At 49.9% G+C, this 70,280-nt stretch overlaps 2 protein-coding genes across 4 annotated transcripts; one reads left to right on the forward strand and one right to left on the reverse strand.

The window, feature by feature from the left end:
• Positions 1–10,762: 10,762 nt before the first annotated feature.
• Positions 10,763–37,295, forward strand: DDX11 (DEAD/H-box helicase 11; the record flags this gene model as incomplete). Its single annotated transcript, XM_084255044.1, has 26 exons — positions 10,763–11,125; positions 14,716–14,964; positions 15,466–15,552; positions 15,858–16,015; positions 21,716–21,761; positions 22,614–22,721; positions 22,974–23,061; positions 23,467–23,684; positions 25,188–25,340; positions 26,271–26,317; positions 26,664–26,743; positions 27,582–27,626; positions 27,743–27,810; positions 30,190–30,228; positions 30,501–30,612; positions 30,696–30,827; positions 31,284–31,396; positions 34,188–34,260; positions 34,575–34,678; positions 35,316–35,465; positions 35,743–35,811; positions 35,923–36,023; positions 36,407–36,491; positions 36,785–36,863; positions 37,034–37,188; positions 37,266–37,295. Exons 1-26 carry the CDS (start codon positions 10,982–10,984, stop codon positions 37,293–37,295), a joined length of 2,733 nt encoding a protein of 910 aa, XP_084111170.1. The 5' UTR covers positions 10,763–10,981.
• A 986-nt stretch (positions 37,296–38,281) lies between these two features.
• On the reverse strand, positions 38,282–51,227 carry WASHC1 (WASH complex subunit 1; the record flags this gene model as incomplete). 3 transcript variants are annotated; one of them, XM_084256488.1, is made up of 10 exons in its annotated part: positions 38,282–38,616; positions 38,768–38,836; positions 39,600–39,752; positions 40,444–40,614; positions 40,701–40,899; positions 41,047–41,182; positions 41,381–41,517; positions 41,703–41,849; positions 42,044–42,155; positions 51,074–51,227. In XM_084256488.1, the coding sequence occupies 10 exons, from the start codon at positions 51,220–51,222 to the stop codon at positions 38,477–38,479; spliced, it is 1,413 nt and encodes a 470-aa protein (XP_084112614.1). In that variant the 3' UTR covers positions 38,282–38,476. The 3 variants fall into 3 exon arrangements, with proteins under 3 accessions (XP_084112614.1, XP_084112616.1, XP_084112615.1); XM_084256490.1 differs by having other exon boundaries at positions 39,600–39,758; positions 51,074–51,225; XM_084256489.1 differs by having other exon boundaries at positions 39,600–39,801; positions 40,457–40,614; positions 51,074–51,222.
• Positions 51,228–70,280: the final 19,053 nt, after the last annotated feature.

Genomic DNA, 70,280 nt, shown 5'->3' on the forward strand with positions numbered 1-70,280 from the left:
AGGTGGGCAGAAAGACTGCTGACCCATGCCAGTGCAGACTGCACCTATAGACTTCTCCTTGGGAGGGTCCATTCCTATATGGAGTGGCCTGTTTGCTGCTGATGTTGAATAATTATGCAGAATCTGAAAGGGACTGGAGATTCTATAATGGATTCAATCTCCATATCTTTACCTTTGGGTCTGTGCTTTACACACTCCCTACAGCAGCAGTCTGATGCCCTCTTTGATGTTATTGTAACAGGGTGGTCCCCAGGAAAGGGGGAGGTTCCCTGCCCCACCCAAGGGAGGGTGGAGCTGAGCAGGAAGAGGAGAAGCTGCAGAAGAGACTGAGGAAGGAAGGAACAGGATGGAGCCAGGAGACCTGGAGGAGGCGCATGGAGCCTAGAGACACGTGAAGAAACTGTGCTTGTCTTTTGGTTGTGGACTGGGTGACACAGATGTGGGTGAGACCCGTGGGGAGGTGACAATGGTGTGCAACCAAGCTTAGCTGAGGTTTCGCCATTTTGTATATCCTCCACCTTGCTATGTTAGTCCTTGTCCAGCCGCATTCCGGAGATAGTTTCAGCAGTCACAACCCTCACTCCACTTGGTGAGGAAAAAGCAGACCACCCCAGCCACCAATGAGGGCAGTCCTATCCATAAATGGGACAGCATCTCTAACCGTCCAATCAGTTTGAAACTGGAACCGCGCGCCAAAATGCCTTTGTAATAGCCAATGAGTAATTGCCAGCTTCTTTCAAAGTTCGTGCCACTCACGACCCTATAAGATACCCCTGCTTCCTCTGTTCGGGGCTCTCGACCTCTGCCGTTGCATCAGTGCGTGTCGAGGGCCCGGTCTCGAGCCCGTAATAAACTCCCTTTTGCATTTGCATCAGCTGTCTTTGGATTCTTGGAGGCTATGCTCGCCGAGTCTGCTGATCTTGGGCACAACAAATGGAAGCTTTTATCTTGATGTTGATTTTGCTCTTTTCCTTCCGGGCTTGTCTGGTTGTTTCTGACCCTTTTCTGTGGGTCCCCACTGGAAGATGCCTTAGACTTGTGGCAGGCTTTGGGGCCTTGCTCTGGGCCAATCCCATTTGGATGGACTTTTACCCACAAGGGGACGGGTAACTTTGGGTGTTTCATTTAGAAACTAGACTCTTTGCCTTACCTGTATTGTTTCTTAGTTTTATTAAAGTTCCTTCCCATTAAAGTCTCCTATGTTTTGTGTTGATGCGGCGGATGGCAGAACCCATTTAGAATAGGTAGGTTTGCGGGGTTTGGGCTGCCCCTCTCCCTGTCCTATAATATTATGATTTGTAATCGAGGCACTGGCACCTAAGGATCTTGGTTTCTATAGCTGAGTCAGTCAATGGCTATGTCAATCCCTTCTACCCACACCTCCTTGTGTGAGCCAGGTTTCTGGTCTTGGGGCACCTCCTTTCCGGTTTTTCTATTCTTATCCTCCAGCAGACAACATTCAGAAATGAAGAAAGGGGTGTTCAGTCTTCTTGCAGTTCTGGACCTAAGTGGAGCTAAATAGTGATTTAGCGGATAGCTACCAATTAGACTACCAACTTGCATTTTCAGTATTTTTTTCTTTGTTCCCCAACTCCATAAAAATTGCCCAAAGCAGGCCTCCCTGGTGGCCAAGGGATTAAGCACAGCACTATGAAGCTATCTGCAGTCTCTGAAGCCTGAGTTTGATCCCTGGCCAGCCAGGGAGCTACCCACATGGTGCAGCAGACCTCTCTTGACTCAACTGCTGCGCCACTCAGCAATGTATTTCAGTCTGCCTGTTCTGCTCCCCACTCTGTCTTTGGTGAATCCTCTCACCCCTGCACCTCTGGCCTGTACCCCAGTTCTTGTATGCATAAATAAATCTTTTTTTAAAAAATTGCCCAAAGCCCTATGCTTGGGGAGACTGAGTTGAGCAAGCCTTCAGTCTCCTGCCAGGTGAACTTGCATTAAACTGGTTCTTTGTTCAAAAGGTTTTTGGCTTCTGTACCATCAGATAGCTGCCCCATGTTCAACAACAAAGTTGAAGTTCCACCCCTGCTCTAAGGAGTGCATCTTCTATTTAGAACAGAACGTACCTGTCCTTCCTTGGGTGTGGGGTCCCCTTTGCGCAGTGGAGAGATTGGATTAGATGATCCCTACAAACTTTTCTGAAAGTTTGTACAAGGTGTGCGTTTTCTGCCGCAAGTAATTAACTCAATTCTGACACTATCAACCCGGAGTTTGGATTTGGAGTGCGGGGACCTTGGCTTCATTCTGGGAAAGGTTTTGAATCCAAGGGCAAGTTAGGGATAATTAGGCAGCCTCAAGGACAGTGCAGGGACTTCAGGAGAGTTAAGGAAGCCTCCAGATATAAAAACATCAAGAGGAACGTAACGAATTCCTGATACCGGAATTGTCAGGCCTAGTCTCTCAGCCAGGAACAGATCCCAGGCTGCAGGGGCAGCACTGAGTCCCAGCCACTAGACCACCTGGGGTTGGTGTCTCATGAAGCCACAGCAGGAACTTTGCAGATGCTCAGGCAAGCAAGCGAGAAGAGGCAGGTTTGTTTAGAGAAAGAAAAAGTTTATTGAGGAGAAAAGGAACAGAAATAAAGTGGGACTCCCAGGCCAGGAAACCAGGCCTGGGAGGGGCAAGGAAGCCAAAGTGGAGTCAGTCGTGTCTCAGGGAATATAGACCTTCTTTCACTCATTATTCTAAAGCTCCACCAGTCTCTTTGTGATTGATTAGTTCTCGGCTGTCTCACTTAATTTGCTACTGAGTGGGGGATGTTCACATTCCTTATCTAACAGGTTTGACTTTCCCCATTTGTTGCATCTTTATCTTTATGGCCCAGTCCTCTGGATGGGCATCCCTTTATTGAAGTTAAACAGCTGCCCTTCTAATGTGTCCATAAATTTAAACCACTCTCCATTTCCCCAATCTCTGCCTCCTGTTACCACATGAAGGAAACCAGGACCAGAGTTAACAATGTTGTCCTCGGTCCTGGGATGTTTGTTTTTCCTAGTGGAATTGGTTACACTCCTCTTGCTGCCCTTATCTCTGAAGCCTTCCTCAATTCTCCGAGGTCCCCTCCTGCAGTGTCCCCAAAACTGCCTAATTCCTAGTTTGCCCTGTGTCTCATGCCTAATTACCCTAGCTAGCCGTATGTCTCAGGAGCAGATGAAGTGAGACCACCTGAGAACTAACCAATCAGGGAGAGACAGCTGGAATTTTAAGATAATGAGGGAAATAAAGTGTATATTCCTGAAGCCAGACCCCATACTGGCTCATCTTGGCCCCTCCAAGGTACCTTTGGGACAGGGCAAGCTAGGGTTATTTGGCAGTTTTAGGGACAGTGCAGGAGGGGACCTCTGAAGAATTTAGGGAGGCTTCAGAGATAAGGACAACATTGTTAATGCTAGTTCTGGTTTCCTTCAGGTGGTAAAGGGGGGCGGAGATTGGCGAAATGGAGAGTGGTTTAATTTATGGACACATTAGAAGGGCAGCTGTTTAACTTCAATGCAGGGATGCCCATCCAGAGGACTGGGCCATAAATTTAAACATGCATCAATGGCCTTATCCCCAAGGCAGCCTTATCTGCTCAAACCTTCACACCTGCCTGCTGGGTCCGGCTTGGGGGCTTACTTTTTATTTTTTATTTATTTTTTAGATTTTTGAAAAATTTTAACATTTACCATTTTTTACATTTTTCAGACAATATTTGCTTCCCTCCACCCCGGGGGCTTGGTTTTCAACCCAATTCAATTGCACCCAGACATGTTCCCGATTCTGGCAACAGCGTCCCACCCCGCAGGTGCCGTGTAAACAGCAGCCCATTTTATCACGTCACACAGCCGTTCGGGGCTCAGTGCATTTGGCGCTAATTGGAGGAGGCGCAGCCACACGGGCCCACAGCGGTCTGGAGGGCAGCGGGATTAGGCGCCGCTCACGTCCCTCACGTCCGGCTTTCCCGGGCCCGGAACCCGCCCGGCCAGCGAAGTGGCGCCAAAAGAGATACCACCCCCGCCCCCCCGACGCCGCCCCCGCCCCCCGACGCCGCCCCCGCCCCCCGACGCCGCCCCCGCCCCCCGACGCCGCCCCCGCCGCCCGACGCAGCCCCCGCCGCCCGACGCCGCCCGACGCCGCCCGACGCCGCCCGACGCCGCCCGACGCCGCCCGACGCCGCGCCCGGGGACGCGCACGCGCAGCGGCGTGGGGGCGTGGCACGCTCCTCCCGGATCGACGTCGTCAGAGCGCCCCGGCGAGTTCAAATTGCGGCGTTCCCCTGTGACTCCGGGGACGCCACACCGCGGCGACGCCTTCCTGCCGGCGGGGAGGGTGAGCGCGGCGTAGGGGACTGGGTTGGGGACGCGGAGATGAGAAAGGGCAGGTTCAGAAACGCCGAGAAGGCGGGTGGGGGTAGTGGGGGGTGGGGGGTATGTGCGAGGGGGCGGAGCGAGTAGGCGACTGAAAACATTCTGGAACCGGGGGCGAGGGCCGTGTGTGATTGACGGGCGAGAAAGTATGGGGGGAGGGGAGGTAACGAGGCCGGGGCCTGCAGGTGATGGGGGGAGTCCCTTAGGGCGGGCGCTGACACCCCCGGGGGCTTCAGTTTCGCGGCCCTGTGCTGAGCACTCTCCGGACAGCATCTAACATCTCTGCCGACCCGGGAGCGCGCTTGCTTATCCCGCTTTTCACAGATAAGGAAATTGAAGGTTAGTATATATACATATATATATATATTTAAAGATTTATTTGTCCATACAAGAGCTGGGGTGCAGGCCAGAGGTGCGGGGCGCGGGAGGACCCACCAGAGACAGAGTGGGGCCAGAACAGGCAGATGGACTGAAATGCACTGCTGAGGGGAGCAGCGGGCGAGTCAGGAGAGGTCTGCCGCGCCATGTGGGTAGCTCCCTGGCCGGCTGGGGATAGAACTCGTGCTGCAGAGGCTGCGGACAGCCTCATAGGTTGCGTCTTAACCCCTTGCGCCACCAGGGAGGCCCACAAGTTAGGATATTAACTTAAGTAGGAAGGCAGCTGGGATCCCAGAAATGGCAGTCTGACCCCAGAGCCCAAACAAACTGTTGACTTCGCGGTGCTGCTGACCCTTTGGAGAACTAGATGGAGCCGAGTCTAATCGAAGGGACTGGAATGAATGGAATTCATTAGTTTAGAGGGAATGTCCTAGAAATACAAATAAGTCATAGCAGGTTTTTCAATACCCAGTGTGAGAGCTGTGAGGATGGAGCTGGGATAGAGACAAGTCTAGAGCGAGGTGAAAATGTGGGGTTCTGTGCTAGGTCTCATCTCCCCAGCTGTTGAAGTACAGTTCTGTGTGGATTCTGATTCACAGAGGTATTATGGAATGCAGGCCTCGGCTTCCCTAGCCAATAAAAGGAAACAGTTTGAGGAAAAGGAAAGTGTTTTAATTTGTTGACAAATGAGGGCAGCAGACTCATGTCTGAGAGACAACGGTCCTGCTCTTTGGCAGAGGGCAGGGGTATTTACACAAAGGGGGAAAAAAGTGGAGATGGCTGCCACCCGATGCTCCCATCAGCAGTGTACTTCTGTCCTTATGCCTACTCTGCTCCCTGCTCTGGCGAATCCTCTCACCCTCCCGCCCTTCTGACTGTACCCAGTGCTTGTATAAATAAATAAATCTTTAAAAAAAAAAAAATGGAGATGGGCCAGGGTCTGCAAAGGGGAGAGGGAGGGGGTCAGCACTGAGACAGGTGGTCACCAACTTGTTTTTCTTCAATAGCTGATGTTTAACTTTCTCATCCTTGAAATGCAGGAATGCTCATTTGGGAGACTGGGTCATAAAGATAAATCAACAAATGGGGGAAAGACAAAACTGTTAATCTTGTTAATGCCCATCAAAGACAAACCTGTCAGAAAATAGGGGAAGGACAGATTTGTTCATGCCTTTCTAAGAGACTGGCCATTTGTAACTGTACCAGAGGCCGTGAATTCTCTTGGAGCCTGTTGTCTCCCAGGGATGTGAAGTTGAAGCTTTTTAGACGCAAAACAGCTCCTTGGTCTGCTGTCATGAAATACCATAAATGGATGGCTTAAATAGCAGTTTTATCTACTTAAGAGTTCTACAGCAGAGAAGTGTAAGGTCAAGAAGCTGACCTGTTTGGTTCCTTGTGAGGAGTCAATCCCAAAGACTGGCCTCAGTTTCCCTCCCTCAATAAAAGGGAACAGTTTGAGAAGGAAAGTAGTTTAATTTGTTGATGAACAACAAATTGAGGACAGCAGACTCGCCCTTAAAACAAAAGGGAGGTGGGTAAGGGTCGGCATGTCCTTTTGATGCAGGCGTCTGGAGATTGCATGTGAGAGCCAGCTTGCTTTGTTGACACCTGATGTTTACCTTCCTTAGATGTTTAACTTTCCTAATATCCTCTTGGAGATAGCCTTCCTTGTCCTCAGAATGCAAGAAGAGATATCCTTTTTCCTTAGAATGCAAGAAGACAATCTTGTTAAATGTGACAAATAGGAATGCTTATCTGATGGGGCAGGAAGAGAGAGCTGGCTTGTTTCACTGCAGAGCCACTTCCTGACTAGCAGATTGTCCGTTCTTTTTTTTTTTTTAATGGATTTTTTTTTTTTATACAAGCACTGGGTACAGTCAGAAGCACGGGAGGGGGAGAGAATTCACCAGAGCCAGAGCGGGGAGCAGAGCAGGCAGAGGGACCGAAGTACACTGCTGAGGGTAGCAGCGGGCGGCAGGAGAGGTCTGCGCACCATGTGGGACCCTCCTCTGGTGGCCGGGGAGCAGCCGGGGATCGAACCGGCGCTGCAGAGGCTGCAGGCAGCTTCACAACCCAGCGCTCAACCGCTGCGCCACCGGGGAGGCCCAGATTGTCCGTTCTTACTGTGCCCTCGCTTGGCTGGAAAAGAGAGTCCCTTCCTTTCCTCCTCTCATAAGGCTCCCAGTCTTTCATAAGGAGTAGGACCACACTCTTACTGCGTCCCAGGGCAAGTTAGGGTTCATTAGGCAGCTTCAGGGACAGTGCAGGCAGGGATTCTGAGATAAGGACAGTAAATTCTAAGGGGTGCTAACCAAAATACACTCTAGAGATGAGGACAGAAAGTCCAGGAGGACTAAACAAAGACAGTAAAACTTGAGAGAAGACCTTGGACAGGGGAGGTAAATTGCCAGATAAGAGCTGGGAAGCTGGACACAGCTGCCCCGGGGAGTACGGCCACTGGGAGAGAGTCACAAGGGGAATGACCAGAGTTTACAGGAAAAAAAGGTTTAAATACCCCTAGACACGGCCCACAACGGCTTCTTCCCCTCCCAGGTACAGCATAGTTGGGAGTCTTTACTTTCTTCCTTTAAATTAAACGTTTCTTTCTTTTTTTTTCCTAAATAAACTTTTCTTTACCTTTTTTTTTTTTTTTTTTTTGGTGGGACCCTCGCCAGCAGCAGGGGAACGAACCGGTGCTGCAGAGGCTGTGGGCAGCCTCGCCGCCCAGCGCTCAACCGCTGCGCCACCAGGGCAGGCCCTTCTTTACCTTCTTAAACATAGTTTGTTTCTCTCTGCTTACTTAATGTAAAATGTGAATTCCTTTTCACTGCTTCATGGTTCAAGAACCTGTGGTGGATTAAGGGCTAAATTAATAGCACACACTGGCAGCGTCATTATGACTTTATTTAACCTTAATGACCTAAAAGCTCTGTCTGCAATTACAGTCTCCCATGGGGGATTAGGGCTTTAACACATGAATTTTGGGGGAGACATAGTTAAATGTGTGGCAGTAGTGTATATACCCAATTAATAACAAGTGATAATTGGAGACTGGAGAAAATGAACACTTACAGAACTTGCATGTACCTTACTTAATGAGCGTGTGAGTTGCTGTGCTGGTGTGTTCCTTAGTAGTGGTGGGGAAGTCTAGGGAGGGCTTAGTGGGAGGTCAGGGTGTCATTTTGTGCAGCCAATCTGCATACCTTGAGGGGTCAGAAACTTGTTTGAAACATCCTTCACTGTGCTTAGTGAATCCATTATTCATGGATTTATCTAAACCCTACTTTCACTTATGATTTAGCTTGTGCTGCTTCTGGAATAATGAGATCCGTAATTACCACCCACGGGGAAGTGAAATAATAATTACTTTTGTTCCGTATTGTTTCATGTTGTCATTCTAAAGTTTGGTAACCAAGTCTTTCTTGCCGCCCTACTCATCCTGGTGGGAGGAAGAGTGATGAACTGTAAAGCTTAGGGGCTTAGAGATCCTGTAGAGGTGGGTTCAAATCCTGATTTCAGCAAGAGTGACTTAAAGCAGGGCAGTGTGCGGTTGTGTGGGTGGGGAGTGAGATGGAGGATGGCATTTGACCGCTCTAGGACAACCATATAGAGGGAGAAGCTTCTTTGAGGTGAGCCAAGTCCTAAATACTGAGGACTCCTCATTCCCCACGTTGCAGGGGTCCTGGGAGCCAATGTCAGATTAGGTCTGCCTGGGCATCTCACCTATCATCTGTAGGCTTACAAGTAATTTATCTTAAAAGGAGATGAGATCAGATTTTTCTCTTGGAATTTAGAATTAAACGTGACAAAAATTTTCAGTTTTTACTTGGCAGTGGGAGTTGAAACTAAAAAGTAGAGGAGGCTGAAGAAGCCATGTGCAGCCTGACATTGTGAGTGAGCAGAAGCCATAGGTGAAAAGAGTGAGTCAGTGGCTGCCCATGTGACTGTGACTGAACAGAAGAATGACAGTGTCAAGGTGCTGACGTGTTGGTGACATTCCTGATGCTGTATTGAGATCGGATTGCTTGTTGCTCCTGTCCACAGCAGGTCCTCCCTTTCAGTGGCTTCTCTTCTTGGTTTTCCTAGATACTGAGAGATTAAGAATTGAGTGTTTTTTTCAATCTCCCTTTTGCTATAAGGCTCGTATCTTTTGCAACCTGATGAATTTGACTGAAACAGAGCCATATGGACCTGGGCTTGGATCCCTGATTTCCCTCTGAGTAGTTGTGACTTTGAACAGCTATCTAATTTCTGTAAGCATCGTGGTATCCATCCCATGTTGCACAGAGTTGTAGATTGAGTTAATGGAAATAAAAGGGCCTGAAGAGTATTAAACACATAGTAGTGCTCAGAATTTGTTAGAGACCTTTCTTATGATTTCCTTCATGCTTTAACCATTTTCTGATGTCTCCCTCTTAATATTGAGTTGTCCTGGTTTTGTTTTTTAAAGACTAATTTTTTTTAATGATTTATTTATTTATGCATACAAGAATTAGAGTACAGGCCAGGGGGTGTGTGTGTGTGTGTGTACCAGAGACAGTGGGGAGCAGAACAGGTGGATCTTCTGAAATACACTGCTGAGGGGAGCAGTGGGCGAGACAGGTGAGGTCTGCTGTGCCATGTGGGTTAGCCTCCTAGCTGGGATTGAACTCATGCTGCAGTGGCAGGCGATAGATTGATAGCACTGAGACTTTAATCCCTGAGCCACCAAGGAGGCCCAAGTTGTCCTAGTTTTTGAATAACCCTTACTGTGGTTACCCTTCTACTCCTGGTCATTTAACTATTCCCCTAATGTGTAACCGGAGGAACATCATAACAGCTACCTTCCCCTCATAAACAGTTGACACCATCACTACCCTTATCGAGGCCATGTATGTAGGATGCAAATGTCTGGTGGTTGGGCATGCACAAGCCATAGGACTAGTCATGAAGCAGGTTTGCAAGGCAAGAGGCAGCCCTCTTCCTATTAGCAGTAATCAACAAGCATGATTGATGATGGGACAATGGCAGGAGGAGCAGGGTCCAGGGGAGACAAAGGGCAATCAACTTTTGTGGGGAACAGGAGGGGACATGTCGGCCACGTATACAGGGAGGACTTCTGTGCAGGTGCTTGGTGTAATTTCTGAGCCACTTCCAGACCACCTCACACCATGGCCACAGAATCAGTCAGTGGCTACCTAGGAGTCCCCGACTGCCTCATGATGTGGGCCATTGTCTTAGGCAGTCACGCAGGAGTGCTTTATCCAGTTCTTTCAAACACAGGTGCAGAGGCCCCAAGTGGTAGAGGCACCATGCAAATGTTTTGAGATTTATTAATAATTGTAATATTTCTAGTATTAACATTAAAAGGGGTGGGCCTCCCTACTTGCTTGGGGCAGGGACTTCCAAAGATAGGTGTGGGAGTCAGGAAGGAGGAAATAATTCTCCAAATGGTGATTAGAGGAAGAAAGGATGTGTTAAAGCTATTAGAGAGGTTCACAAGAGGAGAAAAAGATGAAATAAACATGGAGCAAAGTTGTTTTGCTTAGACCTAGGCTAGCAAGGACAGAAATACTGTGGTCTTGGTATTGAGATGCTCTTCCAGCCAGGGCTTAGTTACCATGAAGAGACTGGAACCAGCCGGTAGGCTCTTATTTCTTGAGGCCAGAAAATTTCTAGGAAGTGACTCTGGTTTGACTGGAAATGAAAGGTAGGATGAACTGAGACGTGACTGAAAGATACATGTAAAGTAGGGAAGTAGGTGTTAACTTGTGCCAGGGGAAAAAGCTGTACTTGTACATCTGCCTGTGTGTCATGATTTGACTAGGTGTCGCCACACAACAGGATAAAGTTAGAACAGTTTTCCATGTGGCTGCTGCATTGCAGAGCACTGAGCGAAGAATGCTGCAGAAGGAACTATGAGCTCCATCCTTGATCTCGTATAAGTCTTCAGGAGGAAGTCTTTGTCTTCGTAGAGAGGCATTTGAAACGTGTCTAAGCAGCCAAGGCAGTCAAGGTGAAGTGTCCGGGGGCTCTGTTCACGGGCTCTCCTATGCCATTTCTATTCCTTTCTGATAAATGTTGCTAGGTAGATCATGCGCTTTTCTTAAGACTTCATGAAGATACCCACGTTATGGTCTCTGCTTGGGAAAAAAAGCCAACAACCTAAGGAGAAATTCTATCATTAGTATTGAGCAGTTGTAGATTTCAAGCCAATACTTCTTGGCTATTCGGTTACCAGATTTTTTTTTTTTTTTCTCCCTAGGACCATGGCTGATAAAACCAAGGAGGCCGGTGACATTCATTTCCCTTTTCCCTTCACGCCCTATTCCATCCAAAAAGACTTCATGACAGCGCTATACCAGGTGTTGGAGACTGGCAAGATTGGGATATTTGAGAGTCCTACTGGCACTGTGAGTATGAGTAGTTGGGGCCTAAGGGCCCTTGGAGACCCTGATCATTACGGCTCAGAGGCAGCCTTGCATACTTATTTGCCTCTGCGGAGATTTTATTTTTATGGTTTGAAGTTGGGCAGAGCAGTTCTTTCACCTCTATGAAATTGTTAAACACGGCTCCAGGACATGAGAAAAATTAGGCTGAAGGCAGAGGAGAATTTAAATGGCACTGGAAACCACGGAAACTTTCCAGATTTCTTGGTCACACAGCTGCTTTGATGTTGAGAAACATAAAAATTACTTTGGCTTTTTTTATAGACTAAACATTGGTTTAGTCTTCAGGAACGAGGTTAGTGAGTGCTGGAGGGATCCTGTCAGGGCCCACTAAATTTTTTTTTTCCTGGTCTGGGACAGGGAGAGATTTATTGGAGATTGTCCTTTGAGGATGAGCAGGGTTACAGTCAACTGTTCCCACTTCTCTCTTGCACTGTAGGAGTTTCCCTGGATCCATTTAGTTTTCCAGAGAAAGCTTTGCAGTTCTGCCTATGAGTCAGGCCTGATAGCCAGTATTCCCCAAGGCATCTTGGGAAGTGGTTTTAGGGGTGCAGTCTTTTGCTTAATGCTCTGCTTTCAACCTGGCCCTCTTTTTCCACTCTTCACTCAGCCTTCTGTTTCTAAGACCCTGGCTTGTCTTCTCCCAAGAATAAACTTCCTGTCTTTTTATATTTTAATATCTATATATTTATTACATTATAAACTTCCTGTCTTCTGTGAGGATTGGGGACTGCAAACTAGGGATCTAATTCTTTTAAAGAATTTCAGCCAGTCCCTTTGTTTTCAGCACCATGTCACATTTCTGCTGGTTTCTGGGTGTTTCTGAGGGGAGGTCCCGGCAGGCAGTTCCATTCCTGTATGTCCCATTTCTCCTACAACTTGTTTTTGTCTCTGCTTCCACTTTTTTGGGGGGTGTGGGTATGAACCTTTTTGGTGTAATTGTAGTGTGTTTTGAAAAAGAACACAGAAGAATGAGTGTTTGTTTATTCCCCCTTGTTTAATCTGAGGGACCCTCTCCGCCCTCCCTCTCAGGTTGTCCATTTCAGTCCTCTGCGCAATCCACATGTCTTTGTCTTCCACTCAGCCCTTCATTGTTGATGTGGCCTCCTCCCCGCTGCTGTGTACTTGTTGCTTTTTGCACTGATGTCTTCTAGCCATACCCCTAGGAGAGCTCTTCCCTGCCACTGGTGCCCATTGCCTACAGGCGATGCCATGTCATCTTATGTCCTGAGTGGAGTTCTCATTATGTGCCACACCTCACCTGCTGGTCCTCTTGCCTTAGCTGCCCAGATTTCTCCCCTTTACTGCCTGATAAGGCCTGTTTTCCCTTTAAAAGTCATCATTTTGAAACCTTTCAGGAATCCACCACACTGAGTTGACCTCTGGCCTTTATGCCTGCTGCATAAACTTGTGTAATATGGTAGTTCTGGGCGTCCTTAAGCCTGGAGCCCAAGTTTTGCAGTGACTGATGCCTGTTAGGTTGTGTGTGAAGTTTATGTTGGTGGGCATTTTCTAGGGCACTCCACCTGCTTCTGTGTTACCAGCATCAAACCCTGTCCTACTATAATGTTGTGTAGAAGGAATGAATTTACTTTTCTAGGCACGGATCTTATAACTTATCTGGAATGGTATCCCAAGAAATAACATTGCTCAGAGCTAGGTATATTGTGGATACTTCATTTCATAACTGTGATGAGCATTTCGTTTATACATCTTTTTAACGTTTTCTGCTCTAAAACTTTTGTGGTCCTACGTATTACAGGATATAGAACTGCATGGCCTCAGATAACCTTTTCCCTCATGTTAGCTAGTACCCACCTTTGGTTTTGGAAGATAACTTTGACTATATCCTTAGGAACTTTTTTTAACTTTCTTTTTTTAAAAAAGATTTTTTTTTTTTTAAATAATAAATTTTATTTTTATATTCTCCCATACAACTGCACATGCCCCATTCTGACCCCAATCCCTCCCCTCCCGGCCCCCAACCCCCAAAAAGTGTCTCTGGTTCATAGTTTTTTGTTGATTTTGATTTTCACTTTCTTATAGTTATTCATTTTCCTGATCCCTTATTTAAGTTTTCTAGATTCCTGCTATGAGTGAGACCATCCGGTATTTTTCTTAAAAAAGATTTTTTTTATGCATACAAGAGCTGGGGTGTAGGCCAGAGGTGCAGGGAGTGAAGGGATTCACCAGGGACAGAGTGGGGAGCAGAATCGGTGGATTGACTGAAATAGACTCCTGAGGGGAGCAGCGGGTGAGACAGGAGAGGTCTATGCCATGTGGGTTAGCTCCCTGGCTGGGGATTGAACGCATGCCACAGTGGCTGGTGATAGGTTGATACCCCTGAGACTTTAACCTCTGTATCACCAGGAGGCCCGCTTAGCTTGCTTTCAAGAGGGTGCCCCCTCTCGAACCAGGTGTCTGTCCTTGGGCCTTTGTTACGGGGCATGTCTCTGCCCCTGACTTGGTGACAGTTTAGCCAGTGACTTCCCTTTTCACTGGCAGCATAGATCGGCTGTCCCCCCAAATTCTTCTGGGGAGTGCGGTCTTTGCCACTCAGTATTTATGAAAGGCTAAAAGAAATGGTGTATATGAAGCCTTTAAAGATATGTGATCCATCCGTTCTTTAGAAGTGCCCTTTGTCACAAGGCCTTGTCACAGGCCTCCTCATCCCAGGATAATATTAATATTTTTTCTTAATACCATAAGAGGAGCTAGTTTTAATTGCTCATTTATGTACCAGGTATTCTAATCCTGGTGTAAGTATTAAGCTTAATGAGGATTAATTTAGTGCTTGTGGCAACAATATGAGGATGGCACTGTTGCCTTCCCCGTTTTGTTCCTGTGGAAACAAGCCTAGAGAGGTCATTGTAAGATGACAGCCCTGGTAAGTGTGAGATTTGGCTCAGCAGCCTGCCTTGCCCAGGCGCCCCTCACCTCTTAACTAAATACATCCGCAGTCACCCTATTTCTGAATGAGATCACATTCTGAAAAACTAGGGATTAGGACTATACCATGAATTGGGGAGCACCAGGCAAACCATAACGAGGACCCACAGGGAAAGTTCTGGTCTCTAAATCAAGGGTGTAGTTTTCAGAGCAGGTGGCTTGCTTTTAAGAGGTTTTAACTCTGGGACTCATGGGATCAGTGGGTCTGCTCCTTGGCTGCACCAATGCTCAGCTACACATGGCTCCCCCTGAGCAAGTATGTGGGATTCGTGCTCTTAAGTTTTGGCCTTAATTGTTTGGGGGGAGGGCTATTTAATTTCTCACCTTCTAATTACATTATGGTAACTTGCAGTACTTAATATCTAACTTGGTAGGCCTCTTTGGAATTATTTTAGGCGCTGTGAGCTGTGTAATTAAATGAAGAACTGTATTTGTGTTCATTTCTCCTAGTTACTCTCGTGCTGATTCCTTCCCAGACTGGTCTTACCCTCTGATATTTAAAGTCACATCTTTCCTGAAGACTCTATTAAAATGGTATTCCATTTGCGTCAATTGGAAAGCTTTGTTTTTTGTGTTCTATTTCTGAAAACATTTTCCTCCTTTAGGGAAAATCTTTGAGTATCATTTGTGGGGCCCTCTCCTGGCTTCGAGACTTTGAGCAGAAGAAGCGTCAAGAGGAGGCACGTCTCCTTGAAGCGGGAACTGTCCCCTTAACTGATGGGAAGGACCAGTCCCCCCTTCTCTCTGCTTCCTGCCAAGAGAACCCAGGCCCTCTGAAGCCTGCTGGAGAACCCGATTGGGTCACTCAGTTTGTGCAGAAGAAAGAAGAACGGGATTTGGTGGACCGACTCAGGGTGAGGTCTAGGATAACCAGGGGTGGGAGTGGATCCGGGAAGTTGGGCTCACATGGTTATTGTGGGCTGATTTTTGAGATTCAGTTGTCAGTGTTCTCTGCCCTGGCAGTGCCTCTTTGCGTCTCTTGAGTCAATGGTGCTCTGCCCTTGCTGTCTTTTTAAAGCTGATATCAATAGGCTTTCTCTAGACGGAGGTGGCAGATTCCATTCATTACCCACCTGGGAAAGGAACGCCACTGTTGCCATTGGCAACACGGTTCAGCAGCCTCAAGCTCAATTAGGAATGGATGTCACTGAGAACGTGTGGTTTCAGGAGAGAGTACAAACTAATGGCAGTGAGGGCGAGGCTCAGGCGGCTGTGGCAGCAATCTTGAGTGTTGGCTGTTGAAGGGAGACCTGCCTGGTTGAAAAGCCAGGTGACTGAGCAGCCCAGGTGCTTTGTGAAAGGCCAGGTGTGGGGCTCCCTGCAGGAGTTTCCTCTGTGGCTCCTTCCCTCTTTAGGAGGAGCAGGTCAAGAGGAAGAAGCGAGAAGAGCGCCTGCAGCAGATCCGCCACAACGCGCAGCTCAAGTATGCAGCCAAGCGCGTGGTGAGTGTCTTCTGGAGTGACCTGGGTGGTGTCCAGGCACTGTCATTGTCCTTAGGCATCATGGTGGAGCTCCTTTGAGTGGCCAGCACCTCAGTGTCTTCCTGATCCCTACTGGCTAAGTTCTCATCACCCTGCAGTGGAGGAGCTGGAACTGAACACTTGGGGTGTAGCTACCAGTGAGACTTATTAGCATGTGGTGTGTACATTATCCTTGGTGACAGCCATAGTGCAGCTGAGTTGGTTAAGGAGGGGACACCAGAACTAAGGTTTCTTTGTCTTTTCCCATCTGCAATACCCCTGTAAAGAGACAGGAAGAAGAAGAGACTGAGCGTCTCCTCCGCCTCAGCAAGGAGATGCTGGCCGCAGGAACAGGGGCCGAGCAGCTGGAGCAGCTGGCGTCTGGGGAGGAGGAGCTGGTCCTTGCCGAGTATGAGAGTGACGAAGAGAAGGGAGCAGCTAGTGGGTGAGGCGTGCTTCTGCTCTACCCATTACCCCTGCCCAGTTCTACTCAGGGCTCCTAAGAAACAGCTTCTTCCTCATGCTCTGAGAGGCTGACTTTGTCACAGGCATTGGAAGGGATGGCCTGCCAGCCACCTGCCCCTCTCTCAGCCAGGCTTCTCCTGAGACACATCAGTGACACTGGCAGCCCTTCTCTGCCAGCCTCTGGCTGCACATGTGTTAACACCTTAGCTTCACGACAGTGTGTCTACATGCCACGTGAGGCAGCTGCAGCCCAGCAAGGTGGAATGCCTGGCCGAGGCCACCAGGCGAGGAAGCCCAGGAGCTGGCACGTGAACCAGCAGATCGGGCTCTAGATCTCAAGCTTTTAGCTACCTGGCCACACTGTGTAGCATTTATGACAAAGACCAAGTACCCTTAACCTGTGGTTTTCTTTTTACCATAGGCTGATGTTGATCCAGGGTCACAGGCTTCTAATTTCGGAGCTACTCAACTAGGAAATAGTCAAGATAACAAGTAGTACCATCATGACCACCCTGTCCCTCATGAGAGCCTCCTCTTTTATTCCGACTTCATTTCCCAGGTGCCCTCTGAGAGTTTGATCTGGGTGTAGCACAGTTTAGACCCTGAAGCTATTGAACTAAATGAATTAAGACAGACATGAAGTGCCTCAGGGGGGCTTGCGCTTGGTGGAGGGAGATGGACAATACATGTGAAAACTGAGCCCTTATTTGAAATGAGCACATTTACCTAAGAGGAAAACAGGACAGGACAAAGGGGCATCTCCAGGTGGAGTAGTCAGGAGATGACTTTGGAGCAAGATTTGAAGATTGTGCAAGAGCCGTGCTTGTCAGGGACTGGAGCATGGTGTGTGGGGATGGAAATAGGCTTTGTGTGTTCAAGGAACCGGAAGGGGCTCAGATGCCAAAGACTGAAGAAGAGGGAAGCAGGAGACAAGGTAGACGTCAGTTTCTTCAGGCCCCATAAGCCACTGACAGGTTGGGATGTTGTTCTCCATACATTAGCAAATGGTGGGAAGTTTAAAGGAAGGGAACCCGTTTGGGCATTGGAAGGGCCTGAAGTTAAGTGGCTCTTCCCCGAAGGCATGGATGTGCCTGTAGAGCCATCCCTTTTTGGGCCCCACCTCGGCAGAGGTCTTCTGTTGCTCTCATGGGGACCAAAGGTCGCACTTGTCCCACATTGTTGGTGACACTGTGGTCACTGGGACAGTCTGAGCATAGCTCCCAGAAGCCCACCTCTGGTGAATCTATGCTCTGTCACAGGGTGGCTGCAATGCACCTTCTGACTTCACCTCGGCCACCCAGCGGTCTCATTCCCTGACTTTCTCTTCCAGTTTTATTGAGATATGTGGACATGCATTGTGAATGTCAGGTGGATGGCGTCATGCTTTGATTTATGTATACTGCCAAATGGTGACTGTTGGTGAGGCTCGTTTACACATCCATTGCCTCACTTAGTTAATGTACGTGTGTGGTGAGGATATTAAAGATCTGCTCATCTTTCAGGTATATGATAGGATATTTTTCACTAGTTACCATGCTGGACATTAGACCCTCATAATTTATTCATATAGTAAAAATGTCCCTTTTGACCACAATCACCGATTTCTCCTATTCCTTAGTTCTTTGGGTTTTTTTTTTTTTTTTGAATTCCACATATGGGATCATACAGTATTTGCCTTTTTTTGACTTATTTTACTTGGCATAATGCCTTTAGGGTTCATCTGTATTGCCACTTATGTCAGAATTTCTTTTTATGTCTCAATAATAGTATGTGTGTGTTTCTGTCTCCGTGTCCTTGTCCATTAGTCAACAAACACTTAGGTTGTTTCTACAGCTTACCTATTGTGAATAATGCTGCTGTGACCATAGGGGTGCAGGGATCTCTCTGAGATAATGATATAATTTCCTTTGGATATATCTATACCCAGGAGTGGGATAGCTGGATCATGTGTTAATTTAAAGTAAATGTTGAGAAACCTTCATGCTGTCTTCCAGATGGTGCACACAGGTTCCCTTTCTCCACCTCCCCTCCTGGATCTCTTGTCTTTTTTTTTTTTTGAAGATTTATTTATTTATACAAGCACTGGGTACAGTCAGAAGCACGGGAGGGTGAGAGAATTCACCAGAGCCAGAGCAGGGAACAGAACAGGCAGACTGATGAAATACACTGCTGAGGGGAGCAGCGGGCGGCAGGAGAGGTCTGCGCACCATGTGGGACCCTCACTGGTAGCCAGGGATTGAACCGGCACTGCAGAGGCTGCAGGCAGCTTCGCAGCCAGCACTCAACTGCTGCACCACCGGGGAGGCCTTAGATCTCTTCTATTTTTAGCAGCTATCCCAACAGGTGTGAAGTGATGCCTCACTGTGGTTTGATTGGCATTTCCCTAATGATTAGGGATATTGAATACCTATTCATGTATCTTTTGGTCATTTGAATATATTTGAAAAGATGTCTATTCAATTCCTTTGCCCATTTTTAAAGCAGATTATTTGGGGTTTTTTGCTATTCAGTTGTAAGAGTTTTTACATATTTTGAATATTAACTCCTTATCAGATAAATGGTTTTTGCAAATATTTTCTCCCATTTCATAGGTTGCCTTTTCATTTTGTTGGTGTGTCCATTGCTACAGTCCCCCTTGTTTATTGTTGCTTGTGTATTTGTTATCATAGCCAAAAAATCACCACCAGGACTGATGCCTGGGAACCTAGTAACCCTAGTTTTATGATTTCGGGTCTTACATTAAGCCTTCAATCTATTTTGAGTTGATTTATGTGTGTGGTGTAAGATGGTGATCCAGTGTTCACTCTTTTGCATGAAATTGTCCAGTTTTCTCAACATGATTTATTGAAGACTGTCCTTTCTCATTGTATAGTCTTGGTACTTTGTAAATTAACTGCCAAAATATAATTTTTTTTTAAGATTTATGTATTTATTTATTTACTTATTTATTTATACAAGCACTGGGTACAGTCAGAAGCGCAAGAGGGTGAGAGAATTCACCAGAGCCAGAGCGGGGAGCAGAGCAGGCAGAAGGACCGAAGTACACTGCTGAGGGGAGCGGCGGGCGGCAGGAGAGGTCTGCGCACCATATGGGACCCTCGCCTGGTGGCCGGGGAGCAGCCGGGGATCTAACCGGCGCTGCAGAGGCTGCGGGCAGCTTCGCAACCCAGCGCTCAACTGCTGCGCCACCGGGGAGGCCCCAAAATACAATTTTTTAAAAAAAGATTTTATGTTATGCATATAAGGACTGGGATATAGGCCAGAGGTACCAGGGCAGGGCAGGGGTGTGATGAGAGGATTCACCAGAGACACAGTGGGGAGCAGAACAGGTAGATCTAGTGAAACACACTGCTGAGGGGAGCAGACAGGAGAGGTCTGTTGTGCCATGTGGGTCAGCTCCCTGGCTAGGGATGGAACTCATGCCACAGTGGTTGGTGATAGCTTGATAGCTCTGAGACTTAACCCCTGCACCACCAGGGAGGCCCCTTGTGAAATTATTTATAAAAGTTAGAGTCGTTGGTGCATTTTAGTGGTAATATGATTTTCATTTTACTGGCAGATCTGTGACCACCATCCCAATTCATGCAAAAAATTTTCAGAACTACCAAGATAGATTCCCAGTATCTTTTACAGCTTTTGGCCATTTCACTTTTCGTCCTCCCACTAACAGCCAAGATGAGGAGCATGGTCTTCAAGCCCCGCAGCAGTGATAATTGGGAGACTTATATTCATTTAAAACTTTTTAGAAGAAAAAAATGGGCCACAGTGATATAGGTTTGTGTCATGAGTGTTTTTCACCCTCCATAAATCACCTCCTGCTTCGTCTTCCTTCACTGAAGTGCTTTGCAGGATCCAGAGGGAAGAGGAGTGGCCTCTCTGGTGGGCGGGGGCTTGGAATCCTGCCCCTCACCACAGATTTCTGGACTGAGACCAGAACTGCCGACCCTTCCCAGGGCTGAGATTAGACTGTTTTGTTCCTCCTGCTCTGGACAGTATGAGTACTTTGTCAGCCCTCCCCCGCCTGCCTCCAGGATTGCTTGGCCACTCTTCTGCCTTTTCCCCAGAGCCCTCTGGGCTCAGGGGTAGTGAACTTGAATGGAGATGGACAATGTTGGAGAAACAAGGTGCTCCTGAGGGTTCAGGCCAGAGCCATTAATCCTGCAAATTAGCTTCCATTCCATCTGATGGCTTCCAATTTTGAGAGGCATGATCCTCTCTGAGGACATGACCGGTTCTGAATATAAAGTTTTTACTCTTCATTTCATCACACATCCAGCTACTCACCTGGCTCCTGCTGACTTTGTGCACCACGTGGCATGTGATTTCAGTCCAGGCTCACTTTACTGACGAGGAAACCAACCTTAAATAACTCTAATAGACCATGGTAATTAGCATTTTTACTTAAATTTCTTGGAGAACAGGAAAACTCGTGATGTTCATGTGAAAGATTGTGTTTTCTAAGGAGTCTAGACTAAGGTTGACTAAACATGCAGCTGTGAAATGCAGGGCTGACCTTCCTCCCCGCCCCCCGTGCTGATGGGCTCTGAATTCACATCGCTGGGGAGGACACACTGAGGCACCATGGGGAAAGGGATGTACCTGGGTAGGAGCAACAGCATGTTTACTCGCTCACCGGGTACAGTGTCACTCAGGACATGAACCTGAAGCTTTGCCTCATGCTTGGCTGAGTTGGACCCCGCGCTCTGCAGAAACAAGGCACATCCATTCCATCTGTAGACATGTGGCCTGGTGGGCAAGACAGAAAATCCTGAATGAGATTGGGTATCCAAAGAGCAGGGGCCATGGCAATGTGTCGCCAGCCAGCCAGTCTACCAGGGGTGGTCACAGAGGGCAGAGCAGGCTGACTAGAAGTGGGCTCGGTGAAGGGAGGAGGTGGGGTGGGGAGATAGGGAGAGCACATTCTGGGCACAGGGAATGGCACGTCCACGGCTGAGATGATAAAGAGCCACTTTCTCATGGAAAACTGGGAAGTTCACCTTCCTAGCTGGAGGGTGGACAGTAGCCCTTGATGCCCAACAAACATTGAACCTGGGCTTTGCACATCCTACACCCCTTTCTTTTTTTTTTCTTTTTTTTTTTTTTTAATTTTTTTTTTTTAATAGAGGCATGTTTTATTTATTTATTTATTTGTGTGTTTTGTTTATACATGCACTGGGTACAGTCAGAAGCACGGGAGGGTGAGAGAATTCACCAGAGCCAGAGCGGGGAGCAGAGCAGGCAGAAGGACCGAAGTACACTGCTGAGGGAAACAGCGGGCGGCAGGAGAGGTCTGCGCGCCATGTGGGACCCTCCTCTGGTGGCCGGGGAGCAGCCGGGGATCGAACCGGCGCCACAGAGGCCGCAGGCAGCTTCACAACCCAGCGCTCAACTGCTGCGCCACCGGGGAGGCCCCTGCACCCCTTTCTTTTGCTTAGGCAACAGCAGAGGGTGGGGTTGTTATTTGGTGGTTGGGGGCGGGGACTCAGCTCCTGCTTGGGTGAAACCTTATCTCTGGTTGTGTCTGCCTGTCTCCTGCTTGGCTCAGTTGTTGACCTCTGAGGGGAGAGACTTCTTCCTGGTTCATGTCCAGGCCTGGTATCCGGCATGTAGTGGATGCTCAGTAAATGCTTTTTTTAGTTGACTTGAGATCACTGAGAAGACTTTCTTCTGTTTTCTGCAGAGTGGATGAGGATGAGGATGACCTGGAGGAAGAGCATGTAACTAAGGTAAGATGCTATGACCTTGTTGTGCTGTTCTCTTTGCACTTGGGACAATGCATCCCTCCAGCTGTTCGCCATTCTCCTGTCAAAGAAAGGCCTTCAACCCACAGTCTCCCATACTCAGACCTTAGTCTCTGGGTGCTCATTTGGCAGGTTGGGTGGTTACCTGGGGAGATCTCTTGAGGGTGAAACTTGGGCTGTGTGCCCAGGGCCTCAAGGAGCAGCTGGCTTGGGGCAGGGTCCCATGGTTTCTGCCTCCCTTGGGCTGGGCGGAGGTGAGCAGGAGTGCTCCGCTCCTGGATCTTGGCTGGCGTGTTCTTCTCCTGTGTTTCCATTTACATGGCGTGCACTGAGGTATGTGTGGTTCCGACACTTAAGTTTAAAAATGTGGTTTCATTCATACAAGACTTATTTTCTCTGTTAAAATGAGCTATTTTCTCCTTTTTTGTTTTTGTTTTTTTTCCTGTTCAGCTTAGCCTCCTCCAAGCCCTTGGGGGGTGTGTATAGAGTAACCCTCCTCATTGCTCAGAATCTTTGGAATATTTTCCATATCAAGACCAACATTCAGGGGAAATACCCTTTCCTAAGATGGGCATGTCCCCCAAAGAGTGTAGATGGGAAGCTGAACATGACTGATGCAAGGAGACCCATCTTGTGGGTGTTCTCTTGAACTGAAGCTGTGGGTGCGGGGCGAGTCCCTGCACCACCACCCGCTGAGAGGCTCATGGGAGAGAGCGCTCTTGACGTGGGTATTTGTGCCTATTCTCCCCGTTCCCGCAGCCTATTAGGCCGTGATGTGCAGAAGATACTTGGAGATGTTCTAGTCTCTTTGAACTCCTCTGCTTTTCCTCTGAGCAGATTTATTACTGCAGTCGGACCCACTCCCAGCTGGCCCAGTTTGTGCATGAGGTGCAGAAGAGCCCCTTTGGCAAGGACACCCGGGTTGTCTCCCTGGGCTCCCGGCAGGTAAACAGAGGCAGAGTGTGTCTGCCCAGGTGCATCTCACACCTTGCCCTGGGCCTGTCTTTCCTCTTCCAGGCATGGAAAGGTATGGGTCCCACTGAGGCAGGCCATGGTGGAAGTAGGGAGTCCTTTCCTTGAAACTTCCTGGTCTTGGGGAAACGGAGAAGGCTGGGCTGGGTAGCCCTGGTGGGTTATTGTATTTATGTCACTCAGCCAGCGCCACTGACTCTTCCTTTTTCCCCCTCTGCCTTATAGAACCTTTGTGTAAATGAAGACGTGAAAAACTTGGGTTCAGTGCAGCTCATTAATGACCGGTGCATGGAGATGCAGAGAAGCAAGCACGGTACCCCCCGTTCCACTGGGATGTATGTAGGAAGAGCCTCTGAGACCGTAGCCTTGGACAGTGTGGGAAAGATTGTGGGTGGACGGGGAGGTAAAGGCAGCATTTTGCAGGGAAATGATGGATGAGCAGACAGATCCTGGCTCCTTCCTAAAGTTCCTCTCCCTGGGAAAAGGAGTTCTCAGTCTCCGTCAGCATCTAATCCAAAATCCTGACCTTGAGATAAGAGAATCCAAAATGGGCTTTTTCTAGAGAATCCAAAATGAAATACCAGAGAACCAGAAGCATTGCTTGGACAGGTTTTATAGGCTCTGCCTCACGGAAATGGGTCTTAACAGGATAGAACCTGGTCCTGTGGACAGTTACTGTTCTCTCTGCCTGGCCCCCCTTCTGCCTGTGCCACCTCAGGAAGCAAGATCAGAGCTGAGGAAGAGGAGGTAGAGAAGCCCAAGCGGAGCCGGCAGGAGCAGCGTGCCACCTGCCCCTTCTACAGCTACGAGCAGCTGCAGCTCCTCCGAGACGAGGTCCTGGTGGAGGTGAAGGACATCGAGCAGTTGGTGACCCTGGGGAAGGAGGCCCGGGCCTGCCCCTATTATGGGAGCCGGTTTGCCATTCCAGCAGCCCAGGTGAAGACTCTGGAGGGCTCGGCTGTAGCTCTTGACTTTGCTGTGGCCTAGGCCCTGAGGGATTCCTTAGTCCTTTCAGTTGGGAAAGGTGACCAGCCTTGGTTGGACTGGCTGGCACACTGCACACTAATGGCACATCACCCCTCTCTCCTGGTCAGAGGTGGCCCTAGGTCCCTTGGTAGCTCTGGGCTGCAGGACAGTTGGCATTATTGGGGGACAGCAGATAAGAGCCAGGAAGGAATGTGTGTTCCTAGTGCCCTACAAGTGATGCCAGGGAGAAATGGGGAGTGGGTGAGGGAGTGGCAGACCATTGCCATACGACCTTTCAGAGTGACTATTCCTGCCTTGAGCACTTAATGCAACCCATGAGATCCAGTCTTGTCTGGACTTGCCATAATGAGTATTAACTTTAAATAGAAAGACTGAATTTAAGAGGTTTTAAATGATAGCATTGTCTTTGTGGGTGCGCATTAACTGTTTCCTTGCTACTTTCTTAATTTGTGTGGCTTTTGGAAATAGGAGGTCATTGGTGGAGAATCCTGTATAATTAAGAAAAAGTTTAAGCAGATCTTAAAAAGATACAAGGAACTGTTATAATTTTAATGGTGGTTAGATGCTTCTGAATATGCCGCTGTGTGTGGTCACTCAGAGGATTCCAGGATCTGCCCAGCCCTCACAGTCGTCTCATGACTTTCTCAGGGCCTGTGCCACAGTGCAGTGCTTGTGCAGTAGACACTTGTGTGCAAATATAGTAAGATGTCATGAAAATTTGTGTGATCCTGATATTTCAAGGTCTTTTCACCTTGATTTTGTTCTTATAGTGTCCTAGTAAGACAGTATTACTTACTTTTTACACATGAGGACAGTGGAGCCCAGAAATGTTAAGTGAATTCTGTTTTCTCATAACAAGAGAGTAATGGAGCCAGTTTCTAAACCTAAACTTAAGTTTCAGGTTTCTGCATGTTTACTTTCTCACGATTCTTTCAACTGGGAAATCATCAAGACGACATCTAAAAAAAATTTCCACAGTGCATTTGTGTTACCCTGAACTCTCATTTAATAGTATGTTGAGCCTATTTTGCAGTTGAAGAAATGGTGAGAGATGTTAAGTGACTTGCCCAGAAAAACAAGGCTAGGAAAATCACTTCAGGACAGAATCCAGGGCTGCTTTCTGGCCAACTGGTAGTTTTGATGATGTTTGAGGAAACTGGTGCCGTGGGGCATGGACAGGCCTAAACCCCAGTAGTTCCACTTTCCTTCCCCTTCCCTTCCCCCACCGAGGGTCTGTCAGACGCCAGATCGGCTCCAGTTTTTACCGTTTTGCTGTTTTAACTTTGATCTACGTAAAACTTGCAAGGAAAGAGTGGCTCGAAGCATAGCACTGTGTTGTATTTTCTCTCGAGTGTCGCCGCACATTCTGGGCAGGCAGTAAAACTTTTCACATCAGGAACTTGAGTCGGCTGGGCAAACTTGTTGCTCAGGTGGCTGCATCTCCTCCTCCAGCTGGTGGTGCTGCCCTACCAGATGCTGCTGCACGCAGCCACCCGGCAGGCGGCGGGCATCCGGCTGCAGGGCCAGGTGGTGATCATCGACGAGGCACACAACCTGATCGACACCATCACCAGCATCCACAGCACCGAGGTCAGCGGTTCCCAGGTGGGTTGGCCGCTCTGAGCTGGGACCTGCCAGGAGGCAGAGCAACAAGATCTCGCTTCTCTGAGAGCCTGGACCTGGAATGCCTCTGGAGATGGGGCTTGGTTGAGGCTGCACTGAGGCCAGGCAGTGACCAGCCAGGTCAACTCGGGCTTCCCAGTAGATCTGAGAACTGTGGAGACCCAGCTCAGGTCATGTGGCTCATCGCCTTGCTCTTCGCTAGCCTATGTCATCTTGAGTCCCTCCAGCCCTGGATGCTGCCAACTCGTTCTCCGTAGCCCAGGGTGGTGGCATGAGAGAAGCATGGGTCCTTGTGTGACTGGATGTTAGTATTGATGATGGTTTGGGGGATTTAACTGAGGAATGCTCAAGATTCTGGAAGCTACTGCTTATAACCTATGGATGTGCCTATTACAGCACCACATGGGGTTTTCATCTCACGGTGGTGCTCTGCTTCTATTTCTACCTCTCATCTTCATAACATCGAGCAGGTAACCGACTTTACATTGAACCTGATGATTCATAGGTGTATGAATCACAGCAAATAACGTGAACCTGAATTTCTGACCCTGAAGCCCCTGTGACAACCCCTCTGTCCCCCTTCAGTCACCAAAGCTTGGGTTGGTCTTAGCCCAGGATGTGATGGTACCTTGAACTAGCACTCCGAGTCAGCAAGACATCTTTTCCAACTCAGTAAGGAATTACAGGGAGATTGAATTAACTGAGAGGTTCAGCCTTTTGCTCTTGTCCCTGACCTCAGGGCCTTTAAGATGCACAACCTTTGTTTCTACCAGCCCTGCTTTCCTCGCCTTGATCGCCAACTGTGTTCTGGGCTGGCTTTTCTAGGTGTAATCTGAGATGTCACTGGCACACTGTTGATGGCATGCCCAGAGCCTAGACTGCCTTCTCATCCATTCTCTTATCTCTTTCCAGCTCTGCCAGGCCCATTCCCAGCTGCTCCAGTATATGGAACGTTATGGGTGAGATAGTACCTCCTGAGGGGTGAGGGGAACATTCCACTCAGCTTCAGCAGCCCCAAGTCAGCCTCTGGGAGGAAGCTCTAGGGTTCCCTTTCTGACCCAGGTTCAACTCGTGTGGACCAACATTATACTCACCTCATGGTTCATCATGGTGTATCCACGTGAGCCGAGGATGCTCAGAACTGGTGGTGAAGGCCTTGGGCCACAGCTAGCCTTTCTTTCTGGGAGAAAGTATAGCTTGTGACCAGTTTTAGAGACACCAAACAGAAAAGCCTCGGGGTGGAGGAATTAAAAGGGAAGTTACTGGTGGAGTACTTCCTTTTGATGTCCATGGGTTTTTCCTCAGGAAGCGTCTAAAGGCTAAGAACCTGATGTACATCAAACAGATCCTGTATCTGTTGGAGAAGTTTGTGACTGTGCTCGGTGGTAAGCCCCTGCCTGCTTGGAGGAGCTAGGCCCAGAATGAAATCCCTAAGTTCACAAGACTCTTCCCTGGTTGCCAGTCAAGACACCAGTGTTCTCCAGTTTGTCATGGCCATCGATTTGGGAAGTTATTTTTATAGCTCAGTTAAATTGTCTGACTGTAAGTCCTTTTTCAGAATCCTATTCTAAATCCTTTTATTTAGCCAGCCCCTGCTCCAGGTCAAAGTGATGAACTATGATGTCAGCATAAATGTACGGCAGTCTGTACACACTGACCGTCCTGTGGGGTGCTAAGGAAAGCAGCCCTGCATGCGGACCCTCATTCTTGGACTTCAGAGCACGGAAGTCACCTGCCTGTGGCTGGTGAACTTGGGAAGAGGGACTGGAGTTCTGCCCTGGGTCCCACGTGACTCTGCACCAGTCTGTGCCACATCCCTTTCCTTTCCTACATGGCAGTTCCTTTGAAGACTTTACAGCAGTTGAAGCTTCAGACAACTGGGCTGGGAGGGAAGGTTTTTTCTGGAGGGCTTTCGCCTCCTGTTGGACTTTTACTACCATGCCTGCCTTGCCACTGATCAGCATGTAGCTTGGGCATCTGCTGCATGAAATGGGGTGGTCGCCCTGCCCATGCCTCCTTGGAGGAGCTGTGACAGGACTGGGAGCACAAGGCTTTGGCTCCGCAGGCAGTGTGCATCGGTTACTCTCAGGCTTCCTTGGCCCTCCTGCCCCCTCTGTGGGCTGGCTGTAGGGGGAAAAAACGCTCTTCAGAGCGTCATGAGAAGGTAGTGTTGGGAGGGGAGCAGAGGCCCACCATCCTGACCTATTTGAATTCTCCTTTTAGGGAATATAAAGCAAAACCCCAACACACAGAACCTGTCGCAGACAGGTAAGAGGGCTACCCTCAGATGGCCAGGGGCGCCTTGACAAGTTCCTGAGCTCACCTCTGGGACCTGGGAGTCAGTCTCCAGAGTGAGGATTCCAAGGCTCTTTGTTCACGCGCAGGGACGGAGCTGAAGACCATCAATGACTTTCTCTTTCAAAGCCAGATAGACAACATCAACTTGTTCAAGGTAGGGTTTTCATCTTTTTAATGTCAACCTATCAAATGTCCTTCTTATCACTGGCTGTGGACAGAACACTGTTAAGATTATGGAAGAAACAAAAAAGGCAAATTTACTTCTGTCCTCAAGCACTTGAGAGGATCTACAAATATATGGAAAGTACTTACTCCTTCAACAAAAGAACATGTCAGCAGGAAAAACAATCCTCAGTCTCTGGTTAAAGGGTCCTAAGGGTGGCTGAGAAAAAGGTGCCTTTCCTTATACCTAATCAGCACAAGTGGGGATCCCCAGGTCCTCTGCCTTCCTCCATCTTCCTTCTGGCACAGTCTCCAGGATTTTTGAAGTTAATTTCATGAGCATGTTCCTGCTATTAGACCAAAGTGGATGAGCACGCAGTAGGGCCACGCTGCTTGACCCTTCTCGTTCTCCCCTGCTGGCCTCGGGGTGATAACTTGCTTTGGGTCTATATATATATGCCTTCCCAGAATTGGGGTATAGTTTTCATCGTATAACTCACAACCTCAGTGACTGGAGTTTGCTAGCAACACAGAGCACTTGCTGTGTTCCAAACTGGACCAGGTTCTGTGACACCAAGGTGTGGGATGTACCATCACCAGCCAGAAGCTCAGGAAGCTGAGGTGCTCAGAGAGGTTACCTTCCAAGGACGCTGCCCACACAGGAATGAGTCAGCAGAGTGGGGCAGAGCCAGTGTGAATCCTTCTTTCTTTACTTTTTTTTTTTTCTTATTATTTTTTAAAGATTATTTACGTATACAGGAGCTGGTGTACAGGCCAGAGATTCAGGGAGTGAGAGGATCCACCAGAGACAGACTGGGGAGCAAACAGGCAGAGTATCTGAAATACACTGCTGAGGGGAGCAGCGGGTGAGACAGGAGAGGTCTGCCTCGCCATGTGGATTTCTCCCTGGCCGGCCAGGGATCGAACTCGTGCTGCAGAGGCTGTGGATTGCTTCATAGTGCGGTGCCTAACCCCTTGCACCACCAGGAAGGCCCCTTTTTTTCTTTGCTATTCTGCTTGACCTTTTTCTTTAGACCAGCTTGCCCTGTCTCCACACAGTGTCCTGCCCACCCACCTGCACTCAAGCTAGTCCCACTGCCTCAACCCACAGTGCTGGCTTCCCTGCATCCTTTGGCTTCTTGCCTTCTTCCTGCTCTCCTTGGCTCCCCCCACCCCCTATCTTCTACAACCTGCAATCTAGTAAATTTCCTTTTCATTTTTTAACATCCACACAACCTCTGTGCCACACTTTTTCACAGATCGTGAATCAGGGCAGTTAGCCAGCGAGCATCAACCGAGCACCGCGTGCCAGGCGCCGTCCTGCTAGACATGCATTTTTTTTTCTTTAATCTGTTGGAAAACAAATACAAGTAGAATATCAAAGAATGTTGTATAATTTGTGTAATTTCTTCCGGAAGTACAGTTTTTTTTTTATTTTGAAGGGAAATGCTCATTGCCCAATGTGTTTGTCTTCCCCCAGAATAAAAATGGCTGTTATTATTACTGATTATTACTGTGTGCCTTTGTGATAAACTAGAGAGTACGACTCACCTGAAATTTGATCACCTGAGAATATTTCTAATTTGTAAATTTCTTCCCTAATGTCTCATTATGCACGGAGATAGAAATTAAAATTTTATATAATATTCCACATCCCATTTACCCCAACACCGCCCTTTAACTTCAGAACCGTCACTTCATTAATTAATGTCTGCTAGTTTTTATATTGTACTTTGCTCATTATGCCCAATATTTGTCATTCTGACTTGCTTTGCTACACCCAATTCCCTCGAATGCCTTCGTTTTGCTGTAATGGCAGTGTTTCATAATCGTTATGGCTGAGTAGTGTGGGTGGGCCATGTCTTGGTCCATTATCCTAGTGGCAGCCATAGTGAGTCTGAGTGGAAAGCTAGAGCTCTTTTCAGAAATCTTGAAAGTCTCCAAACTCCTCCTCTTGCATTCCAAGCTACTCATTTTGTACATACCCATGAAACATACTCCAGACAAGCTCCAGGCTTTACCTCCTCTATGCTTTCACTTGTAGCATTTTTAAAAACTAACTTGATCCTTCAAGATCCAGTATAGATATGTCACAGTGAGGGGTACATAACTGCCACTGAGCACCTTTAGAGAGGGTCGGATGTTTTGATGAGGCCTGAAGCGGGGTGCAGTCCCTCCCTTGCAGGGCCCTGTGCTGTGTGGGGCAGCGGAAGAGGTGTGACCTCAGAAAGGCGCTTGCACATGGCTGGTCACGGACTGGGCTCTGCGTGAGGTGGTGGTGGGTCGTGCTCTCTGGGGTTTAGAAGGCAGCGGTCTCTTCTCCCAGCTTGCTGAGGTTTCCCACATGCCTACAGAAGGTTTGGTTTTGCAGGTGCGGCGCTACTGTGAAAAGAGCATGATCAGCAGGAAGGTACACACCCCTCTTCTGGGGGTCCTGGGTGGAATCTGGACGTGCCCTGCTAGCTGCCCTCACCAGGCCTTTCTCCTACCCTCTGGAAACCACAGTCCCCTTTGTCTCCACTCCTTTCTCTCTAGAGCTGTTTTGCTGGGGTGCAGGGCACTTGCCAGGCTGCTGGGGGGAGGCGTAAGCTGTGGCTCTCAAGCCTAATGAGGTCTCTTGTCCCCGCTTCCCTCTCACTGCTGCTGCCCTCATGCCTCCCCTCGCTCTTGCCCCGGTTCCAGCTCTTCGGCTTCACAGAGAGGTACGGCACGGTCCTCGTGTCCTCCAGGGAGCAGCCCAGACTGGCTGGGTTTCAGCACTTCCTGCAGAGCCTGCAACCTGGGGTGACTGAAGGTGAGCCTGGGAGGCTGGCTGCAGGGAGGCCTTCCCCCTTCCCTGTGGCCCCAGAGCCTCTGCCTCCCTCCTGCTCTGTGCAGCTCCTGTGGGCCCTGCAGAGGAGGGAGAGGCCGGGGCGCCACGGCCTGCTTCCCCGCTGATGCACATCGAAGGCTTCCTGGCAGCGCTCACAACCACCAACCAGGATGGCAGGGTCATCCTGAGCCACCAAGGTAACCCACAGAGGACTGGCCTGGAACCAGGAGCGGGGGCGTGTCAGCATTCTTTGCTGCTATCCTGGCATCTCCCCGGGAGAGGGTGAAGAGTCAGGAAGTAGCGCTCACTGGCCCCCTGTGGCTGGGCAAGAGGTAGAGATGGTGGGAGGGCTGCTGCCTAGGTGCTGGGGTAGTGGGCGGCCACAGGCAAGGTTCTGGGAGGAGCCTTGCAGCCCTCTGGGTGTGGGGAGGTGGGCTCTGCTTTGAGTCTTGGTGCTGTCACCTATGGGTGGTATGACATGGACCAGTTTCCTTCTCTCCACTTAGTTTTTCATGTGAAGAGTAATAGTGTCTACCTCAGAGGTGGTCCTGGAGATGAAATAGGATCCTACTGGGGATCCCCTTTGTCTCAGCATTTATTGGGCTGCACCCTGCCTGCCTCCTCCCCATGTAGCTTTTATCTGTCTCTTTCAGACACCCTCAGTCAGAGCAGCCTCAAGTTCCTGCTCCTGAACCCCGCTGTGCACTTCGCGCAGGTGGTGAAGGAATGCCGTGCGGTGGTCATTGCAGGGGGCACCATGCAGCCGGTGAGACCCCATGCCCAGCCTCTGTGTCCTGCTGCCGGGACAGGACTGGGCAGGATGCACAGCAGGTCTCTTCCCCCTCCTCTGGCCTCCAAACCAGGAAGGGGTTGGCCTGAGCAGACCAAGCAGTGGCCACCAGGTGGCATCGCAGTCTTCTCTCACTGCCGGTCACTAGGGTGGGAGGGCACTGCCTCCATAGCCACAGGAGCCGACTCTCCTGGGAGAAAATCCTTCCCAGGGCCTCAGCTCTTACTTGGGGGCCTCAGTGCCATTCCCTTCCTGAGTGCAGCGTAGGCGGGACTTCTATTTTATATGTATTTTCTTTGTAGAAAGTAGCAACAAGCAAAAATGGGGTCAATAACAGGTCATAATTCCATGAGCAAAAAGATTCATTTTGGTGTATATCATTATAATCTTTCTCTGCATGATTTTTCAAATATACACACATATTTTTTTTATTAAAGATTTATTTATGCATACAAGAACTGGGGTACAGGCCAGAGGTGTGGGGGGTGAGAGGAGTCACCAGAGACAGAGTGGGGAGCAGAACAGGCAGACTGACAGAAATGCACTGCTGAGGGGAGCAGCGGGCGAGTCAGGAGAGGTCTGCCGCGCCATGTGGGCATCTCCCTGGCCAGGGATCAAACTCGCGCCGCAGAAGCGGCAGACAGCTTCACGGTGCTGTGCTCAACCCCTTACGCCACCAGGGAGGCCTGCACTTGCCTTTTTAGGCCTAATGCTGGGCTTGACATTCATTTTTTTGTTGTTGACTTGGTCTTACTGGTTGCAGTACACCCTTCTGGTGCTGCAGTGGCTGTGGTCTTCGCAGGTTGTATCTTAACCCCTTGCGCCACCAGGGAGGCCCTCTTACTGCATTTTAACTAATTACTTTTTTGCTCTGTCCCACAGTATACTTAGTTTCAAAACTATCACAGCCAATCCAATATCACTTCTGACCATAAAAGTACTCACTGAAGCTGCATGTCTTTGCCCTTAGCCTGTATCCCACTAAGGATGTGTGGTCACTAAGGATATAAAGTCATGTGAAGTGAGGATTTTTTCTGTGCACCTGTGTTGTGAATTTGATACTGCGAGGCTCTTGGTTTCAGTTTGCTTTCATTTTAGTGTTTGCCTTTTTATTTTTTTTACTTAGCTCTTTTACAATGTAAACTGTATATGGTTCAATATCAAAACAGTTTAAGAAGATAAAGCTAGAAAATCTCACATCCATCCTGTTCTCCATCCTCACAGTCATCATTTTTATTAGCTCCTGGTTTGACTTTCCATTGTTTTTTTTTTTTTTTTCCAATTTTTTCGCAAAAGAAACAAATGTGTGAACTCTTGTTATTTCCTCCCCTTTTCCACTTAGTCAAAGGCAGCATAATCTGTTTCTAGTTACCCCTGTTCCTGGTGATCGTGCTGCATCAGTGCGGCACTGAAAGTCCTCTGTTTGGTGGGTGGAATGTAGCTTACTCATCCCGTCCGCTCTTGAAAGGCAGCCTTCCTATCGCAAATGACTTCACAAAAGGGATCTCCCTGGTGGCGCAGTGGGTTAACTGTCAGCACTATGAAGCTATCCACGGCTACTGTAGCAAGAGTTCGATCCCCAGCCAGGGAGCTGACTCACATGGTACAGCAGACCTCTCCTGACTTGCTTGCTGCTCCCCTCAGCAGTGTATTTCAATCGATCTGCCTGTTCTGTTCCCCACTCAGTCTCTGATGAATCCTCTTGCCTCTCTTCACCTCTGGCCTGTACCCCAGTTCTTGTATGCATAAATAAATCTTTAAAAACAAAACAAAACAAAGTGACTTCACAAAAACTGCCCCGGTGCACGTTAGGTAGTTGATGGAGCTCTGTCTTCAGGGAGACTCCTAGATTCAGAATTGCCAGGATAAATGTTAATCTAGGGTATTATCAAATTGCCTTCCAGAAGGAGCTGTATTGTCCGTCCCCAGCCACGTGTCATAGTGCCCGTTTCTCCACACAGTGGTCACACATACAGGTTTTTCACCTAGCAAATAGAAAACTTTATTTAAAAATACAAATTCACATGTCCTCCCCCTGGAGATTTTTTTTTTAAGATTTATTTATGTATCCAAGAACTGGGGTACAGGCCAGAGGTGTGGGGAGGGGAGTGAGAGGACTCACCAGAGACAGTGGGGAGCAGAACAGGCAGATTGACTGAAAGACACTGCTGAGAGGAGCAGCGTGCGAGTCAGGAGAGGTCTGCTGCACCATGTGGGTAGCTCCCTGGCCAGATGGGGGATCGAATTTGTGCTGCAGTGGCTGCGGGTAGCTTCATAGTGCTGCGCCTTAACCCCTTACACCACCAGGGAGGCCGCCCTCCTGGAGATTCTTGTTCTGTACTTGGGGATGGGGCCTAGCCATGTATGTATATTTTTTAACTCCCTCGTGATTTTTTTTTGAAAATATATTTATGCCTACAAGAGCTGGGGTGTAGGCCAGAGGTGCGGGAAGGTGAGAGGATTCACCCCCTCTGGTGATTCTGACATGTGGCCAGAGTAGAACTGCTGTGCCGTATTTGCCGAATTCCCTTGGCTATTCCCACAGATAGTGTCAATGAGGTTGCCAGTACTGGATGTCATCACATTTTATTTTTTGTTACTCTGTTGCCAGCCTTTCCTTTTACCTCATTTTTCTGTTCTCGTGTTCTTGCTGTCTCCTTGCCCAAATCTGTCTTCCCTAGTGATTCTTTCATCCCCTCCCTGCCAGGGCCCTTGCCTGCTCAAGCTTGGGGTTCCTGTCAAAAAGCCTTGACGTTGTGGTCTGCAGGTGTCTGACTTTCGGGACCAGCTGCTGACATGTGCTGGGGTGAAAGCTGAGCGAGTGGTGGAGTTCTCCTGTGGTGAGGATCCAAGCCGGGGTGGAGTGGGTTGCCCGTCAGGCCCAGGGACTGAGGAGACCACATGATGGGAACCTTACCCTTTGCTTTCTGTGGGCTGACTTACCTTCATGCTCTCATGCTGCGTCTCTCCAGCTCTGACGGGGTGGAGGAGGGAGTGTAGAGGTCAGAGCATTACCCATCTTTCTTGTGAAAATGAGTGGTGGTGCTGTAAGTTGTTACTTAGTCTAGAAGACAAGGGTTAGGGAGTGCTTTGTGGACTCTGCCTGAGGAACAGGGTATTGTCCAGTTTTCAGTTCCTCTCTGGGTCTTACCAGGTCATGTGATACCTCCAAGCAATATCCTGCCCCTCATCCTCACCAATGGACCCTCCAACCAGCAGCTGGAATTCACATACCAGACGAGAGAGCTGCCTCAGATGGTTAGTAGCAGCCTTTGCTAGGACAGGAGAGTCATTTCTGGGGTGCGGATAACAAGCATTTTGCTTCTCCTGAGCGTGCAGGCACTGGGGTCCCCCATCAGAGCTACACAGGAGCACCGGTAGCCAGGTGTCTATCAGGGAGGGTGTGTGCTTCTTCCCATCCCTTAGGCTGCTAAGTAATTCTCCCCAAGACTCCAGGCATCCTTTTTGGGTGGAGCGCCTGAGAAAGCTGCCTATTCCATTGGTTTTCTTGCCATTTGCTTATATGGGCTTCTGCCTTGGGCAGGGATGCAGGTGTTAGGGTGTCTGGGCTTCAGTGCCTAGTTAGTCATAGGTATATTTAAATCCCCAGCTGCCCACCTGGGCTTTGAAAGTTGGAGGGAGGAAGGACCTAGTGACATACCAATGAGTAGCTTTTGGCTCCGGTGTGCTCGTGCTGTGATAGGTGACCCAGAGGCGGCCAGTCACTGGGCTGGGGTTTGGTAGGAAGGGTGGCATATTCCAATGCAGGTTTCCCACTCCGGGGAGCCACCTGGCCATAGCCTCCTGCCAGGCCACAGTTACCTATGGGAAGGGTAGGAAGCCTCTTGGCTTGGCTTCAGGAATGGCTCCATGGAGGGCTCCTTGTCTTCCTTAGATGCATGAAACGGGCCGAGTTCTCTGTAACCTGTGCACCATAGTCCCTGGAGGGGTGGTCTGTTTCTTCCCCTCTTATGACTACCTAAGCCAGGTCCATGCCCAGTGGGAGAAGAGTGGCCTGTTGGGCAGCATGGCTGTCAGGAAAAAGGTGAGTGACCCTAGAGCCTGCCGCTGTCAGTGGCACCAAGTTCCTCCTGGGATTTCTCACGCACATCAAATCAGATGGCTAGGCCTAACGAGTGGGACTTAGAGCGCTCTTCCCCTGCCACTTGGAGTCCCCGATCACTGTACCTAGAGGGTTTTTCCAGAGCCTCTGACTATGGATCCTCTGGTCCCCTGTCTGGAAAAATGTAAGGCTGAGAGCAGACCTGAAACCCAGGAGTCCTGAAACCCTTTTCTGGGAAACCTTATCTGCTTGCCTTCAGATATTTCAGGAACCCAAGAGAGCAAATCAGGTGGAGCAGGTGCTGACTGAGTATTCCAAGTGCATTAAGGTGAGAGCATAACTCTGAGACTTTGGGTTCAGAGAACGTATGGGGCTGGCAGCTGAAACTATTTTGGGTGGCATCCAAGGTCTGCAACTCCGGGGCTGGTGTTTCCTGCAGAGCTGTGGCCAGAGGCCAGGGAAGATGACAGGGGCGCTGCTGCTCTCCGTAGTTGGTGGGAAGATGAGTGAAGGCATCAACTTCTCTGACAACCTTGGCCGGTAAGTGGTGGACTTACTTCCTGGGGCTCCTGACACCTGATCACTCCTCACTCCAAGCAGCTGGGCTCCTGCCTGCAGCCGGTGACTTCTGACTTTGCACCAGGCAGACCGCCCGGGGCTGGCAGCTACAAGGGTATGTGTGGCAACTCTGAGACCCGTGGAAAATTAGACCATAATTTTATTAGGACTTAATTCCTTGGCTTCAGGTGGATCTCTTAGCTGAAAAAAATTTCCAGGTGGTAGTGCTGGGTGGGGAGGGAGAGGCGGAATCATAGAGTACAGCTTGAGGGGGGTTGGAGGAGTGGAAGATGTGGCAGAGGATGACAACTGGCCCTTCATCCTGGGCAGCGAGAGCCTGAGCCGCACTGTGTGCTCTGCCCTAGGTGTGTGGTTATGGTGGGCATGCCCTACCCCAACATCAAGTCTCCTGAGCTACGGGAGAAGATGGCCTACCTGGACAAGACCCTTGTGAGTACCCCTGTTACTCCAGAGGGTGAGGAGTAGGGAGGAAGACTTGGCCCGCGTAGGGCTGAGATACCAAGGCCACATACTGTGCCTTCCCCTCCCCCCTGACATGTTCTGGAGGGACGGGATGCTGCTCCTACAGACCCTCGAGTGTCTCCATAACACCGTCCATCCTATCAGCTGCTGGCCTGGTGTCCACGAAGCCTACCTATCTCGCTCCAGAGCCGGCCAGTGTCAATTTCTCGGATAGGAGGCACGAAAACAATTCTAAGGGTCATCTCCTCCGCCCTTTCCAGCCCAGAGTCCTAGGGCAGGCCCGCCCAAGGAAGTCCTTGATGGAGAATATTTGTATGAAGGCTGTCAACCAATCTATAGGTAAGCCTGGGTCTGTTCCCGGCTCCTGAGATGGATGGTTGGAGAAGGGTGACAGGGAAGAGGAATCCTACTTGCCATCTCCTCGGTCTCAGGGCTGAGCTGGGGGAGGGGCACAGCAGACACATAGGGTGGTGGAGGTGTAACTCTACCCCAATTCTGTTTCTGTCCAGGCAGGGCCATCAGGCACCAGAAGGATTTTGCCAGCATAGTGCTCCTGGACCACCGGTATGCCCGCCCACCAATCCTGGCAAAGCTTCCAGCCTGGATCCGAGACCGCATAGATGTCAAAGCCAACTTTGGCCACGCCATTGCTGCTCTACGGAAGGTTGGTCCTGTTTCCCTTTCCCCAAAGATCCCCGCTCCCGAGATCCAGTGTCTCACCATCTTTCCCTGTCTCCTCAGTTTCATCGTGAGAAGGCTCAGGCTTCCTGAGGGCGCACCACTGCCCAGTTGCCAGGCGGCTCCTCCACTCTGCCCAGCTGAAAAGTTTGTCTTGGGCCTGATCTGTTGGGGTCCTGCCTACAGGACCCAGGTGGAGTGGCAAATCTCCAGACCAGGCTCCTTCCTAAAACAGTGGGCTGTCAGGACCCAGGCATAAGTGGAAAAGCCAATCTGAGGAAGTGGAATCAGTGGGTCCTGGCCGCCCTTGGGCTCATCTCAGGGTGCTCCCCTCCTTGAACAGAGTCAGTCTTCATGGGCCGCTGTGGACGCTGCAGCCACCTGTCCTTGTTGACTTTCTCAGTACCTGGCTGCTTGGAGGGGAAGCAGGTCCCACCTGCCTCCCCTCTTCTCCCTTTTGTAGCTAAACTTAGCTGTTCTAGACTTCATTCTTTTCTTGAAAATAAGCAAGCCCCCCCCCCGCCCCCAATTCTCGCCCCTGGTGTCCATGGGGCTCTTAGGCCCAGGAGCATATCCCCTCTCCTACCTCTGTAAACCAGAGCTGGTGAAGAGTTTCTGCCTTCAGTTCCCTTCTGTGGCCCGCCCGCTCCACAGCCTTTCCTCTCCTGGACTTGACTACAGCTCCTCCTTCAGATCAGCGGCACCGCCCTTCCTGCTCAGCCACTGGGCAGACGCCAAGACCCCTCCTCCCTTGACATCAGCAGTTATGCCAAGGGCCATTAGGCACTCAGCGTGACTATTTTTAGAGACCCCGTGTCTGTCACTAGGACAGTTTTTTCTGTTACAGTACCCTCCCTCCACCTACAAGCGCTGTCCCTGGTGACTCACCTCTCGTCTCCCTGACCCAGGGAAAGGGCCTTGGTCTGCTGGTATTCTGTTCCCAGTGCGGGCGGGGAGGGCACGGCCTGGCTTCGGGGAGACCATGCGTTCCGTGCGGCTGTAGTTCCTTGATGAAAGTACACTGTTAACATACGCTTGGTCCTTGCGTTGTACTTCTTTATTGAGCCTTGTACTGTTTCCTCTCGGTCTCTTTAGGGAAGAGGGGCGCACACTGGTGATGGGGGTAGAGCACAGGCAGGGTATGAGAGCTGCCCTCACCCAGCCACGGGCCTCAGAAGGCAGCCTATCAGCTCCTTGAGGAAGGGCCAGCCCAATGGCTGCTTCCATGTGAGGGCAAGTCTAAGCCTGGGCTGTGGGCAAGTGGCCCCGGGCCCCTAGGATTCCCAGTCATCCTCGTCGTCCTCTCCCGACGGCTGCTGTGGGGGAGGCAGGGGTGGGATGGAGTCTGACATCCGGGCAAAGGCTCCTCCGGGCCCCTCGCTGGCTCCAGATCCAGGTCCTTTCCCGGAGATACCTGGAAGGGGAAAAGTGGAGGGTGAGCAGGGTTGATTTGGGCCCAAGTTCACCCAGTCCCCAGAGGTTTTAACGCGGGGAGAAAAGGGCTGTGTATATGACAGGAAGTGCGGGAGATGCCACCCCGGGAAAATGGCCAGTGCTGCGCCTACCTTTGCGCCTCATGACCAACTTGTTAAAGAGATCCGACATCAGGTCCCCGCCCTGGCTGGTGGCTCTCACTGCAACAAGAAAGCCATGTGAGGGAGGGTGGATGGGCCATGTATGAAATCTGCCCTTGAGGTGAAATCTCAGCTTTAGCCACATCTGTTCTGTTCTTGTGCCCTATCAGTGCACCCCAGCCCTCCGCAGCTGCGGTGTCACCGCTAGTTCTCGGAGCTTTAGTCTATCAGTAGACCCCGCCCTGGGGCACTAATAAGAAAATGGGCATGTATGAACAGCCCCATTGTATGGATGTGGCACTTGGCCCAGAGAGGGGGGGGGGGGGCAGTTTGCCCAGGGTCACAGTGCAAAGCTCAGAAACAGAGTTGGGACTCTTTCAGGCCTGTTGACTTCCAAGGTATTGTTGCTTTATGTCCAGAGTTTGTTTATGCCAAGTTTGGGATTCATAGTAGACAATCTATGAAAAAGGCCTTAAGGTTTTTTACAAAAGCAGGACTGAGCCAATCCTCTGTCCTGTCTCTGGAAAGATCCCATGTCCCTGACCATTTCCTTAGGCTGCTAGCAGATTCCAAGGAGATTCTCATGCAGTTTCAACTGGGTGAGCTTAGAGAGGAAAGTTCCACTAAGCAGGTCCCCAAACCAGGAAGCAAGTCTTGGCCCAGACAGGATGGCAGCAGGGATGGCCACCCAATGCTTACAGCAAACACCCTGGGGAAAGCAGGGCCTGGCAGGCTGCCTGCTGCCACCTGGGGGTGACAGAGAGCACTACTCGGTTAGAGGCAAAGGCGGCCCTTTTAGAGGCTCCGTGGAGTGGGGCCTCACCTTGTTCCTGCTCCTTCTGTTTTTTCTTCTCCAGCTTGCGTTCTTTGACACTGCGGAGCTTGGCCTTGCCAATGCCGCCAGCCTGGCGGATGGACTCCAGCAGAGTGGCCCGGCCACTGGACGGGTCAACCACTTCCTTAGGAGCACCCTGGACTGGACCTGGGGTGGGAGAGTGTGAAGAGGAAAGGCTGCTGGGATGGGCCTAGACTGTGGGGTGGCCCCACCCATCCTAACATTCTGGGGGCCCAGAGGCTTCCCCTCAGCAGCCTGGCAGAGAGGAAGGGCTCTTGAAAGAGGAAGCCAGTGTCTTTGGGGACTGGAAGGTGCTGACTGCATCCGCTTGAGCTCAGGAAGTTTTGTCCCCAGGCGCCCAGGTCCCTCCAACCCCACCCAGTTTATGTATGAGGCAGAGGCAGACCCTATGAGCTGTCAGTGTGCCCAGTGTCTGAATTTGACACTAGCCAACAAGGGACTCTGTGCCAATTCTGGGTGCCAAGATAGACTGGGAGACAGTAAAACTGGAATCCAAAATTTTAGGGTCACATGGAATGCTTTTAGTGGTGGTGTTGCCTTTTTTTTTTTTAGCAGTCCTCTTTCCCTATTAAGTAGGGATGGGCTACCCACCTGTCCAGATTCCCTCTACCCCACAGGTTAGAATATGAGGGTTCAAAGGACATGGTTTGACAATCACTATTTTATGTTCCCAGTGGAAAAAAGTATTTGACTTGAGAACTGTTCTGAAAATCTAGTATTAATGAATGCTTAAACCTAAAATCCCTCAGGGATCCAGAAATAGACGTGCCCTTTAAGAGAGTCAATATCCCCCCCTCCATGCTGCTCCTACCTGAAGAAGACACGCCACCCCTGTCATCTTCCCTGGCATCTTGGCCTGAAGACGCTATGATCTGGGGTGGGGGTGGAGGCGGGGGTGCACTGACCAGCACTGCTGGAGCCGGGGGAGGTGGTGGTGGAGGGGGTGGGGGTGGAGGTGCTGTTAGCACCCCATCTTCTAGGTCTGAAAAAACAAAGGACAGGAAGTGTGAGATAACTAGAGTGGACCAGTAGGGGAGGTCCCAGCCCCACTCTAAGCTCCCTGCTCACCTCGTGTAGGCTCGGCAACCTCTGTGTGGAAGGTAGGCAGCTCTGGAATAGTGCCAGGGGCGGAAGGGGCAATGCCAGGGCCCAGGTCAGCGCTGTACGTGAGGTCATCAGCAATGCCTGGCAGGTCAGGCAGGTAGGAGGGCACATCGATCTCAGGCACTTGGCCCAGGTCAGGCACATAGAAATAGTTCTCTGGAACCTGCAGGATTAAGTGGGGATGGGAGCTACCAAGGTTATGAGTTTGACCTTGGGGCAGTCAGTGGGAGCTGGTAAGAGGCTCACCAAACCCTTGCCCAGAGAACCCTGACAGAGCTGACAGGTTCCCACTTCCCAAGCCTCATCTTACCTGTTGCTCCAGCTGCTCTCTCTTGCTGATAGATAAAGGGGCATCAAACAGCTTCTCCTCTGTCTCTGATCCCAACATCACATTAGTTTTTGTTACAGCACCAGCCAGGGGGTCCAGGAAGACATACTTCTTGTACCTACAGAGAGATGGTGCAGGCCAAGCAATCCATCATCTATTGTACAACTGATCCATCTGTTCCATTTTCTGTGGAGTCCCAGGCCTTGCATGGCAAACCAAATGCTACTGGCTCCCCAAGCTACAGACTTGTGCTGCACCTGATTCTGAGCCGCGCCCCCCTCCACCCGCCCCTCTGCAGCCCCGCCTTCTGGCCTACAGGTTCTCGGTGGTGTTGAACAGCAGCAAGGAGCTGACAGAGTTGATGTTGCTAGGGAGACCACCTAGCCCCTCCTCGGCCTCATCCTCAGGCTCCAGCTTGGTGTTCACACACACGGGGAAGTACTTCAGTTTCTCCTAGAGGATCAGGGAGGTGACAGGGATGGTGGATTTTAGCACCGGGCCAAAGTGACCATCCCATCCCAGTCAGAATCCACTTGGAGGATTCTCTTAAGGGCTTAAGGTAGACCCCTCAGTTCCTCCCTCGTGCCCTCCAGGGTTACCACAAATCACCCAATATGTGAGCTGTGTGCCCACCAGACCTGTAGGGCCCGCTCATCCAGGGGACGGTGCTTGCTCTGGATCCTGTGGCGGGGGCGTCTCTGCAGGCCAGGGTCCTGGGCACCTGTGAAGATGGACCCATACTCCTGCAGGTGCTCAGGAGCTGGGTACTTGGCACTGGAGAACACCTGCAAACACAGGGTGAGGGAGATCACATCTTCAGGGGCCCCAGAGAGTCTAGAGCTGGGGATTGAGGTGAGGAAAGTTTGAGGTGTGGCTGAGTAGCAGAAGCAGGGACGCTGCGAGGCACAGGGAGATGGCAGGGAATGCACTTTCTGGGATCACCGACCAGCCACTAGGACACAGGGTCACAGAGGCTTACCTTGATGGCCTTCTTGCTGCCCTTGATTTTCTCAATCTTGGCCTGGGCCAAGGAGACCCTCTCTCCAATGGCCTGTAGCTGGCTGCGGCTCAGCTCTACTCTCTGGGAGATCCTGTCATGGAGGGAAAAAAAAAACAACTGCAGCCTCCTGCTTCTAGTGGCAAAGTTTGGGCTGGGGCAAGGGCTCTTGAAACATGCTTGCCAGGGCTGACTCTGGAACCATCCAAGTGGAATTTATAAGGATTCTCCAATCTGGGGAGGGATGGGCAACATCCTAGTCCCAAACTGGTGCCACCTGAAGGGACATGGTTCCTGCTTCCCAGAGTTTACAGCCTCAAGCAGAGCAAGTAGGCAGTACTTACCCAGACATATTCCCCTATTTACAGATGTGGTCACCAGAGTTCATTGAGACTGAGTGACCAACATTGCTGGCCCTAAATTCAAACCCTAGACTTGTTCACAAGGAACTGCCCCAAAATATGGCGGACGGCTCACTGAATAAATCCAAAGTCCTCACCATGGTCCTCAAGATCCTTTGCAGTCTGGCTGCTCATGGACTTCCCTCCCCCTCATCAATGGGCTCCAGTGACACCAGCTTCTTGTCACACGCCCCCAGACATCCACATGACTGGCTCACCAAGCCCTCCCATGGAAGCCTTCCCAATGAGAATTCAAAATTGTGCCTCTCACTTTCTAGTACCTGCCCCTACTCCTACAGAGTCACCTAATGTGTCTTGCCTATGCATGCTCCAGGGTGGGGGTTCGGGTGGGGGGAGGGGAAGGGCATTGCTTTTGTTCCTTACTGTATTCCCAGTGCCTAGAACAGTGCCTGGCCCCTGCAGGCCTCCCTGTATGGTTACTGAATGATAAAACCCATAAGCCTCACATGTGCCTTATGCACTCTGTCCCATGTGCACGTGATCAGCTACTACAAGGGTCCGCCCACTGCCTTGCGCCAATCACTCCCCTATCTCCACCGCTACCATGTTTCATGCTCAGCCGTCATGGCTCAGCATTCACATGGTGGAGTCAGTGCACAACAAATGAGATAGAATCCAAAGTTTGTGGGGAGGATAGAGTGGATGCCAGAGGGCTCACACTGTCTCCAGAGCCAGACACTACAGGGCCAGGAACTCTGAAATTCCCTTAAGAGTTGAAGAGTCGGGCCTCCCTGGTGGCACAAGGGGTTAAGCACCGCACTGTGAGGCAGTCCGCAGCCTCTGCAGCATGAATTCGATCCCTGGCCGGCCAGGGAGCAACCCACATGGCACAGCAGACCTCTCCTGACTCGCCCGCTGCTCCCCTCAACAGTGTGCTTCCGTCAATCTGCTTGTTCTGTTCCCCACTCTGTCTCTGGTGAGTCCTCTCACCCCCTGCACCTCTGGCCTGTACCCCAGCTCTTGTATGCATAAATAAATAAATCTTTTAAAAAAAAAAGTGTTGAAGAGTCAACGAATATTCTGGTCCAACCTTCCTAGACCACCCCCACCAACTCTAGAGTTTCAGCGCCTATAGAACCCAGCTCAGCCATGTCTCCCTGGGTGCTGAAGCAACCTCAGTGGTTGAGAATGGGAGAGGGACAGAGGTCACTCTGTTCTGGTGCTCCTGTCAAGGAAGGAAGGGCTCATTTCTCAAAATTGTAACCATCAAGTTAAACAATGAACCCTAGCAAATTTCTGGGCTGCACATTAAATAAAGGAACTATAAGCACTAAGAAGAAAAAGAGGTGGATCCCAGGGGCCAGTACTGTTCTCAATTCACAGCATTTCTCGTTCTGACAGGGTTATTAGAATGGTGTATCGGGGGAAAACCTTAAACGCTGGGTGTCTTGAGTCAGCAAGGATTTTGACGGCTGCTCACAAAATCCTCTGGACAAGGTGAAGCTCTGGGGGTTAGAGGAAAGAACATTTAGGAAAAATCAGAGCCAGATGAACAGTAGCACCCAAGGCGCGGCTGAAAATGAACTGATTTCAGCCTTGTAGGATGGTCGCTGGCAGGGCTCTTCCACCTCATTCCACACTTGATTAGTAAAGGGGCAGGGGAAACATGTTCTGCACAACATATCAAGATTTAAGTAAACTTGAAAGGCCAGAAGGGTGTATTGCAACCAATAAGACGAAATCAGCAAAAGAATGAATGTCAAGCCCAGCATTTAGGCTTAAAAAGGCAAATGCACAGGGAAAGATGAGGTTTTGCAGCAGTCCAGGTGAAGAAAGACCAAAGGTTTTGGTTAACTATAAGCTCAGTGTGAGCTAAAAGCATGTTAAGCAGCTTAAAAAGGAAATGAGATCTTGGCGCTCACAGCTCCCTGCCCCTCTCCTCCCCTGTCCTTCCCTCAATAAACTGGGAGCACCCGCGCTCTTGGAAGCATGCCAGAGAAATCGGCCTCGGTCAGCCAGCTCGCCTAACCCAAGCCAGACACCCCTGCACCCAACGGCTGCCCTGCGAAACCCAACCCACATTGTACGAGATCTTTGGATTCTCTTCCAGACCAAAGGGTCTGTCTGATGCGCTGCTGGAGCTCCAGCACTCGGGACAGTGCCTGACATGGAACGAATACTGGCTGGCTGAAGAAGAAGTGACACGTTAATGAACATCCAAAGATGGGTAGGGGTGAGTGAGACGTTATCTTTAAGATGACTGAAAGGTGTTCCGGCTGAAGATGAGCTGACTTAGAGCATGTGATAATTCCCTTCAAATATCACAAATTTTAAAAGGAATCGGACTTGCGCTGTCACCCTAGAAGGCTGTACTGAGGCCTCGGCTCAGTACAAGACTAGCACAAACAGCTGCACCGTTCTGAACAGCAGCTGGATTCCAGCTGGATGACCACCTGCCAGAGCTGCTCCCGGGGCGGTCCCTGCATGGGGCAGGGGAATAGAAGACATGATTTCCAGGGTCCTTTTGCCTGTAAGTAATGACTTGCTCGTTGACAAAGCCCCCTGGTGATCTAATTTCTTGTAGTCACATGCCATGATGCTGAGGAGAGAGCAGGCCAAGGATGAGAAAGAGCTTCTCATTTATATGCCATCCTACAGACTGGCAGAGATGGTCTGGAAGGCTGTTCGGAAGGAGGTTAGGCCACAGTAGGGCCAGGGGAATGGTGGCAAGAGGGCAATTTGCCACTCCTGACCGAGACCCCTCTGGCGAGATCTGTCTGCTCCAAGATAGGTCAGTCTCAAGTTCATCACTGATGCCACGTCCCATGGCCTGTCTGCCCAGCAGAGGAAGGCTTCCTCTGATGGAGTAAGGATGGAGCCTGGGCCTTGCTGCTAATTCTGCCAAGCATGTGTCCCTTTCGGCTTTTCCTTCCCACCCTTCACTGTTCAACAAGTTCTAATTGTGCTCAGTTTGCAAAACTCAGTGCTGAGGGGGATGGAGCCAAGTGAGACAACACACCTGCCCACAAGGAAACCCCAGCCTCCTGGGGAGACAGGTAACTACAGCGTGCTGCCACCTGGTGCATTTGAAGCAGAGTGACTTTGGAAACCACTTAGTTGGTCTACAGGCCTCAGCTTCTTTAACTGAGAAACAGGAATAACAATTTCTCTATGACGGAATCACTGTAGAGGCAAACACGAGTGAATGTTTGTCCGGTGTTCCTGTACGAGCTGACACATCCTTGGTGACAGTTCCCTAGTACAAACCCATGAGACTGGAGGATGAGGGGCTGTGGACCCCCAGAGGAAAGCAAGAACCTCTCCCTGGATGGACAGGCAGGGGAAGGGGAAGTTGAGAAGAGGCAGTGTTGGGCACAGAAAAGGAAGTTCCAGGCTCTTTGCAGGAGAACATGGAGGGGAGGGTGCAGAGCAGCTGGTCAGGGCCGCCTTTGTGTGGGGTGTGCGGCATGGCACGATGGACCACGCTCCTCCTGGTGTGGGACAGGGAGGGCATAGGGTGATTAGGACATTGCCTGAGTCCCCTGTCCGAACATCTCCAAAGCTGAACCCCCATTCCCTTAGGGGGAGACTTCCTGTGAAGCCAGGCAGACCAGATGCCAGTCTGTGGAGGTGGAGGCTGCCGGGCAGGAGCACTGTTCCTGACTCATAACCGCGCTTCTCCTCCGCTTGCCCATCGCTGGCACAGCAGACCCTGAATCTGGGTTCCTGCCTCGACCTTCTCCGCTCACTGGGATAATTAAGAATGATCTGCTAATTATGCAGGCAGCTGATTGAGTGCTGCCCAACCTTGGGAGTCACCGGGTGCCAATCAGGAGCAAGAAGGGGGGGGGGGAAGGGAGGGAGGAGGGGGGTGAGGAAGAGAAAGAGGAGGAAGTGAGGCAGAGGGGAAAGGGTGGCCAGTGAAAAGGGAAGAGGAGGGGGAGGGGGGAGAGGAAAAAAGGAGGGGGGAAAGGAGCGCAGCAGCAGCAGCAGCAGCAGCAGCAGCAGCAGCAGCAGCAGCTCCCGTGAAATGGTCAGGCTGGGGCGGGCGGCAGAGGCGAGGCACAGCACCCCAACTCCCACACCTGGACTCATCCCGCTCCGCTGCCCTACAGTCTGTGTCGTAAAGCAGGTGATGTCTCTGGGCGGATATTTTGGGGAGCTGTGCGGGTCAGGGAGAGGCGCCAGGGAGGGTGTGGAAGCGTCCCAGAGAGCCAGAAGAGGCACTTGTCATTCTCTCCATCTCTGCAGCTCCCGCTGCTGCGGCAGAGCAGGAGGAAGGAGCCAGCCTGGAATGCTAATTTCCCATGAGCTCACCTGCCTGCAGAACTGGGCACAGGCTGCAGTGGGGCCAGGGGGCCGGGCCTGGAATGGGGGGAATGAAGGCGACTAGAGATACAAAGTGTTACTTCTCTACCCACCGGCCACTTCTTTGCAAGAGGTTTGCCAGCAGGAGAAGCATGTTTCAGGCAGGAACTGCAAGCAGGGGTCAGATCCCCCCACCACAAAGTGAAAAGCCCACATGGGGGCCTCCACGGTGGCGCAAGGGTTGCGCTGTGGCGCAAGGGTTGAGCGCTGGGCTGCGAAGCTGCCCACAGCCTCTACAGCACCGGTTCGATCCCCAGGTGAGGGTCCCACATGGCGCACAGACCTCTCCTGCCGCCCGCTGCTCAGCGGTGTACTTCCTCGGTCTGCCTGTTCTGCTCCCCGCTCTGGTGAATTCTCTCACCCTCCAGAGCTTCTGACTGTACCCAGTGCTTGTATGAATAGATAAATAAATCTTTTTTAAAAAAAGCCCACATTCTTGTTGACCGCTGGGGGGGTGAGTGGGATGAGGCTGGGTCTGCACTCCCCACCCCCACTCACAATCATCCCTGGCTCCTCCCTTCCCCTCATCCTTGTGCCCAATCTTTGTTCCCTTTGAATTGTCTCTTATCTCGCCCTCCCTGCCTGCAAGTGCCCTGGACCATAGCCTCGGTCCTTCCAGGCTCTGACTACAGTAACAGCTTCAGGTGGGCCCTGGAATCCACTGTCTCCCACTCTTGTCCACTCTGTGACAGCTGCCCAGTGGGCCTGCCCCAAACTCTTCTGTCCCATCACTTCCCTGCTCAGGAATCAATGGCGGCCCTAAACTTCTGAATCAAAGTCCTGTCCTGTTAGGAGAAGCCCCCAGGGACCTAACTTACTTGCCTGACTTCTCTCTCACCATCCTCCCTCCTGCTCCTCCGCCCTGGAGCGCTGCCTGGCACTGTGGAGGTCATGGGGTGGGAGATGAAGCTCCAAGGCATACAATCCAGACGGGAAGCAAGGCCCACAGGCACGCGGAGGTGCCTTTTAACATACTTCCACAGTGCAGGAGCTCAGTGTGGGGAACAGGCAGCAAGATGGCCATGTCCCTGAGGAGCCTGTGCTACACCACGCTCCGCTCACTCAGGTCTCCAAATCTCGGCACCCATTTCTAGACTCCACCAGACAACTGTGGTCTACCATGACCTAGTCATGACCCCTCCTTCAGAGGCCTCCCTCAACCCTGTGTAGCAGGTGTGTGGTTCTCCTCTAGCATCTACTTCCTCCTTATTCAACAAGAGCCCACATTTTCTTTGGGGCATCTATTACCCTGGGAGGCTCAGTCCCTGCACTTCGCGGCACAGGGGTAACACATGTGACCGAGCTCTGAGGCAAGCAAAACGCCACGACCCTAACCCCAGCAACTGGCTGTGCGAGGGGTATGAGAATCAAACCAGACCAAGGGGTGAGTGGGGCTTCTGAGGGGTGCTGGTGCGGAGCAGAGCACCCCTCCCCACTGGTCCTGCACCTCATGCACACCCTGCTGGCTGTACCTTGTCACACAAGAGCAAGGTCTTTCTGGGAATGTGGCCAACTTAGCAGCTGCAAGCTGGACCAAGGTCTTGACAATATCATTGAAGCCCTGCGGCTCTAAGCTGGCACTGCTGACCAGTTACTTATTTGCTGGAGCTGGTTTGGGGAGTTCTGGCTAAAACTATGCCACCAATTCTCACTTCTTTTCTTGAGATTCCTAGAAGCCCCCACAGTACAACCCATGCAATTAATCAACCCAGTCCTACTGCTCTTCCATTCTAGATTCTAGACACAGAGGACAGCAGCCATGTATTCCTCAGGCACTGGGCAGGAGCTCAATGGACTGACCTAGAACTGGCTGTGGGAGGAGCCTGGACTCAGGTACCGGGCTCCTGAGAGGCCTCCTGCCCTCCTGGGCCTCCCTAGCCACAGGAACAGAGGGCCCACACCCTTGCTCAACGACCCCCCACGGCTCCCCGGGAGATGGCCTTCCTCCCCTCTTCCTCCTGCCCAGGGCAGGGAACACAAATCTGTCTACAAGGAAAGGAAAATATGCTAAACATCCAAATGCTCCTTAGAGAAAAACAAGCATGCAGTCACAAGTACTTCAGAAGGGTTGTCTTGGCATCCATTTCAAACACTGAGCACGGAGGGGATGGCCATAACCTGGGGCTGGTGGCGCTAAAGGCCTGTGTCCTCTTGCTTACGTGTTCCTCAGGCATACTTAGCATGGAAATAAGTACAGAAGGCCACTGCGCCTAATGCTTTTTTTATTTAATTGATAGTTTATTTTATATAATTCTTACATCATTTTTCATTTTTGCACAAATGTATGCATTTTCATTTTGGTTCTATTCCCCATACAATTGCTGCGCCTAATGCTTTCTGTGCTACTGAAAGCAGGCTAAGGAGGGCCACCAAGGCAGCAAATGGGAAGAGAATTCAGCAGCAGATAATCAGAGTAAACATTTACTGACCATTTACTGTAAGTCAAACATTTTCATTCCTTTAATCTCTACAACAGTCCTATCTGAAGGTACCGTTATTATCACCAGTTTACACACGAGCACACTGAGACTCGGAGAGGCTAAGGAACTGCCCAAGGTTAAAGGACAAGCCAAGGGGGAAGCCAGACTGGAGCCCAGACAGTCTGGTCCGGAGTCAAGCCCTTAACCACCTGAGGTACCGGCTCTTAGTTCCCGAGGCTGCATGGGGCTCCGGACGGGCTTGGGGCAGGCGGGTGCATGAGCAGCAGGGCAGAGGCAGAGCAGTCAAGAGGACCTGGTGTTTTCACCAAGTGCAACTGGAGACAGTGGCCCCATTCCTACCTGCCTTGGGGAAGGCTTCTAGGAAGAGAAGGACTTCCCGCCATGTGAGAAGCCACAGGGACTTCCTGGTCAGAAGTATAAATGGGGCTGCGGGTGACATGGACAGGAGAGGACCTGATTCAGGCAGGCAAACACGTCACAAGGACAGGGTAAAAGGCTCTCTGTGAGGTGATGTGAGAGCACAGGCGGGAGGTGTAAGCCCCAACTCAGGTTGCTCATAGCCAGACAGAGACAGGACCCACATTCAGGACAAAACCTGGAACATTTGAAAGGAGACCGCAAATACCGTTCATTTATTCAACTACACTCTGAGTGAAAAGTCAAGAAAGCCCACGCTTGTCTGGCTTGCGGTCCATAAGCACTGGTGACAGAAGAGCTGCCACTCTCCACCTCGAATCCACAATGACTCTGAATGCCTCAAGAGCCCTCCTTACTCTCCTGTCTCCCGTCACTCTGGCTTCCACTCAGGTCCTTCTACCTCAGGGCTTTAGCTCATGCCCTTCTTTTTTTCTGGAACATTCTTACCAACTGACCCATTCACAGTAATTCCCACTCACCGTTCAGATTTGACCACCCATGTTTTCCCTCACATATGCCTTCCCTGGTCCCCCAAGACGACATGCCTCCCATAAACAAGTTTCATAGCAACTTATTGCCCCTTCACAGAAAGACAGTAATTATTGCAGAGTCTGGAGCTATAATACCTGGGTGTGACCCCTGGCTCTGCCACCTGGATAAGTCTGTGCCTCAGTTTCCTCATATGTAGCGATACCTCCACATAAAGATGCCGTGAGGGTTAAATGGCTTGATGCACTCTGTTGCGTTGACAACACTGCACCTCACGATGCACACCCTTCCCAGGGTGATCAAGCTTTCTTCTTTTGGTTGATTTAAAAGGCACCTTGCAAGGCTGAGCGCCTATAACTGACTGACTGGGCAGTTCTGACCTTATCTAGAAATGCAGAACTGTAGGTAAAAAAATGGTAGCCAACCAGGCCGCTTAGGATTAGCAGACCCGCAGCACTCGGCTAGCTGGTGGCACACAGCTAATGCTATATAAACATTAGTTATTACAAAATCATTATGAATTAGTCTTATCACAATTGTAATTAAATACATGTAACTGATTAATTAGAGTGTCTCTCCTGCCAGAGCATATACTCTAGTTGCAGGGATGCTGCTATATTCATTGCTATAACTAAAGAGAAGAGCTCAGTGCCTTGCACACTGAAAAATGTTTGCTGACTGTTGGGGTAAATGAAGGAAGAGCCCGCCAGGGGAGGGAGAGCAGGAGCTGGGAGAGCAGTACCAGTACGGGGAGGCTGGTGGGATCCACAGAGAAGCAGGCAGCTCAGTGGCACAGTAGGTAATGAGTTCTTGGGAGAAAAGTTCTAAGCTAGGCTGCTAGCTTGGACATAGGGAAGCCAGTGGGGGTCTTCCCTCCACCCCCTAAAAAACAAGAATCACCCAAAGGGTTGCTCCTAGTGGCTGCTGGCACCCACCTGCTAAAGATGTCTCCAGAGACCTTCTGCAGATACTGAAGGGCGTCGGCCACCTGCTGGATGGCCTCCTCTCGCCGCAGATCCGGCTGGATGAGGGGCACGGCATAGGTCTGACCTGCCAAGGAGTTCTGGGTCCTCATGGGCGTCATGGTGCCTGTGGGTGGGAACCAGAGCATCAGGACTACCCCACACTCACCAAAAGCCACCCACGACAGGGCAAGGGTACCAGAGAAGAGGGCACAGCCCCTCACCCGAACCATTCCAGCTTTCGCCTGTGCAGGTGGGCAGCAGAGCATGGGGGGTGGGTGGTCAGGAGCTGGCATTCTGTTGATGCTTATGGAACAAATGAGGGGGGATGGGTAGGAACGACAGAGAATGAGAGTGCATTGTTTCTTTCAATCACCCAAGCCTGGATGAACAACAAAGGAACCCCGGCTGCAGAGTGGGGAGAAAGGCTGGAGGCAGGGGGATGGATTTGTGGGGGTGGGAGAGGATCTCCTCTATCAACTGCTAAAAGGCACCAGGTCAGGAAAAGCACGCAAAATGTGGACTTCTGGGTTCTTTCACTTTGGTCCCTGAAGAACTCAGGGCCTGTTCCTGAGATAGGACAGGCAGTAGCCGCAACTTCAGTCACAGAGGAGCCCAGGTTCTGCTCATCTAAGGGGGGTCAAGAGGAGCATGTGGAGGTGGGGGGCAGGAAGGAAAAACACTCCTTCGAATTGCAAGGCGAGGGCACAGTCTATTTATACTGAGTTTAATTAACTTCGCTCCCTGGTGCCACTAAAGCAGCAATCACACTGCAGAAGCACTGATTTGATTGGCAAGAGACGCACCAGGCAGAATATTAAGGCACTGGGCCCCTATAAATAGGCTTAGTCACAGCCCCTCGGCAGAAGATGGTGGGGATGACATTAATCATGTCTGGCACTGCGCCCTAGACTGTTCTCTGAGGTACCAAGTTGGGGCCCTTGGTTGCAACTGAGGTGTCAGGGGAGCTGGGTAACTGTGGCGGGAAGGGCTTAGGAGGCTTCATTTGGGCTTGAAGTGCTGTGTGAACTTGATTAAGTTGTTTGCCTTCTCTGAATCTCCGATTCTTTCCCTTACCCATTCTGCAGACTGAGTGGCACAGGTCTCTTAAGCGGTTATTCCATCTATCACACCAACACCTTCTTCAAGGAGTCTATTCCTTTGCTCCCTCTGCTCACCTCCCAGTCCTTCCTGCTACCCGACCTGTTCTCTCCTACCCTTCTGAGGTCAGCACTTTTCAGGATCCGAAATGACCATCCTGCTCTTCAACTTTCTCCAGCAGGGACAGCCTCGGCTTCCCACACCTGAACCTACCCTGATGGGATCCTCATCAGGGTCCACTTCTCTTCCCTCCTGTCAAATACCAAAGTGGGGCCAGCTGACCAGGAACCTAACCCTTGGAGATCACACTCAAGAATCCCTTCTTTGTGTTTATGTTATACAAATTTGCTGACCACCCTAACTCAGTTCTGTACCTCAGTTTTCCCATCTGTAAACTCAGAAGGAGGTAAAAGTAGATGCTTTCTGTGTATACCTGGACATGCATTCCGCATGGTTAGTTTCAAGGGTGTGTGTGGATGCCTACACAAGTGTGGGAGAGGGTAACACAGGCACAGTCTTCTAAACAAGGTCAATTCCTGAATTAGGAGACTGAGTACAGCTGGTTAGAGGTTTACTCATTCTGTCTGCAAATATTAACTATCAAGTGCCAGCCATGATGTCAACAAAGATGACTGGGACACTAAACCAGCCACAGAGTCTCAAAAACAGGAACCAGCCACAAATACAGTGCGAACGGAACATCAGAAAGGGGCAATTCACCCCTTTTGGAGTGAGGAGAGTCAAGAAAAGCCTCTCAGCAGAGGCTGTACCAGGCCCAGGGAGAGCATTCCAGGTAGAAATGGAACCAAGGCTTGTAGGGAATGGCAACTGGTCTTGAGTGGGGAGGTTACAACCATCCTTGGGCAAGAAGCAGGAAACAGAACAGAGGCAAACACTGACTACCCTGGTCAGGAGTTCAGACTGATGGGTGCTGTCCACTAAGGTGGCCACAAGGTGCCGGTGGGTATGAAGCACTGGGGATGCGGCCAGTCTGAATTAAGATGTAGTGTTAAGGGCCTCCCTGGTGGCGCAAGGGGTTAAGACACAACCTGTGAAGCTGTCCGCAGCCTCTGCAGCATGAGTTCGATCCCCGGCCCGCCAGGGAGCAACCCACATGGCGCAGCAGACCTCTCCTGTCTCACCTGCTGCTCCCCTCAGCAATGTATTTCGGTCAATCTGCCTGTTCTGTTCCCCGGCTCTGTCTCTGGTGAATCCTCTCACTCTCCCGCACCTCTGGCCTGTACCCCAGCTCTTGTATGCATAAATCTTAAAAAAAAATAAAAGATGTAGCATTATGTGTAAAATATACACCGAATTTTAAAGACTTCATAGGAATAAGGAGTGTAAAATACCTCATTAAACGTTTTATATTGACTACATACTGAAATGACCATACTCGAGGTATACGGGTTAAATCAATTACTAAGTGAATTTCACCTGTTACAAAATCACACATGTGGCTCATGAGGTATTTCCAGTGGCCAGCACTACCTTAGAGAATCTGGAAGCTTCTAAGGAACTGGACACCCACCATACCAGTCGCTGGTAAGGCTGTTTCTAATCTCAGAAAAGAGTGACTCCTTCCTGCACACCAGCCTGGAACACCCGGCTCCCGGGTCAATCACTCCCCAGGTCAAAAACCTCTGGTGTGGGGCCTCCCCGGTGGCGCTGCGGGTTGAGCACAGCGCTGTGAAGCTGTCCCCAGCCTCTGTAGCAAGGGTTCGATCCCCGGCCGGCCAAGGAGATACCCACATGGCGCGGCAGACCTCTCCTGCCTCGCCCGCTGCTCCCCTTGGCAGTGTTTCCGTCAGTCTGCCTGTTCTGCTCCCCACGCTGTCCTCTCACCCTCCCGCGCATCTGGCCTGTACCCCAGCTCTTGTATAAAAGTAAATAAATCTTTAAAAACAAAACTAAACACCTCTGGTGTCGGCCGGCAGGAGCCCGGCACGGCCCAAAGGGTGTGGGGTCAGCTGAGACGGGCCGGGGCGAGATGGGCGCTGAGTGGGCGGGTTTGAGGGGCCAGTTCTGCCCTTTCTAGAAACCAGAGTCCAGAGGGTGCCAAGGCACGGGAGGGCCCGGCGGGTCGAGAGCGCAGCGGCGGCCGCGGCCCGGCCCGGAGACCCGCGTCGGGCTCCCAGCAGGGCCTCCCGGCAGCCCGCGGCTCCGCCTCCCTCCGAGGGGCCGGGGCGGGGGCCGCGGCGCGCGGGGGGAGAGTCCGGGGGCAGCAGGGGGGCGCCCGGCTTACTGGTGAGCAGAGGCCCGGCGCCGGCTCCGGGCGGGCCGCGAGTCGAGAGGCAGCGTCGGAAGAAAGCCGGGGCGCCGGGGGTGCGGGCCCAGGCGCTCGTCCCCGCGCAGCCCCGCGGCCGGCCCCGCCGAGGAAGGGGCGCGCGGGCGGGCGGCGGCCCCTCGCCTCCGCGCCCAGGCCCGGCCCTGCGCTCGGCCCCTCCCGCCCGCCCCGGGGGCCCCGCCTCCCCGCCCCCGGCATCCGGGCGCCCGGCCGCGCCCGCCGCCCCCGCGAGCCGGGGCCTGGCGCGACCCGGGGGGCCTGCGCCCGCCCGCGGCCTGCCCGCCGCCCTCACCTGCGCGCCGCCGCCCGCGCCCGTCGCGCCCGGCCGCGCTTCCGCCCGCCCGGCCGCCCGCCGGGCCCTAGCGCCGCCGCCGCGCCCCGCCCCGCCCTCCCGGGGCCGCCGCGCTCGCCGAGTTCCGGCCGCGGGCACCGGCGGGCGCGGGTCTGGTGTGTCCCGAATGCGCGGCCGCCGAGAGCCGCCCCCGCGCGCTTCTGCTCCCGCCGAGCCCCACCGCCGGCTGCCGGCCTCCGCGTTGCAGGGTCGCCCTCGGGGTACCTCAGTGTGACCCGCCCCACAGGTCCAGGAACGGCCCCGCCCCTCTTGGCCGGTTTAAGACATCTTTGGCACACCCTTTCTTTCTTTCTTTTTAAGAAGATTTAGTTATTTATGCATACAAGAGCTGGGGTACAGGCCAGAGATGCGGGGGGCTGAGAGGAGTCACCAGAGACAGAGTGGGGAACAGAACAGGCAGACTGACTGAAACACACTGCTGAGGGGAGCAGCGGGCGAGTCAGGACAGGTCTGCTGCGCCGTGGGGGTTGCTCCCTGGCCGGCTGGGGATGGAACTCGTGCTGCAGAGGCTGCGATGGCTTCATAGTGAGGTGCTGTAACCCCTTGCACCACCAGGGAGGCCTTCTATGACTCTTTCTTGATTTTTTTTTTAAGATCTATTTATTTATGCATACAAGAACTGGGGTACAGGCCAGAGATGTGGGGTGCTGAAAGGATTCACCAGAGACAGAGTGGCACACCCTTTCCTGTCTTGAGCTTGGTGGGCACTTCTTCCCATAGAGGCCGCTTAGTTCCCATCTCCTTACAAGATAGATATACAAGCCACACAGGAAAGGACAAATAGCAGATGATTTCACTTTGGTGGAATACCCAGAATTGTCAGATGTCTGGAGACAAGTTAGGATAGTGGTCAGCAAAGACTGGGAGGCAAGGAGAAGGAGGGGGGCTGTTGTTCCAGGGATATAGAGTTTCTGAGAGTCTGTCCTTGGCCAAACCTTAGCCAGATGCCTCTGAATCCTCTTCCAAAGTGGGACTTAACTTGCATTGTCCCGTTTTAACTGGAATCCTTATAAGTGAGTTTAGACAGACTCCCCACCCTTCATATCAGATAGGCTGCCTTATCTGACCAAATTCCTCATCCACCTGAGTCCAGATCACCCTGACAGGCCTTCTGCAAGAATCCTGTTAAGTCAGTTTAGCAGAGTTAACCTTCCTACCTTCTTAGTCATTGTCTGCCCACAGACACCAACCCCTTGGCTCTAAGTCTCCTCTTCTCCATGCTGTGTTAGAACTGGCTCCATTTCTATGCAGAGGTCTCTTTACTGAATAAAATCTATTTTTAAAAAATTTATATATTTATACAAGCACTGGGTACAGTCAGAAGCGCGGGAGGGTGAGAGAATTCACCAGAGCCAGAGCGGGGAGCAGAGCAGGCAGAAGGACTGAAGTACACTGCTGAGGGGAGCAGCGGGCGCGGCAGGAGAGGTCTGCGCGCCATGTGGGACTCTCGCCTGGCGGCAGGGGAACGAAAGGGCGCTGCAGAGGCTGTGGGCAGCTTCGCAACCCAGCGCTCCACTGCTGTGCCACTAGGGGAGGCCCTGAATAAAATCTATTTTTAATGCTTTAAGTACTGTCCAACTTCTTTACCATGTCAGTCTGGGGTGATGAGAATGTCAGTCTGGGGTGATGAGAAAGTTCTGCCCATGGGTGGTGGTGATAGTTATACAACAGCGTGACTGTTACTTAAATCCACGAAGCTGGACATTTAACATGGTTAAAATGGTAAACTTTAGGTTATGCAAATTTTATCACCCACCCCAAAAAATATGATTTAAAGGAAAAGTTAAATATGTAAAGGAAGCAACAGCTCAGAAATGCTGCAATAGTCCCTCCCTGTAACCCACTGACTTGCCGAAAAGTGCTGACCCCTCTCTTTTAGGGTTACCAGATGAAAACAAGATCACCAAGTTTGAATTTCAGACATAAAGCCAAATACATATATTTATAGTGTATATTTATTTTGTACATATATAGTAAATATATATAGTATAAGTATATCCCAAACCAGGCATGTATTTATACCAAACAAGTATTCATTATTTAAAATTCAAATTTAACAAGACATTTGTTATTTTTATTTGCTAAATCTAGCAACCCTCTTCCTATACTCTGAGTTTTGTCCTCTTTCCTTTCCCTGCTCCCACCCCCACTCCCTTCTGGGAGAGTGAGATTGAATTGTTTTTGGACAATATTCTACTGCCTCGCTGGCTGTGATGTATGATCCCCACCAGTGGTAGGGAGGAGATGGGTACCCCAAGATTTGTATCTCCTGAAAATTCAGATGTTAAAGCTTCAACCCTCAATGTGCTGTAGTGCGCTTATGGTGACCAACGCAAGGAATGTTACTTTGGGCTGGTCAACCACGGGTGTAACTTGGAAACCACGCTGGGCGCCAAACTGTTATAGGGCAGCCCCGATACAAAACGGGGTGCCTGGGCCTCCCCGGTGGCGCAGCGGTTGAGCGCTGGGTTGCGAAGCTGCGCGCGGCCTCTGCGGCGCCGGTTCGATCCCCGGCTGCTCCCCGGCCACCAGAGGAGGGTCCCACATGGCGTGCAGACCTCTCCTGCCGCCCGCTGCTCCCCTCAGCAGTGTACTTCGGTCCTTCTGCCTGCTCTGCTCCCCGCTCTGGCTCTGGTAAATTCTCTCACCCTCCCGCGCTTCTGACTGTACCCAGTGCATGTATAAACAAAACAAACAAACAAACCAGCAAACAAATAAATAAAGCATGCCTCTATTAAAAAAAAAAACAAAAAAAACAAAACAAAACGGGGTGCCTGACTGTGGTCCTCACCCACGCACTTAAAAGGACTTATCAATGCTCTACTGCAGGCACACGCGAAAGGTTAATAAAAGGTTTATTTACAAGGGAAGGGGAAATGAGGAAATGTACAGCTCAGGGAGAAAAGTGGGAGACAAAGTTTTAAATGAGTCCTACCCAATCCACCGATCTGGAATCCCAAATGGCACTCTGAGAGCTGGCTGCAAGCCAGGAGGCGAGCGACAGCCAGCCCCCCAAAGCCCACGTGTTTGATTTTTATACCCAACCTGGCTGCTTAACTCCACCCTCAGGTCCCAGTCATCTTCCCTTTGGTGGTGATGGGATTTGTCTTTCCCAATGTCTTGATGGCTTTAGTCTGGAGTGGGAGTGGAGTCCACAAAGCCTGTATGGGATTAGCTCAGGACATCCTCTCCCCCTAACAGACCTTTGGGAGATAATTAGGGTTAAGGTTAGATGAGGTCACTGTTGCCAGGAAATTCCAGGTTCTTTGCCACCCACGTGCCATGAAGCCAGAAAAAGGCAAAGGACAGGAGTTGAATCTTTAATACATGCTTAAATTAGATTAGCCAGCTAATCTGAGAAAGCGGAGTATCATGCTCCAAAGAATCGATTCTAACACCTCATCTCTAACTGGCTGTTTTATAGTAACTTAAACAAAGACAGTTAATTATCAGTGATTGGGCTTTCCCTGCAGGTGGTTAACAACTTCTGGGAGGTTTATGGTGCCCAGTCTCCTCTGCAGCTCCCTCTCTGCTGGTATTTGAATTTAGAGCACTTCATTCCTTCTGGGATGGCTCAGTCTCTGACACTAGAAATGGTGTCAATCCCTCTTCCAGGCACATCCTGGCTGGGAAGTTAACTCAGAGCAAACAGGTCAGAGGTCAAAGATTCCTAAACTACTCATGGTGCCCTTTTCATTCTGCTTCCTAGTCCCTATAATCCTGAGGGCAGAGTTCTCTTGATAGGATTAGTTCCCACCTAAGAAAAGACCCTGGGGATCTCATGAGTGCTCTCTCTCTACCATGTGAGGTCACAGTGAGAATGTGACCATCTACAAACCAGGAGAGTCTCCAGACAGTTCTTACTAGGAACCAAACTGGCTGACACTTTGACCTTAGACTTGCCAGTCTGCAACACCTTGAGAAATAATTATTTGTTTTTTAAGCCATAGAGGCTAAGGCATTCTGGTTTTGATTAATAAAACCTACAGGGCTTCCCTGGTGGCGCTAGGGTTAAGTCTCAGTGCTATTGAACTGCAGCATGAGTTCGATGCCTGGCCAGGAAGCTAACCCACATGGTTCAGCAGACCTTTCCTGTCCTGCCCATTTGTATTTCAGTCAATCCACCTGTTCTGTTTCTCACTCTGTTTCTGGTGAATCCTCTCACCCTCCCCACCTCTGGCCCATACCCCAGTTCTTGTGTGCATAAATAAATAAAATAAATCTTTAAAAAATAAATAAAACCTACAAACACATTTCCTCCTCACTCCACCTGAGCAGTGATTGAGCAGTTCAAGTTACCCAGGATTTGCCAAAGAGGGCAAGATGATCAGTCATAGGGAAGAGCATGCAGACTTAGGGCATTCTTACTCATTCTTTGTGCCGCCATGGGCAAGTCATCTAATGGGGCCTTGTTTCTAAATTGGGGTAGAGTATTTGCCCTGCCTCCTTTTGAAAGCTGCAGAGAAAGGATGTTAAAGTGCATTGTGATCTGTAAAGTTTATTCAAACACAAAAGTGGTGGCATAGGGGTTAAGACACAGCACTATGAAGCTCCCCAAAGTCACTGCAGCACGTGGTGCAACAGACCTCTCCTGACTCCTCCGCTGCTCCCCTCAGCACTGTATTTCTGTCGACCTGCCTGTTCCGTTCCACACTTTGTCTCTGGTGAATCCTCTCACCCCCCACACCTCTGGCCTACATCCCAGTTCTTGTATGCATAAATAATCTTAAAAAAAAACACAAAAGGAAATTTGTATATGCACCAGATGACTGTCTACACACACACACACACACACACACACACACACACCAAATCTGGCTCTGTTTTCTCACAAAAGTGCTGTTAGACAATGCCCTGGGGCCCAGACCTGCCAGTTCACCTTCCAGTGTACCCTCAACTTCATCAAGGATTTCTATTTAATCTACCTCTGACAGGCTCATCCCAGACCTAATTATAAAGAAGTCCTAGAAACTGGATTGCAAAGACAGTTAACCTCAGTCACTGAGTTGCAATGGGAACCCTTGAGCTCATGCTGGATAGAGAAAAGCTGACTGTCATTCTAGTGTGTGGACCTCAAGGTCCTTCCTGCTTTTGCTGGCCCATTGTGTAATATCACTTATATATCCAGAATAGATAAGAGAGACAGAATGCAGATTTAGTTTAGGGATAAAAATGTTTTGGAACTACAGAGCAGTAGTGTTTGCATTACATTGTGACGAATATACTAATGCCCTGAACTTTTCATTTATAAATGGTCAAATTTTCCAAAATATATAAAGAGTTCATACAACTCAACAACTACACAACAAACAATAAAAAAAAAAAAAAAAGGGCAAAAGAGTTAACGGGACACTTCTCCAAAGAAGACATACAGATGATCAACAGGTACATGAAAAGATACTCAACATCACTTATTATAAGGGAAATGTGAATAAAAAACACAATGAGATATCACCTCCTCCCTGTGAGACTGGTCCATAGCAAAAAGAGTGGAAGCAAGTGTTGACAAGGATATGGAGAAAAATGAACAAGGGTATAGAGGAAAAGGATCATTGTGGTGGGATGTACTGAGTGCAGCCTCTATGGAAAATGGTACTGAATTCCCTAACAAACTGAAAACGGAGATTCTATATGATCCAGCAATACCTGGTATTTATTACCTAGTAATAAATACTAGGTATTTATCTGGGGAAGAGGAAAAGATTATGTACATATGTAAAGATTATGCACTCCTATGTTCAGTTTTTTTTTTTTAAAGATTTATTTATTTATGCATACAAGAGCTGGGGTACAGGCCAGAGGCACAGGGGGTGAGAGGATTCACTGAGACAGAGTTGGGAACAGAACAGGTAGATGGATTGAAATACACTGCTGAGGGGAGCAGCGGGCGAGTTAGGAGAGGTCTGCTATGCCATGTGGGTTGCTCCCTGGCTGGCTGGGAATCGAACTCGTGCCACAGTGGCTGCGGACAGCTTCATAGGTTGCATCTTAACACTTGCGCCACCAGGGAGGCCCTCCTGTGTTCAGTTTTATTCACAATAGCTAAAACATGGAACCAACCTAAATGCCATCAATAGATAACTAGATAAAGAAATTGTGGTCTATATACTCAAAAGGATATTGCTCAACTGTTAAATAAAAGTTGAAACCATGCCCTTTGGGTGGATGGAACTCAAGGTGATTATGCTAAGTGAAATAAGTTAGAAAGTGGAAAACAATTATCGCAGGACCTCACTCATTTGTGGAATACGACCACAGAAAAATAAACTGGCAAAACACAACAGAAATAACTCTTAGACTCTGAAAACTAAGGTGGGGGCAGGGAGACAGGAGGGCCTAGCGGGGGCAAAGGTGATAGAGGAATAGCCCTGGAAACTTGGTAGTGGGTGGGTGAAGCCTGTGCACATGATGGTATGAAGCTGCACCCCCAAATGTATCTGTAAAGGAGTGGTTAATCAATAAAAATTTGATGAAACACTTTTTCCTTTAAACAGTAAATGCCTCAGAAAAAATACATCTCTTAACCCTGCCATTTGCAAAACCAGATGCTTTCTAGTGGTTTTCTATTTAGCCTGAACAGAATCTCTGCCACACACTTGGCAAGACTCCATGAAAGGAGAGGGTTCTTTCGATTATTAATTCATTATATACGTATTTATGGAAGGCCCAGGTACCTTGGGAGAACCGAGGACATCTGGTCCCCCTCCTGAAGGGCACTCAGAGTAGGAGGAGCTTCGGCCTCTCAGCAGATGAATTATAATCGCACAAGACCGCACACAGCAGGGACCTCACCCGAGGGTGCTGAGAGGAAGGCTACTACTGGGAAGTAGGTATTTGAATGCTAAGGTTGCATTTGTGAGGAAGGAGAGAAATGGACAATCTAATCAGGGATATTACCTGATTGAAGTCAGAACAATAAAAATATCTACCCCAAATTTACAGAGAGCATCTTCTGTGCCCAGCAATGGGATGTGTTACTCTGGGGTCCAGAAGGAATGTGATTGAAGTAGGTGGAATCTGATTGTAAAAAGTCTTGTGCGGTAAGTAAGGTTCATAAAAGGTTCATAAATGGGAAAAAATGGTCAGTTTTATGAGGTGAGGGGCATAAGAAGGGTCGTGGCAGCAAGAGTTATTTCCTCTGTGCATTCCCCGACTTCACCCTTGCAAACCTCTGCCTTAGGCTTTTGTATCCTCTGAGGTGGAATGAGAGCATGCAAGAACATGAAAAGACCTTAGAGGTCAGAGAGCGGAAGCTCCCGGGGTGGCAGGGTCACTGGCTGAGCGCCTTTTCCTTGTGCCCTCCAGGGGTACTTTCTTCTTTCTTCAGAACAAGGATGAGAAAGACACAAAAGCGTCCCTTGTCACCTTTCTCTCAGCACACATTTATTGAGTGCTTGCTCTGTGCCTTCAAACAAGTCAGGGAAGAAGACACTTGAGCAGATGATTGCCAGAGTGTGATGTGTTTTGAGGGGGGCACAGGACGCCCGGGGGCATGGAGCAGGGACTTGAGCTCAGTTAAGATTGCTTTCAGTTGCGCCAAATAGAAACCTCACTGCAGAGCTTACACATCAGGAGTGTCTACTTTCCACTTTACAGGAGAGCCAGAGGTAGGCAGGGCAGGGCTGATGTGGTGACCTTGAGAAAACCTGGAATATTCTCTTTACTCGGCCTTAGCATGTGGCTCTCACCCTTGGGGTTGTAATAGGTGTGATCCATTCCCAGGCATTGCAGCTGCCTTCCAGGTGGGAAGAAAGGCGACACAGAGGAAAAAGGCAGAAAGTGGACATGAGGCCAATCTGTTCCTTTTAAGCAGAGCCCTAAGACTCCCCATCCAGCCACTCCCTTCTACGCCTCATTGGTCAGGGCTGGGCCACCTGGCTGATCTAGAGGCAAGGGAGTCTCAGGAAATCAGTATTTTTTAACTGGGTACACTGCCACCCTGAACAAAACTGGGCTTCCATTAGGAAAAGAGGGCAAATGGACAGAGGTTAGTCAGCTGAGCCATGTCTGCTAAAGACACCTGACTCTTGGCTGAGGGGTCAGTGGGGTGTTCAGAGAAAAATATCTGGAGGATGTGATGCCACATGAAGCTTAAAGGATAAGTAGGAGTTACCCCTTAATGCACAGAGGGCAGCGTTATAGATATTCAGGGATATGAGACGGCAAGAGTGTGTTAACTGAGGTGAAGTCAGAGGCTGTAACAAACTAAACAGTTTCAACATAATGGATGTCTATTTTTTACTAATGGACCATCCAAGTCAGGGGGAGGCTCTCCTTCAAGCTTTAATTCAGGGACCCGGATTCTTTGTATCTGCAGCTTGGCCACCTTCTTTCAACATGGGGTTTCCAACATGGAAGGGGGAAGAGCAGGTGGGAGGTTTGATGGAGCAGGTCTGGGCGCAGCATACACTCGTGCTAGGCCACTGGCTACAACTTGTTCACGCGGTCACATCTGACTGCAGTGGAGGCTAGGACTGCCAACTTTCTCTAGTCCCAGGAGGAAGAGCGCGCAGATCTCTCCTGCCGCCCGCTGCTCCCCTCAGCAGTGTATTTTGGTCCTTCTGCCTGCTCTGCTCCCCACTCTGGCTCTGGTGAATTCTCTCGGCCTCCCGCGCTTCTGACTGTGCCCAGTGCTTGTATAAATAAATAAATAAATCTTAAAAAAAAAAAAAAAAAGACCATAAGCAGTTTGGTGTTGCTGAAGTTCAAGGCAGAGGGTGGGGGTGAGATAGGAGACATGGGTAGGAACCAGACCAAAATACCAGGTGTACTATTTTTGGAACTTCCACTTGGTGGCAAACAATTTGCTGGGTACTTTCCATCTGTAATCTCAATTATCTGACCTGCAGGGAAGAGGTGGGAGATCTTCTGAGTTTATTTGTTTTGTATTACAATCCTATTTCCTAACAACTGTAAATGGCTTCATTGTGTGTGAAATACATGTACACATTTAGTACTTATAAGAAGCTGGTGGGAGAAATATCCCCTTTATTCCTATACAGATTTGAGCCTTTGAGAAGTTTAAGAACTTATCCCAGGTCAGACAGACCTGCCTTTTAATAAGCACTCTTACCCATTATACTATATGCATTATATGACATCTCAAAGAGGGTCTCTTGTCATGGTGCAGAGTCTGGACTTGAGGCAGAATGTGTCAAAACCCTGGGGTCATGGTCAGAGGATTTGGAAGAAGCCATGCCTTTCTGAAGCCAAAATTAGGCTCCTTCAGATCTGCTTGGAATTACCTGTCATCGGTGGCATCAGGGGGGCAGGAAGGATTTCAGGAAGCATGTATGCATCTATGGGGCAGTGCCTGGCTCCCCAGGCAACAGGGGTCTCCATTGTCAGAGGAAGGGGACAGGAGCTTCTGTATCCACCTCGAACCCAAAATGGCTTTGGAGCTTTGAGGACCTTGCAGGTCTCCTATCACCCCTGATTCTAGCCTCCTCTGCAAACTTGGAGGACTAAAACTGGGTAAAGAGAGAGGGGAGAGGGCCTCCCCTGGTGGCACAGAGGTTGAGCGCTGGGCTGCGAAGCTGCCCACAGCCTCTGCAACACCGGTTCGATCCCCAGACATGGCGCGCAGACCTCTCCTGGCGCCCGCTGCTCCCCCCAGCAGTGTACTTCGTCAGTCTGCCTGCTCTGCTCCCCGCCCTGGCTCTGGTGAGTTCTCTCACCCTCCCGTGCTTCTGACTGTACCCAGTGCTTGTATAAATAAATAAATCTTTAAAAAAAAAGAGAGAGAGGAGAGCAAAGAGAGGGGGCAAGCAGGGCTGATTTACCATTAGGCAGTAGACACCATACTTCTAGAGGCCTACAAAAATATTTTAATTACAATCAGAAGAAATAAAATGAACTTTAGATCAGAGAAGAATTTTAATATGTAATATTAATATATTCATCTACTAACCTAGCTATAAAATATAATAAAAAATGTTTATGCAATATAGTTCCCAGGAAAGCAAAAATGATCAGTCTGTGAAGGTCATGATGAGGCTGGCGAGTCAAAGTGAACAGAAGAGGGGTGTGTGTATGTGTGTGTGTGGTGCAAGGTAGAAATCGAGGCCTAGGACTTCAGGCTCTCAACTCTTTAGAGCTTTGATTTGGGGTCATACTTAGGGCCGCAGGCTGACAGCATCCATCTCACTAAACTCCACACAAACTGCATGTTTAAAGGAACCCAGAACCTGGACCTGATGCCCATGCCCAGCATGGATCTGCACCCCTCCCCTCCTGTGCAGTGTCCACAGCTCTGAAATCCCACTGTGTGGGAGCTGGGCACAGGGCAGCAGAACTAATCCCTGAAATAGCTCAAGGAGGATTATCCCAGTCTCTCTGCAGTAGGCCAGTCAAGCTCATTCCCAGGAAGGGGGAGGCCAGAACAGGGTGGCTGCCCAAAGTGGGGACACTGGGGAAGGTGAATGCACAGTGGAGGTTCCCCAGCTGGGCTTGATAAAAAAGTCCTAAGGGGTGGAGCTAAAACTCAGAGGTGGGATTATGCTAATCAAGCCAATTCCAGCTTGAGATCTGAAGCTTGGAAAAACCCAGCCTGGGGGAAGAATTTAAATTATAAAAATTTAAAAGTATGAAATGTAAAGTAATCCCTTAAGGTGCTTATTTAACAACCAAATCATTCTGACACAATGAACCATATGTCTCCCCCACTCCCACCTCCACATACCCCCATAGGCACACTCTCCACCACCCACACAGCCACCCAGGCTGGAACTCCAGTCTTTCCCGAGTCATAAACCCAGCAAATGCTGGAATCCCAACTCATCCCCTGGGTGATAGCAAGACAAGAGACCTAATTTTCCCGGGCCTCATTCCGTGGGGAGAGTGAGTGTTTCCTGATCCCTAAAGTGTGTGAATTTGACTAGAGTAGAAGTAATCAGTATGCAAATTGACTTTCCGGTGTGCTCATGTTTATGCATGAAGATACTAATCTGATTGGAGGGCCAGGTGAAAAGTGGGCCAGGGGAGCAAGTGTGGGTATGAGTCATGGGCAGCTCCTGCAGATGGAAAGTGTGGGTGCAGGGAGGAGAGAGGGCCCCTTGAATGGAGAGGGAGAGGACTTCAGGATCTGGTAATCTGAGACTGGCCAGGCTTCCAGGTGGGCCTGGACCCAGACAGAAGATGTTTATGCTCTGGAAGCCTCTGCCAGTCACATTTGGGTGTGGCAAACTTCATGGTGGCTTAAGTATGCAACAGAACTGAACTGTTCATGTGCTGGCTTTTAACTAATTTAAAAATAAGTTTGAAATCTCTCTTCAGTTACAGAGCAGGTATTTCCAACAAAAATTTATCATCCAAATTAAAATGTACTTTAAGTGTAAGATACACAATAAATTTCTAGGATTTAGGATAAAAAATAATTTTTTCCAATAACCTGTTTAATAGTTTCCTTATATGATTACATGTCAAGATGATAATATTTTGGCTAGATATTACATTGGATAAATATTAAAATTAATTTCACTCAAAGAAACTTCTAAAAATGTCTTACTGGATTTTTTTTTTAAAGATTTATTTATGCATACAAGAGCTAGGGTACAGGCCAGATGTGCCAGGGGTGAGAGGATTCACCAGAGACAGAGTGGGGGCAGAACAGGCAGATGGACTGAAATACACTGCTGAGGGGAGCAGCGAACGAGACAGGAGAGGTCTGCCTCACCATGTGGGTTTCTCCCTGGCTGGCTCGGGATCGACCTTGTGCTGCAGAGGCTGTGGATTGCTTCATAGTGAGGTGCTTAACTCCTTGCGCCACCAAGGAGGCCCTTACTAGAAATTTTTAAGCTCCACATATTGCTCACACAATCTTTCTATTGGATAGCTCTTTTTTAGAGGGAAAAGTGCTGAAAGAATCTAAACTCTGGCTTCAAGCAAAATAGAAGAATTCAAAAAGCGAGCAGAAGGCTCCCTAGAGCAGGGCCAAAGGTAGCTTGGGAGTAGGGGTGTGGTAGGAAGAGAGTGGATGGATGGGGAGGTGGGTAGAGACAATGCAACTTGGCAACATTAAGACTGTCTCATGGGGTAAGCCACTCCTTTCACGTCAGGAGGCTTAGGTACCTCTTAGACACCCCTAGATCTACACCCTTGAATCTCCCTAGTGGGCCCCCACCCCATCTTTATGTGCTGGCAGAGTGAGTCTCATCTACAGCAGCATAACCATCACTGGACACTGGTCATGTATTATTTCTCTTTGTAGCCTTAGTCTTAGCATCATGCTTTCTCCATGGAAGGCTCTGTATGACAGCATAGTGACAAGCATGTGTTGGGCAGAAGAGACTTTAAGAGAAGGACTAACCCTGGGAGAGGTGATGATGAGGGCTATAGCCACCTCCTGGAAAGTTCTGGGACCTGTAAGAAGCAGAGGGGAACTGTTTCTGTGTCATTCAGCCATTGCCCCAGACCCCATCTTCTGTCTGGATTTTATTATTATTATTATTTTTATTATTATTGCAATAACCTCCTAACTGGCCCACTTCATGCACTCAACACAATCTGTTCTCAACATGGCAGCCAGAAGCATCCTTTTAAAACATGTTGGATCATGTGACTCCTCAGCTCCAAACCCTCATGTAAACAGTAAATCCGGGGCCTCCCTGGTGCCGCAGGGGTTAAGTCTGAGCACTATGAAGCTATGGGCAGCCACTGCAGCAGGAGTCCAATCCCCAGCCAGGGAGCTAACCCTCCTGTTTCTCCTGCTGCTCCCCTCAGCAGTGTATTTCAGTCAGTCTGCCTCTTCCACTCCCCACTCTGCCTCTGGGGAATCCTCTTACCCCCCCCCCCCCATCTGGCCTATACCCCAGTTCTTGTACGCATAAATAAAAATAAAATCTTTAAGAAAAAAAAAATGCCCTACTCTATCCTTTACCATGGAACTGATTCCTTTTACCTGAAATGCCCAGTCCTCCCCCTTTCCTTGGCAACCACTAATCTGGTCTTACAGTGGAAAATTTTATTTTTGTTTTATTTATTTTACTTGTTTGTTTGGTTTCTCTCTACACCACACTAGTGACATCATATGGTGTTTGTCTTTCTCCTTCTGATTTCTTTCATGAAGCATAATAACCAATCTATTTTCTGTCTCTGTGGATATCTTTATTGCTGCCTTCCAGAGGATTCTGTCCAACTGTGCCCAGACTCTTGCCCTACAGAAACTGAGATAATCAGCAGGTGGTGTTTTAAGTCTCTAAGTTTGCCTGAAGTTATTACAGGGCAATAGAGAACTGTTTGGGGAGTTAACATGAGGTGCTGCAGCTATAAACACCTAAAAATATGGGCACGGCTTTGGAACGTGCAGTGGGCAGAGGCTGGAAGAGATTTGAGGAGCATGGGCTAGAAAGCCTTGAAGTTGTGGTGAAACAGTGGAAATGTGAACTTGAAGGTCTTGCCAGCCAGGATTCAAAGGAAGTGAGGATTTTATTAATAGCAACCAGAGGAAGGGTACCTCGTTAGGTAGCGGCAGAAAGCTCAGAAAAATTGTCTCCTGCAGTTATGTGGAAAACAGAACACCTAAGTCATAAATTGTTATATAATGGAGATTTCCAAGCAAAACGTAAAAAGTGCTTCTGGGCTTCTTCCTGCTTAGAGTAAAATGTGAGAGACAAATTGAGGGAAACATGGTTTTAAAAATTGTTGAAAAGGAATCAGGTCTTGATAATTTTGAAAATTCTCAACCATCCCACATGGCAAAAGATGCTCAAGTTAAGAAATGACCTTTGAGGGCCACCCTGGTGGCGCAAGGGGTTAAGCACAGCACTATGAAGCAATTCCCAGCCTCTGCAGCACGAATTTAATCCCCTGGCCAGCCAGGGAGCTACCCACATGATGTAGCAGACCTCTCCTGTCTTGTCCCCCTGCTCCCTGCTGCTCCCCTCAGCAGTGTATTTCAATCAATCTGCCTGTTCTGTTCCCTACTCTTGTCTGTGGTGAATACTCTCATTCCTACCCACCCCCCGCCCAGCCTGTACTCCAGTTCTTGTATGCATAAATAAATAAGTCTTTAAAAAAAAAGGAAAAAGAAATGGCCTTCAAATCCATGGAAGAGTCTAGAGAAAAAGCAGGAGGATCCATAGTCTTATTCAAAGTTGGAAAAAAGCAGGACTGCACAATCATTTATTAACACACTGTAAAGATCGAAGCACCAAGTGGTGCTGTGTCCCATCTAGGGCTGTTCAGATTCAGGAGGTGGCCCACGGGACCTCTTAATTCAACCCCAATCTTCGAGGAAGCTTCCATGTGCAGTCCTTCAGCCATCTCAGCAAGAGCTGCAGGTAGATGAGGGCTTATCTCCCAAAGATCTGGGATGTGACTTTTGCCTAATGGAGCAAACCTCATTGAAAGCGACGGAAGACACACTTTTTAGAGAAAGCTATTTTCAGCAAGCTTGAACTGTAAGGGACAGAGAGAGTGCAAAATTAAAGGCGCTTATAGGATCTCCAAAATTCTACTGGCAAGAAGCAAGCTGATTAAATGACTCAGCTGCAAACATATGCTACCTTTCATGAAAAAGGAAGGACGACCCTGAGGGTAGAAGGCTAGGTGGCAGAGCTGAAACACAGAATTATTCTCAGGTGTTGAGAACTAATGAAGGAACACCTAAGACTTGCCCAGCTGGATTTCTGTATCACTATGGACCAGTATTCCTTGTAGCTTCCATATTACCCCTTTTTGAATGGGACTATTTATGCCAATTTCCTCACCATTATAAGTTGTGTATGTGGAGGGAGGAACTGATATCTTTACTTTTACAGATCTAGCCAGAGGAATATCTAAAGAAACCTGGCTTAAATGAGATTCTGGACTGCAAGATTTAGGGGACTTTGGGAGAAGAGTGAATAAGTATTTTACAAGTGCAATGAGTCATTGGTGGGCCAAGGGCAGGTGGAGGGACTCTAAGATGACCCCCATGATTCCCACCTCTTGGTGTGCACACTCTCTCACACAGTCCTCTTTCTTTGGGTATTGCAGGACCTGTGCCTTGCTTCTAATCAATACAATCCCACAAAAATGACATGATCACATCACATAAGATCTTAACATCTGTCTTTGGAGGGAACTCCCTTTCTTGCTGACTTTAGAGAGGCTGGCCACCATGTTCCAAGCTGCCAAATGAAGAGGGCCATGTAGTAAGGAGCAAAGAGTCACCTCCAACTGACCTCCAACAGGAACAGAGGCCTTCTTTCCAACAGCCTGCAAGGAACTGAAAGTTGCCATGTGAGTTTGGAGGCAGATCTTTCCTGAGGAGAGCCCTGGACGAGAACCCAGCTCTGGTTCACACCTTGATTGCATCCTTACAGAGGGTTTAGTTAAACTGTGCCCTGATTCCTAACTTGCAAGAAACTATGAGACAGTGTATGTTATTTGAAGCTGCTAATTGTATAGTAATTGTCACCAAGCAATTGAGAACTGATGAAGCCCACCAGGCCCCTCAA

This window comes from Talpa europaea, assembly GCF_964194135.1.
Source record: "Talpa europaea genome assembly, chromosome: 15".
Taxonomy (NCBI): domain Eukaryota; kingdom Metazoa; phylum Chordata; class Mammalia; order Eulipotyphla; family Talpidae; genus Talpa; species Talpa europaea.